Below are 72,089 nucleotides of genomic sequence, written 5' to 3' on the forward strand. Positions count from 1 at the left end.
CCAAAACCCTGCTCAAATAATCGCACATACAAGAACGGATTCAGACCAGGGGAGGATATAGGATTTTCTCGAGGGGGGGTCAGATTTTCAAAAATTTTCGGAAAGTTTTATTGACCTTTCTTAGGTCGACCGATTTAATTTTTCCGAGCTCTCCTAAAGTACTAACAAGACCCTGTTTTGGCCAAATTTTGTGCGCCGCAGGCACAATTTAAAAAAGGCCAAAAAAGCCTCTTTTTCTAACCAGTTTGCTTACACTGTTGTTAATCTATCTTTTTTTAAAGTTCATCTTTTCATGCACACTATATACAGATTTTTTGACTTGTTCGGCTACAAATAAAATGAGTGATTTGGAAAAAAGTATAAAGTATGCTGTTCAGTTATTTTTTTGTGCTGAGCATGATCTTAAAAAACTTTTTGGATCTATTTAACATTCTCCCCCCCCCCCCCTATTCTAGCTACTAAAGAATATCCACCCCTGTAAATAAAAACAGTTTATTCGCGTTGCATGTATATTCGATTTTTGCTGCATTCTGATTGGTCGAAAATGCACTGCAAGTAATCTACTTAACAATCTCCCCTCCTTTCTTAAAGGGGGGAGATTGCTTAGTAGATCCATTTTTTAAATTTAATATTAAGCGTAAGTTTCTTAAAGCAAAATCAACTTTTCGATTCAGTTTTCAATTATTTGTTGATTTGATTGAGAGAAGTGCCCCAAAAATGTAGATCTGAAAAGTTTTATTTGAAAAATATTTGCTCACTTTTTTTTTATTACCGCGGGAACAGTTAGATTGCAAATCTTTAATAAGTGATCCTCCAGAAACAATTGGTGTGGAATTTCCTCAATTGACCGTAAATAATTGTGACAATTTTCTCTCGAACTTAAATTTTCGCTCCAAGTTTAAAGCAGAGTTCAATATTTAAATAAACCATAATTTCATAAATTAGAAAAATAACATAAAAGCTACAAAATTCAACTTTTACTGCCCCAAAAAAATACGGCCCCATGTATTTTCGGTTATACCCTCCCCAAAATGATAAAAAATGAAACAGAATTTTTTTTCACAATCGGACTTATTTTACAAGCAAAAGCAGATATCCCGTGCGTTAAATCAAGCTGGAAAAAGGCAAAAATTGAAAATTAACGACAATTAAAAACGCGTTTGGCATCCTGTTTATGAAATTTAGGCGCTGAAAATCTGAGAAAAATGGAGAAGAAAGTTAGTTTGAGGCTCATTTACGTAAAAATGCTTCATTTTTACCAGTCACATAATAATATCCCAGTAGCAGTGTCCCAATTTTTTTTAGAAAAAGTTCATTTCGTTTTTTCATTATTTAGGGGGAGGGGGGTATAACCAAAAAGACTAAGTAGGAGGACATATAATTTCCTTTTTGATACAAACGAAAAGTATTTAGAAAATTTATGTGATCGGAATTTCATATTTTAGTTTTTTTCAGACGCTTTGGAAAAAAAACTTATTGCATACAACTTATTGCTTTTGTAAAATTTATGGCTTTTGGAAAAAAACTTATTGCTACGCCCAGATTATTGTATACCAAAATTTATGGCCCTCGGAAAATTCAAACTTTCAATTTTTTGACCGTTTTTTCAAGTTTTGTTATTTTTCTCGAAAACTAACCACACTTATATGAGAAACTGAGTTCAATGGAAATAAAACCAGTTTTGGCAAACTCCCGTGTTTTAGCGGCCGAGTACAAATTTTTCTACAAGAAAAACTTTGACCCTCGAAAAAATAATTATTGTGAGTTTTGCCGTTCTTTCAAATTTTCGGACATTTCTCAAAAGCTACCCATCTAAATCTGAGACTTTGGGTTCAGTGGTTAGAGCAGGTTGTGGGAAGCCACCTTGTGTAAACATTTAATCACAATTTTCTACGCAAAAAATTATGACCCTCGGAAAAGTCAAAAATTTGATTTTGTGACTGTTTTTGTAAACATTGTAAGTACCCACCAATTCTGAGTTTTTAGGTTCAACCAAAAGAAAAGATAAATTTCCTTGGAAAAGTCATATTTGTGATTTTTTGACCTTTTTTCAATTCAATCAAAAAAAGGGTTTGAGAGAAGCTCCCCAGAAAGAACGCCGACGCCCAAACTTTGTGACAAAAAAAGTTTTTGCCCTCAGAGAAGCCAATGTTTTGATTTTTTTGTGCTTTTTAGAAACTTATTGACTCTTCTCAAAGACTACTCGAAACTGCCAAATCTAATATCAGAAAATAAGTCAAAACAACACGTTGTATAAAATCTTTGAGCATAAGCAGCTACGCGTTTCGAAAAATATTAAGTCTTTGGGACGCGTAGCTGCTTATGCACCATATTCTCAGGAAAATTCACTCTTATCTTGTTTGAGCAAATACTAAAGTTTTTTGTCAGCCTCTTTTTTTGAAATTATGTATTCCATCCCCTATCAGTGCAATAAAATTAAGAATTAAAAATCAATGGTTTCCCGCTGTAGCTAAGCCCCTAGTTTTAGTACACAAAAATTATGACCCCACGGAAATTGGATTTTTTGACTTTTTCTTAAATTTGTTGACTTTTTTCTCAATCAATACCTTATCAAATTCTACATTTTAAATTCAATCGGAAGAATGAGATCGGGGCAATTCCCTTTTATAAACGGCCACCCCTGAAATTTAAACGAAAAGTTATGATCTTCAGAAAAGACGTTTTCTGTAAAAAGGTTATGATCTTCGAAAAAAACGGTTTTTGTATTTTTTTTCTACTTTTCTTAAAAAAACCCTCCCAACTCTTAGATTTTGTTTTCAATCGAGAGAACGAATGTGGAAATGAAAAACTTTCCTGCGTAAGTAGCTTAGCCCAAAATTTTTTTCACAAGAAGTAAGCGTCCTCGGAAAAGTCATATTTGTGACTTTTGACCGTTTTTGAAAATTACTCTACCAGATCTGAGATTTCAAGTTGATCCTATAACAAGCTATTTGAAGCTGCATTGCATAAGAAGTTATGGAGAAATTTTTTTCCACAAAAAATCAACAGTTTTGTTTTTTAACCGCTTTTGGTTTTTCTCGAAAGCTGCCCTGCCAAATTTGAGGTTTTGGTTTCGATCAATAAACTACTCTGACATCAAATCTGAAATCAAGGAAGCGGCAACGCCTTAAAATTTGTATGAAATGTGTTATTTTTTTTGGGAAAATTCCAAATTGTCGAAGAATTTCTGACTTACTTTATTGGAGAAACAACTAAGGTTTTGGGAGAATCCCAATTTTTGAGTATTGGATTTTATAATTTTATCCCGAATAAGTACAACAATTTTAAAAATTACCAAACAGGTACCTTCAGCTTTAGCTGGACCCCTAGTTGGTCTTCAGAAAAGTTATGCGTCTGCAACGTGCTATAGATGCTACCTCTCAAATTAATTGCTAATTTTAAATTTGATTTCAGCACTGATATAGAGTCTGGTTTGAATAAAGCGAAAGAAATTTTTGAAGCAGGACGTATAAACGATCCAGCGATCCGGAAGCTGATATTCTTGCTTACTGACGGTGCAAACAACCAGGGTGATTTGGACGCAGGAATAGCTAGTATAAAGCAACTTCCAATTAACATTTACGCTATTGGAACTACTTCAGGTTAACCTAACTTTCTCATTTAAAAAAAAAACAGAATTTTGAATGAAAATCACTTATTTTTAAAAGAAACACATTTTGAAATCGAAATGGATTTCTGGATCAATTTTATCGTTATAGGTCATATTTTTATTATAGGTCATGTTTGATTACCTTACCAAAAAGTTTATTTGGTGGGGGGGCTACATTTTTAATTGCATGAATTATTTCTTTACTCGATTGTCAGGTAACCTAAGGGGTGGAAAATTGAATTTGATCACTATTTTAGACTCTAAACAGTACGAGCTGGACAAGATAGCAACGAGGCCGGAATATTCGAAGAGATACAGTGATTTCGATGCTTTCAGCAGAGACATCGCTGGAATCCTGTACGAGACTTGCAAAATAGGAGCAGTTATTAACCCTGGTGGCGGCAGTTCAGGCGAGTGATCTCTTTTTTAATTGTTTCAATAAATCTATTCAAATTAGGGAAAACTTGACAATTTTTGCGAGCTACTTTGAGCACTCTCCAGCCTATAAAGTCACTCACTATAAAAATATAGCAAATGTGATGGTGAATTTTTGCCAAATAGGTTAACACTTAGAAAGTTGGAGTTTACTAGGTGATAATCAATGTTCTTAGGCTTATAAGTTAATTAATTATAACTAATGAAATTGTCTTTTGAAACTAATTAAAAATGTCGCATTGAATGAATTAGTTGTACTTTTTTAAAAAACAATTTAAACATTTATAAGTATAAGCAACTTTTTCAACAGTTATAATATTATAATGATTCTAATATAACAATTATAACTAAGAAGCTAGAAAATTATAAATTCAATACTTCAGATTCGATTTTAATTCATATTGTCATTGATTTGATTTAAGGTGCTTCTGGTCCACAAGTGAACGATAAGTTTGTCGACAAACAGTCTTTCACCCTTCCCGCTATGAATGTGGGCGAAACTAGATACTTCATGTTCAAATTCGTCGAAGGATCCATTTCTAACCTCAAAATCTCACCCCAGAAACTGGAATTAACTGTGTGGGCAAGTTTCAACAATTTGTACCCGAGTGAAGCGAATTACGACTTCAAAACCGAGTGCAAACCAGGCAAAGAATGTCATCTCATGGTAAAGGACCCGTCCAGTTTCTTGAACGATGTCTGCAAAGCTAACAATATCACTTGTCCAAGTATGTATGATCATTTCTGTTTATGTATGATTTTAAGGACGGGTAGCAAAAAAAAGATGTTGACCATTTATCCAATAATTCAGATAATCTTACTCAAATCCAAAAACTTGTTCTGCAAAACTTGAATTTCGAATGAGCTTCAGGCAAAATTTTTTTGAATGTCGTTATGATATCAATATTTCGTACCTTTCTTCAGCAATTTAATCTAAATTTGTTCAAGAAATCAAAAAAAAACTTAGTATAAACAGTATCAACCGCATTCGCAAAAATTAGAAAATTTTTGTCAAAAATTTTGCTCTTCATCTATTTTATCAACAATAGTGGATCCACAAAAAAAAACAAATATATTGAGTTGTAAAAAAACTCAAGATTTGATTTGCCAATTTGTAAAAAAAAAAACAAGATTCAAAAAATTCTAACGCGAAATAAACATAAAAATCTTTCAGTCTAGGACTCGCTAAAGGCTCTCATTGACATCTCCCGTCTCGGCTTAGATTTTTCTTTTAGATTTATAACCTCTAAGTATTCTCTGCCATATAGGTTCGTATACTGCGGCCATAGAAGCTACAGGAGGCAATGGGCCAGAGGATTTGAACATGGAGAACGTGATCAAACCAGACGACCCCCCGTCGTGGTCCGACTACTCGTCTGACCTTGAAAATTTGGGCGACCACGCAGTGGCAGCTTACAACCAAAGTATGCGATGGGCACTTGCTACAGAGTTGAAAGTTGAATTTGAAACAATTATTGCATCGAGTTTTTCATTCTTATATTATATTCGAGAACTGAAAAACTGAAGAAAAAATAACAAAAGTGTGAAAAAGAACAGAGAGAACGACAAAACAAAAAATTGGGAAACAATCCGGGAAACTGGCTCAAAAAACAAAAAAAAACGCAGCAGCTTTCAAAAGAATGAAGACGTTTAATTAAAAGCTCAAATAAAATTGTCAAGAAAGATGCTACAATCACAATGAGAGAAAAGAAAAATAGCAACAAACGAAACATCAAAAGATGGTGTCCTGAACTCGCACAAAGTTGAGAAAATTTCCTAAGCGTTCAAAACGACAAAAACGAGGCAAAACTGACAAACTGTGAGGCTCGATGAATTTTGAACTATGTGACAATCAACATATCAGTTTGAGATGGCGATGATATAATTACATCAATAAGTTCATTAACAGAAAGCTGCCTGGAAAGACGGAATCTAATTGAATATTCGTTGGAGTAAACGAAACACTTGGACCGAATTTAATCAATTGATCAATGATTCAATTAACAAAGTCCACCCACCAAATTCATTACAACAAAATTTTAGTATTTCTTTTTTTTCGAAAGCTGTTAAAGTACTTTATAGTCGAGGATTTATTTAACAAGATAGAATGAGTTTCGCATCAAAGTTTCGCTTTCCTAAACTAAATTTTATTTGGGTCTTTTTGCAAGCTTATAGATAACAATAGTAGTTGTAATCCGTGAGAACATCTTTATCCGGCTCATGCGTAAGTAGCATAGCTTTTTTCACTACCATAAAATCTGATAAGAAATTTGAAGAAAAAAATGATACTTTTTTTCAATTTTCTGCTGTTTCTGCTGTTTATGTTCAGTTGATGGAATTAAGGAAAAAAAATTGAGGAAAAAAAGGAAATTTTAATGATAAAATGGGATGAATTAAGTCATTAAACATTATTACCCTGCTTGCTATAAACGACTAAGACCAACTTTTCACGAGATCGAGAAAGTTTTTGAAGTTGATGATTTAAATCCTAATGCTGAAAAAGCATTAAAATGGTCTTATGTTTCACAAAGATCAAGCTACTTTGACGTACATGTAACCGAGTGAAAAACCCAAAACCCTGCTCAAATAATCGCACCTACAAGAACGGATTCAGACCAGGGGAGGATATAGGATTTTCTCGAGGGGGGGTCAAATTTTCAAAAAATTTCGGAAAATTTTATTGACCTTTCTTAGGTCGACCGATTTAATTTTTCCGAGCTCTCCCAAAGTACTAACAAGACCCTGTTTTGGCCAAATTTTGTGCGCCGCAGGCACAATTTAAAAAAGGCCAAAAAAGCCTCTTTTTCTAACCAGTTTGCTTACACTGTTGTTAATCTATCTTTTTTTAAAGTTCATCTTTTCATGCACACTATATACAGATTTTTTGACTTGTTCGGCTACAAATAAAATGAGTGATTTGGAAAAAAGTATAAAGTATGCTGTTCAGTTATTTTTTTGTGCTGAGCATGATCTTAAAAAACTTTTTGGATCTATTTAACATTCTCCCCCCCCCCCCCCCCTATTCTAGCTACTAAAGAATATCCACCCCTGTAAATAAAAACAGTTTATTCGCGTTGCATGTATATTCGATTTTTGCTGCATTCTGATTGGTCGAAAATGCACTGCAAGTAATCTACTTAACAATCTCCCCTCCTTTCTTAAAGGGGGGAGATTGCTTAGTAGATCCATTTTTTAAATTTAATATTAAGCGTAAGTTTCTTAAAGCAAAATCAACTTTTCGATTCAGTTTTCAATTATTTGTTGATTTGATTGAGAGAAGTGCCCCAAAAATGTAGATCTGAAAAGTTTTATTTGAAAAATATTTGCTCACTTTTTTTTTATTACCGCGGGAACAGTTAGATTGCAAATCTTTAATAAGTGATCCTCCAGAAACAATTGGTGTGGAATTTCCTCAATTGACCGTAAATAATTGTGACAATTTTCTCTCGAACTTAAATTTTCGCTCCAAGTTTAAAGCAGAGTTCAATATTTAAATAAACCATAATTTCATAAATTAGAAAAATAACATAAAAGCTACAAAATTCAACATTTACTGCCCCAAAAAATACGGCCCCAAAAAATAAATTCAAATCAATTTGTATAGTTTATTTTTGGTTTTAAAAGTCCTGCAAAAATCCATTTAAATCAATTTTTTAGACAACAAGATCAATCTTTTCTATGACACTAAAAATTCGTTGTAAACCGATAAACTTGAGAAAACGGCGTTTATGCTTTTGATTTGCTCGCGGTATTTTTTCTCTGAAAAAAAAACGAATTAAACCACTTTTAATCTGTTTTTGTCAGTGAGGGTACTAATATGACGCTCGTGACAACTTGTGGGAAGTCGTAACAAAACAGGTTAATTAAAGTAACAGCTAAGATAAACGCTAAAGAAGCTAGTAGATTGCCGAGCAGCAGCTAAACACAGTAAGGAAGGAACATCAGAAATCAGCAGGAATCACTTCAAACAACATAATCGCAATAACAAACGCTAGTTTGAAACATATCGTCAAAAGTGAGATTTTTTTTACAAAACATATTTCTCGTTTTCGACTATGACGAGAATTGAATGTTATGAAAAATACCTGCCATTTTTAACTTGAATAAAAACTAAATGCGAAATTAGTCATTGACAATTCTCATCTATTCGCTCAGTTGTTATTTCTTTCATATCATTTTAGTTTATTTTTAGAATTGCTTTTTATGGTAATCAATATGATTGAAAAAACCTCTTGTTTTTGGAATGCAACTTTATTTTGAAAAACTTTAATCAAAGAATTCGAAATCTCGCAAGAATTTTGAAAGAAAATTAGTCTCAGTTTTTATCTTGAAGGTAAGACACATTATTAAAAGGTCTAAAAACAGTTTCAACAAGGATTTCTTAGTTTGAAAAACTTGTTTCAGATTATTTTGCATCGTCTTTTTTGAGAATGCAAATTCTGCAAGAATTTTGCAAGAAACTTGCAACACTTGCATTTTTCTAACAAGAATAGCGGTTACTATACAAGTAGCACAGAATTTTCCGACCACACTTATAAAAAAAACCAAAAAAAGTTTTTTCAAATTGGTGTCGTTTTTTTTAGCATGCTGTGGTAAAAAGATCTGAACAAAAAATAGAATTTAGGCGTATTTGAGATTCATAGTAAAATAAATCAATTGCAAAAATGTTTTTGAAGAAAAATGAAAATGATTAGAAAAACGAAAAAAAAGTTAGCTTTTAATTGCAAAAAATGAGCTAAGAAACTCCAAAAACTACCTTTATTTGAGTAAAACTAAGTTTTCAAGGCTTAAATTAAGTTTAAATAAGCTATTTTAAGCATAGGCGGTCACCTTATTAGCTCAGAGTTAAACCAAAAATCTAAAATTTCAAACTAGTTTTTCTCAACACTGTGAAAAAAATTCATGTTGTTCGAATCTTGATTGAAAGGGCTTTAACATATTATATCACTCAACCCATTCCGATGATTATTTGTGGTACCTGATTTTGCGTGGAAAACAAAAAGAAAAAAACTAAAACAAACCCGAATACAAAGCTCCTCACCATTTTCAATGGTCGGAACAACAAGTAATTTGAAAAACAAATCTTGTAAAAATTGTACAGCTTTGCATTCAGTAACTTTTTAATCAGTAACCACTAAAACATCTTTTCTTACATGATTTTTTTGAAAGTACAGATTTTATCCACATATTTCGAAAAGACTTTCAAAAATTTTTATTATACATTTTAATTTTTTCAAAATGGTTGAAAAATGACCAGTTATTAGAAAACAAAATCTTGCTTGCATTTCATCAATGAAACGATTCCTTGCTAGAAGCTTGGAAAAGTTTAGCGAAATGAATGAATTGTTTTGCAAGTTTTCTTGCAAGAATCTTTAAGACTTGCACTCCAAAACCTTTCGTACAGTCATAACTCTTGCCAATTTCTGAAAGCGTTAGTAAAAAAGAACGAAGTTTTTTCAAGTCTGAAACAACGATCTGAAAAACTGGCGCCTAACTTCCATCACGTAAGTCTTTTCAAGCTAGTCACACTGTTAAATTTAAACAGTTTCGCATGCCAAAGTTTCATCTAAGCCTTTCTAATGCTTGTTTTCAATATTCTCCGAAAAACGATAACAAATTAAGCCATAATTTTTAGCACCTTTTTTTGTTAAATTTCTTCATTTTTCTTTATGTTTGAGTAGTCTCCCGAAAATTTCCTCTCAAAAGTTTCTGATTTTTAAATTTTTCTGATTGTTCATGACCTTGAACTCATTTGAAACGCGCTGTCACATAATCCACAGTCTAAACCCAAACCCGCGGTAACAAAGTTGTTATTTGACTCAGTGGTACAAACTTTTTCTCTCACAAATATCCGGCAATCATGAATTAGAAGTCAAAGCCCACCATTTGAAAAACAAGTTATGGGGACTTCTGCGTCCTTGCATACCTGGTTAGTAATTGGTTCCTTTTTGTTCCTTTTTCCATAGAGGGTGCTTTTAGCCCAATCTTTAGAAAAACGAGCTGAAAGAGCCCAATTATAAGCAAAAGGAGCTGAGTAAGACCCATTTTTGTTGAGTCAATCGATTTTGCTGTTACCCACAAGTATTGGTTAAAATTGACCTTATGGTGCAAAGCTTTACCATTGGAGTCTGTCAATTAAACGCAAATTGCAAGTTAAACTAAATTTCAAACTAAAATTTTGAAAACTTCACCATGGAAAGGGATATGAGCCCAAATTTTAAAAAGTGGGTCCGAAATTGGGCTGCATTTTGCTATGAAAAAAAGAGCTTAATGATCCCAATTTTAGCAAATGGGTCCCACTTTTTAGTCATTGATTGGCAATAAAAATACATGACTCGTGATTTAAAAATAGTTGCGTCCGAAATTGGGCATCAATTTTTTATAAAAAGGGTTTGAATGAAACCAATTTTAGAATATTGGTCCCGTTTTTGGTTCCCAATTTGCCATCGAAGAGGACTAATGAGCCCAATTTTCTAACTTTTGTGCTTCCAATTGAATTACACTGAAACCCAAATATATTATCGTGTTGAAAACTCTTTTCCTACTGTAATGAACTTTTTTCTAACATAATTTAGCCTTCTAATTTTCAATTCTCGAAGTACAACGGCAGAGACAAAAATAAGGTTCTATGAAAAATTTTGAACCCAAATTTCCATATTTTTTTAAACTTTTTATGCCAAAAGTTTCATTGGTGAAACCATGAGCAATATTTTTCTTTTCGTAATCTAAAACTAATACAACTATTCGTATTCAACTTTAATCCTAATAACTTTTAGTTCACATAACACACAAAATTTTAGCAAAAGTTCTATCTCTTATACGAGAAAAACAACGCGAACTGAAAGTTGATTACACTTTTCTGCATAACTTGTTTTTCAAACGCTAAAACAAAGACTCCAACGTGTGACTGCCCCAACGGTACATCAAACATTCAACTAAGGTAGACGCCGCTACATCAAATTCAATGCAGCTAGCAGATTCCAAAAAAAAAAATCAATTACATTGGAGTAATATTTGAAGATAGCTTCTTGTTTTGCTGCGCTGTTCTTGTTTCTCGTGTTTCTGCTGAAAAACATTAGCAGACGACTTGGCTGCTAGTTTAAAGTCGGAAACCCTAAATTTTTGAAGCTGCACTGATGTCACCAAAGCAGAAATGTGAACTGCTTACAAAGGTTCGAATTCTCCGAGGTCAAGCAGCCATCTCGGAGTGAAGGGCACATCCGCCAAAAACCATGTACCTCTAAAGGGCTCAAATCAAATACAACTGAAACTTGATGTCACCACTACTGCGAACCTTGCTTTCACCTTTCACTGCCTACACATCAATTAGCACTTCAATACAACCAATTTTGACGCTCCTCGACGCTTCAGTTTTCCACCTCCACAAGGTACTGATAGAACTACGGAAATTGCGAACAGCAGCGTTATTCTCTAGAGTTCAACGTTGCCCAGAGATCAACAAATTGTGAGCAACACGGTCTCTCTACCGTTACAGTTATGCGTGGGACGATCTTTTAAACTCAACTGACGCTTCTAAATGTTATAGTGGTCAACAAGTGTTGAAGCTAACGAAGTTAGAACTTATTTACTTAAATTATTCTTTAGTTGATACTCTGTCGACGTTAAACTAGCAAGGTTAAACATTCCGGACCTACAGGGTTGCGACCCCAATATCCTACGATTGCAATCCTATGCTCATACTAACTGAGCTACCTGGTGTACACTGAGAATCAGATACTGATCTCTCTTGACTAGAAGCTAGAGATGTCTTTCAATCTCTTAGTTCTCTGATATGACCAAAACTTACTTTAAGTAGAGTATGCTTCAATGCTGTAACACCAAGGAAGCTACACACGGCCATCACGAAACCCACACACCAACAACAGGCTCTGTAATCGAAAGTTTGGATTTAAGATCATTTATCCACGAGGGATAGGACCAACATACGAGCTGTACAGCTCATCACGGCGAACCGCTGTTGTGCCCCTGCTTAAGAACTACATGCAATTTTTCTTTTTGTTATTTTTCTGGGCTGGGTAGTGTGGCCTCACCCTCAAGCAACGAGCACGGATCATGGTGGGCCTCGAACATCCGACCTTTCGATTGAGAGGCGGAGACGTTACCACTTCACCACTGCTCCCAACCCGTACTGAACTTTTTGTTCCATTTCACGGCTGATCATCCATTTAGCAGGAGTGAGAAAATTCTCAGGACTGTTCCCCCATTATGCAGGGCTGTTCAGAAGTGAGCATGCGTATTTTTCTACAGACATGGTCGTACCTGGATCTTACATGATCAGACCTGAGTGAAACATGTTCATGCCTGCCGCAGACATGATAACGCCTGACTGAAAACTTGACAAATACATATTTATTTATACATTACTTCGCGTATCTTGACTAATTGGTCTTTGTTGTTAAAATTTCACTTTTTCAGATTTTGTTCGAAATGAGTTTATCCAAATTTACCTCCTCGAGCCAACCATCTTCAAATGAAGGAAATTATGTCGTCTCTACATCCCAAAAAAGAGGACGTCAGGTTAGTTTCAGGGGGCAACGGGAGGGATAGTCGAAAAAAACTAAAAATCCCCAGTTTGAACTATAATTAAAGCAATTCGTCACAAAATTTTTTGGCCAAAATTCCTTCAATTTTCGCGAACCAGTAGCCGCAATAAGTTCGAATAAATTAAAAAGATTCGATTGGTTGATACTATTAATCTCATTGAATAAATTAACAACAAATGTGCGACTACTTTTTAACGCATGATTTTGATACCGATTTGAGCATATTCGGTTCAGGCATGGTCATGTATCCTGCAGATGTGAGCATGTTTAGTTCAGGTATGATCATGTATCCTGCAGGTGTGAGCATGTTTAGTTCAGGCATGGTCATGTATCCTGCAGGTGTGAGCATGTTTAGTTCAGGCATGGTCATGTATCCTGCAGGTGTGAGCATGTTTAGTTCAGGCATGGTCATGTATCCTGCAGATGTGAGCATGTTTAGTTCAGGTATGATCATGTATCCGGCAGGTGTGAGCATGTTCAGTTCAGGCATGATCATGCATGCTGCAGGTGTGAGCATATCTTCAGTTAGCACACCTGATGCAGGTCTGATGCAGGTATGTGCATGCCGAATATAGACATGCTGCACATCTGTAACAGACATGAATTTTGCATGATTTTACAATGATCAGATATGATTATGGCCAAAAAGTTCGGTACGGGAAGTCTGTACAGCAACTACGTTACCGTCCAACAAGCAAATTTTTTAATCTCGTCGGGTTTGAGTTACCCGATGAAAGAACAAAAAAAACGTTTGACGTTAATCAGTTGGATCGGAGCAAGTGATTCTGGCTCTTTCAGTTTGTTTATACAACCCATCTGATCTGCAAACTTTTGCGCCTAAAAGCTGTTGAAATTATTTCTTAGAGTCATTTTGCACTGATATTATTAAAACTTTGATAGAAATCTATCAATCAAACAAACAAGCAGTCAGCAAACTGACGACTAAACCAAAAACTGTGACAAGTAAACCACAGCTTTCATCGTGTCCCTGACAAGATTTGACCATTCGATTTCGAGCCAACCGCAGGATTTCTTTGAATTTTTCCCATTCGGCAACTTCGAAATCGATGAAACTTCAAACCTCAATTTTTTTTAGTCGCTTACCATTGATGTTTACCTTTTTTCACTATTGAGTCTTACAATTCAAATGGATAATTTAGTGTCCTGCAAGATTTTGAAATGACTACAATTAAAAATAACACTTTGTATCTAAGCGCATCTATTTTCGAGCGCTCGAAAAGATGGACATATAACATAAGTTGCAAATCAAGCGGACCAAAAGATCAAGCAACAAAAAACTAACAAGCTGAGAACCGGCCAGAGCAATTTAAACCAAATTTCAAGCAAAACGACGACAAAATTTTACTTAGAACAACAAAATGAGCATCAACTCTAAGGCATCCAAGGGATAATCTTTACTTTGGAAAAATCCGGAGTTCCGCAAACCAACGTTAGAAATTGGATTATAAAATTTAACAAGACTGCTCGTATCAGGGCGAAACCCTGAATGTTCCGACTGCCTTTTAAGGTTTATGGAGCAGCAGTAATAACATAAAAAAATTAAACGAAATAAAATAAAATGAAACTTTTTTTCTTAAATTTGAAATTTTTTATGAAAATCATCCCCCCACAAGCCATATAAAGTATAACAAGACTGCTCGTATCAGGGCAAAGCCCTGAAAGTTCCGACTGCCTTTTAAGGTCTATGGAGCATTAATAAGATGAAAAATTTCAATGTAATAAACAAATTTAATAAACTTTTTGAAAAAATTTGAGATTTTATGTAAAAACATTCCCCCACACGTCATATTAAGTACAAAGTGATAGATTTTGCGCCTATTAACAAATCAATTATGGCATATAAGCTTCCTTGAACCAATTTGGAACAATTTCTAAGACGGATTAAATCTCGCCTACGCGTTAATAGCGCGAAATTTATCGCGCCTTAATTGTCCCAAATTGGCCAAAATGGCAATCTTTAAACCCCCATAACTTTACGAAAAAAGATCACAGGTGAAATATCTTTTCAAATTCAAGCTCAGGACAACAATTCCTTTCGAATGATATAAAAAAATTCCGTCAAAAATGGCTAGTTAAAAAGTCGAAATTTGTCTGAAGAAAAAAAACCCACCCCGAGCACAAATATTCCGTTACTTTCGTATCGAAAGTCGGAACAAAAAGATAGATTTCGTTCCTTGTAACAAATCAATTATGGCAAAGAAGCTTCGTTCAACCAATTTGGAACGATTTATAAGACGGATTAAATCTCCGCTTACGCGTTAATAGCGCGAATTATATCGCGCGTTAATTGTCCCAAATTGGTCAAAATGGCAATCTTTAAACCCTCATAACTTTACGAAAAATGATCACAGGTAAAATATCTTTTCAAATTTAAGCTCAGGACAACAATACCTTTTGAATGATATAAAGAAAATTCCGTCAAAAATGGCTAGTTAAAAAGTCGAAATTTGTCTGAAGAAAAAAAACCCACCCGAGCACAAATATTCGTTACTTTCGTATCGAAAGTCGGAACAATTAAGCCTTTACTGTTTAAGCAAGAACAAATTTAGCGAACGCTCATCAAACAAAGAGATACTTCATCAACAGTTTAAGAAGGACATGATTTCCAAAAAATAGAGCAAAGCGTTCAAAAATTGTTTTTAAAATAAATATTGGTTTTTATGAAGCAAAAATGACTTTTTAGTAAAAATAAAAGAATTTACTTTTTCTAAATTCAGCTATTGATAATTTCTTTTTTACTTTTCAACAGCATGAACAACCTGAAAATATTTCAAAGGAAAACTTTCAAAAGTTGTGAAAATCGTTATTGAATTTTTTTGACACCATATTTACGTCTAAATTAAAAATGCCGCAATTTAAATTTGCTGAAAGAAACTAGTTATTTGAAATTCTTAGAGCAAGTTTGGATGTCACAGATCAAGATAAATCATTTTTTTCTTGTTACGATTCGACTAATGCGGTTACCGACAGACCTGGCAGAGCAAGGAAAAACTGTCTATTCAATCGGAACAAAAAGTTGTTTGAGACTTTTGAAAAATATCATTCAAATTTGCAAAATGCGGGTGGGGAGTACAAAGTTTCTTACGCAACAGTAAGACGAGTTCTTAACAGCTACGGTTCATATGACGTCGTGATATGATCATCTATGAATAACTGTTTTTTTTAATCTTTTTTTTTATTTCGCAGTTACATATGTTGTTCTTTTTACACCAACTGGTTTTTTTCACACAGTTTGCTCTGATTTTTGCAGAACCATTAGTGATGAACTCTCGTAGAACTTCAATGCAGTACTGAAAAAACAAATCAATTTTTAATTTATGATCATAGATGGCTCAGTTGTCCATTTTTTAGCCCCATCCTTCACTTCATGCATTCCAAACACAGCGGAATTAAGGCTGGTCCAGAACTGATTTGCTCTGCGTAGTCAAACCGCGTGCGTGCCTCAGTTCTATTTAGAACGATTTGAGATCTGGATTGTTTTAACGTATTCGAAATCCGCGTTGAAAGCCATAGAACTTGTGCTCCGTATTAATAATCACATAATGGCCAAGTTGCAGTTTTCAAATCCTATTAATTACAAAAACAACACTCTTCGGTAAAATATTTTCTAAGATAAAATCTGATGGCGTTGAAATCATCGAATTGACCTTGAAACAAAAACAGTGAGCATTAGTTAGAGGGCGAAATTTCAGTTTTTATCTATTTAGTGACTCTTCAAGAGAAATTCATTCAAACAACAGGATTCAATTCGCGTTCAAATAATTCAAACTCATTTCCAGAAGATTGATTATTATGATTATTATTCAGTAATTTAAATCACTTCATTCGAATCAACTTTAACGGATACGCATATGATAACGATGATGACGAAACAATTCTGCAATGATGTATGTATGGCAATTCACTTGCAATCACTTGCTTAGTCGCAGAGGGATTTTAAATAATTTCAAAAAAGATTTCAAATATTTTTGCCCAAGTCAAGGCAATAAAGAATCTTGTGATGAAATTAACCCTTGTTTAAATCAAAAGGCTTCTCAAGTTAGCCCAATTTCATGTTGTAGTTCAAAGCTCATTTAGTTCAAAGAACAGGTTTTTTGTATTCTTATGTTCAAATATCGTTTGAGAACAATACGTTCTTTGCTAGTACGATTAGCATAGCGACAATGGTCGTTTTCAGCCAATCAGGTTTGACTGCGAATCCGGTGTTTTCCGAGCCATCAGCTCCCGCACCGTAAGTGCCAGGTTCGTCAGTTGCATTCACACCGTACTCGCCCTTACTCGGCATTGGGAGCGACTCGGGGTCGTAGAGGTACACGAAGTCGGAGGCACGAGTGGCCACGATTATCGAGGCGTTGCAGAGGAGGGCGGGGCTGATGACGCCGTAGGTGCAGAGCTTCCCTCCTTGATCGACGTACACACCTCCACCAGTATCGCCTGAAAATAATTGAAATATTTTTTTTTGAAAAAAGTGACAAAAAAAAGAAAATTAGTTGACCTAAGCTTAAGAAAGAATTCCAAAAATCTGAAAAGTTTTAAATATTTCTGTTTATGTTTAAGCAACTGAATCTTCCGGAAACGACTTAGAAGGTTTAAAACACTTATGATTGGAATTTGTTTGCTTGTATGGTCGAGACATTTTGCTTGTATGGCCGAGCCTAAAAACACAAACCCAAGAAATTGAAAGCTCATAAAACACTATAATCATCAAAAAAGCTCACTTCCATTTTTCGAAATTAAAAAAAATTGGAATATAACTTACGTTAAGTTGCTTTTTGAAAATTTTCCTAATTATGTTATCAAACAAATGAAAGGTTTTGCTAACGAAACCCAAAAGTCTGACTATTGTGTGACTGCACAGTGAAAAAAATAACTCAAAAAATAAAGTGATAATGCAAAAAAAAACGGTTTTATTTTTGTAGTTGCAGACATTCAAATACAGACATTATTTTTTATTCAAAGTACTCAATATTTAAAAATAGATTTAATGATGGGAAAAGCGATATTATTTAACGCTGAATGATTCATAATGGTCGATAATGGACCCTGATTGGTCCATGGTTGACCATAATCATACAAGATTTCTTACCTTCGCAAGCAGTAGCGTTGAATCCTCCCTGGCTCGAATTTTGACCTTGACTGGGCGCCGCTGACTTGGCTTTCAGACAGATCAGGTCATCCCAGTACTCAATTATGGACCAGTTTCCAAAGAGGGATCTGTCAGAGTCCATGAGTCCCTCCAAGCTCTTCCTACATTTGTCAGGGTCCGCCTCTATCTGCACGTCCAGTTTCTACAGCCAAAGACACAACAGACAAATAATTAGATAAACCAGATTCATGTTTAACATTCTCTGAACACTTAACGCCACTGTGGATTGCTTCTACTTACCAGAGGTCATCGCATCTGCTGACTAATTTGATCACGCTCTCTACTGATTAACAAAAACAAAAAATAAATTTTATTTAAGAACACATCCTAGTCTCCTGGTAGCCATGAAAAGAAAATAAGATTATTTATATAAATAAAAAAGAAACAAAAAAACTAGAACTTACTAAAAAAATATGCTGGGTTTAAACGAAAAACAGTACATCAAACAACTTAAATCTACGATAAAATTTTTCCCAAATTTAGTTTGAACTTGGATTAAAAACATGTTTCGGCTTTTTGATAGAACTATTTACTCTCAAAATTAGAAAAAGAGAAAAAGAAAATCATTCATTCATTGTCTTTTTATTTTACGTGAAATTTGGAAATTAGCATTTGGTTTTTGAAAACTGCTAAGACGGACAGGACATTGAACAACCAACTAGACTTTAAAAATGCTAAGCATCCATAGAGCTTATCTTTTGTCTCCATCTTGATTCATCGATCTTTCTTTCCTCGATAATTAATCTCATTGAAACTTTTTGTTGATTCTGTAAAGTATTTGGACTTGTTTTTGAAGTGCAACCATAAACCAGCATTCTATACTGATAATTTTGTTGCATATAACTTTTTAACCCTCTTATGATTGTTCAACTGACATCATGTTTTTAGTTTGTTAGAGGAAGAAAAAAATTTGCGAAACTTTTTTTCACTTTTCGGATATGTTCAGTAACACTCAAATAGCGGTCAATTTGAACTAACCTCTTTTTCCTTTCTCAACACTTTCCAACTAAAACTAATTCATGGCATAAACTTTTTGGGCAGAAAATAATTGTTTTGGTTTTGTCCTGGTTCATGGTAACTTTTATTTTTGTCATCCACTTTGAATGTTGCTCAAATCCAGAGTTTTCTTCTGAAACTTCGCAAGTATGTTGGACTAATCTGCAAAATAAATAGAAAAAAATGGACCTAGAACTGATCCCTGAGGTATCCCGCGCATCATGAGCTGATTCCTAAGCGAATCTAGAACTGATGCCTGAGGTGCCCCGCACTCAATGTTCGCTATGCAGTTTGTTGCAGTACGGTGCTGGAGTTTTCAAATATGATAGATAGTCAGCTGAAAAAAAATCTTTAAAATTTTAATTGATGAAATTGCAAAATTACAATAATAATTAAATAAACGAAGATTTGTCGGAACGTTAGGAAGTTTTGTAAATCGTAACAGGCGAATCGCCGAACTTGAAACCATTTTACTCAGTGTGGAAAGTTTTTTGATTTTAATTATTGAAACTAAAAAAACAGACTCATGTTTTCAAAAAAGTTTCAATTTTTGAGCGGAAAAAAAGCATCAAAATTAGAAAAGTGCCAGAGAATTCAGGTTTAAAAATGAAAGACTTTGATTCTTTGCAATTTTCCTTTTTTATTTTCAAGTATCTTTATGACCGCTATTCGCCTTTACGTTATTGGAGAGTCTAAATTCTATTCAACTTGTGATATGCGTTGCAATATCAAATTGAAAACAAGTTGGAATTCAATACTGTATTCTGAATATTGAATTTAGATTTTCTCTTTTCTTTGTTTTCTTATGTACTGAGAGATAGATCATTGTTAAGTACTCTGATCTCTCACTTAGTCTCAGTGTCATCACTTATGTATGACCTTGAGCGTACCATAAAATAATGATTTAACACCAGAGGTTGGCTGTACATACGTATAATAAATACTGCTACTGCAGTAGCGGTATGACACACCCCCCTCGGTGAAAGAAATAAATTATACAACATCAGTAGGATAATTTATTTAAAAGAGTTCAATTTACTCAGTTCTGAAGAAAGTCTTTTAGATGGATTATGTAAATTTCAGTTTTCCTCCAGCTCAATTTCCCAACTCGGGTTCCAATCTACTCCTTCATCTAAAGTAGCATATCCGAATTTTCGCATAAATAAATGTCTTTCAAGTCGTCGCACTTTTGACTCCAAGGGTCTGTCGTCCCGATCTTTGAAATCTCTCAGTTGGTTTCTGTATTCTTTAAGTGCCTCCTTTAAAAGACCTCTTCCTGTAAGATTTTCGGATATTTCTTTGATTGAATGTTTTATCGGATCTCCGAATCGTTTGGGTTCTTTGTTCTTTGTTTGTCTAGAACTTCGTCGAACACCTGACTCTTCCGCACTTGATTCGTCCGAGAATCCTTGTGGTGGTTCGAAGTTTGTATCCAATTCTGAGCCTTTTTGAGGATTTTCTCTAAGTTCATCCGCAACTCGCTGCACCCCTCTTTTTAACAGTTGGTCCGCGTACTTCTCCCAGTCAGACGGTGCCAAATTTCTATTGTGAAACGTCTCCACTATATCTTCCAAAGGGGTGTACGCGTCAATGCCCTTCAGTTTCGAACGCTGTTTGATTTTCGGCGTAGAGCTCGACTGGATTTTGGTATCTGCTATGACCGAATCCGGCTTAGATATTGCTTGCTCTTGTTCCGAGTTGACTGCAGTCGCAGTTTGGTTTGCGTTGGTTCCCTGTTGTTGCTTGCTTCGGCTTTTCTTCTCTTTTCCGCTCTTTTCCGGCTTATTCGTGTTTGTTTCCTCTGCTGATTTTGGTCCCGCCAGGTTTGGTTTAGCTCTTTTTATTGCAAGATTCAGTTCTCCCCCGGCTTCTGTGTCCTTAGAAGTGACTATTGTTTGGCTCTTCTGAAAGCGCTCTGTTGGGTTCATTTCATTTGCAATTTCCATTTCTCCTTGGAGTTCATCCTCCGATTCCAGTTCCTCTAGTAGTTCTGGAGAACTGACTCGCTTGAACTTTCTTGTAGGTTCCGACGATGGACTTTTACTTGTGCTTCTCTGTTTTTCTTGTGTAAGTACGGTTTTTGATTGAGCTATGTCCGATTTTCTATAGATCGAACCGGCCGATGTCTTAATTGTTGATTCCGTTTCTGAAGCTATTTTCCCCTTTAGTGGTCTGGTTAGGGCTTGTCCGCTTTTCCTTAGAGGGTCCTTTCTAAGTATTGTCTTGGGTGGTGACTTGCATTGGTTTTCTACTTTATCTTCCACGAATCCTTTTTCCCAAGAGTAAATCATTTCTTTTCGAAGATCGGGATTGAGTTGACCTGTCTCGTCCACTAATTTCCTGATGTCATTTTTAGCTGCATCCCTTCTTTCGTAGTTCCATCGGGCATTTGCCTCCAACAATTCCTTTAGGGCTTTGGCTCTTTCTTTGTCTCTGTCCGATGTTATCTGCTGCTTGTGCAGTGGGCTTGTATCCCTGCTCAGTTGTCCCTTGCGCACTATCTTGAGATTCTCTCTCGACTGATCAATCCTCCGTTTCATTTGAGACGCAGTCAGTGCTGAGCGTTCCAAGTGTTGTTTGTCTAAAGAATCAGAATTATTTAAAAACCTATCCCTCACAATTTTAAATTCTGTTTTTGGTAGTCTGCCGAAATGTGCTTGGAACGGGGATACTTGAATTGTTTTCTGCTTGTTCCATCGTAAATCTCGCATTATAATACTGAGACATAATTTGATTGATTTATTATTTTCATCGAGCATCATCACTCCCAGTCTTCTTTTTATTGTTTGAATTGTACGTTCAACCAACCCACAACCTCTGTGATCCCCCACCGGACAGAATTTTTGTTCGATATTAAGTTCCGAACAAAATTTTTTTAGAGTTTTTCCCTTAAAGCCTGAAAATTGATCCGAACGAATTGATTCAGGGACTCCATGTGTGTCGATATATGATCTCAAGAATTTTGCTGTGCTCTTTCCACTTGTGGATTTTGTAACCTTCACTGATGGAAATTTTGAGAATCGATCAATAGCTACTAACAGATAGATTTTTTTTCCTTTCTGATTTTCTATAGGCCCAGCGTAGTCTAGTTGTACCTCCTGTCCCGGCTGCGTGAGCAGTGGTAGTGGTTTTGACGAATTTTTCGAAATAAGGTATTTAACATTCTTACCATATCTGGTACAACTACGGCACTCCTCTGCCAAATTCACGATGTCCTTATTCATGTGTGGCCACCACAGATATTGCGCTGCTCCCAACATCGCTTCCTGTCCTGGGTGTCCCCGATGTATTCGTTTGAGGACAGCTTGTCGTAGTTGAACTGGTACCGCTAGCCGATTATTGACTAAGATGCAGTCGTCCTGAACTGCCATCTGCGACCACAACGGATTTGTATAGGGTCCCATCAATTCGAATCCTTGTTTGTCCCCTCTCTCTACCACTCTCCTGAGGCGGTCCATCCACGTGTCTTCTGTGGTCAGTTCTGCTAGTAAGTTTTTGTCGAACAGTTTTGCGAGGTTGTCCAGAGTCTCTACTTGTTGCTGCTTTTGCAGTCTTGATTTTCCTAGACCCTTTGGCGGTTGAATTGAGCATACTTCCTCCTCACTCTCCGCCTCTTCTGTGGTTGTAAGGTCGACTTCTAATACATTCACCTCACTGAGTTTTCGTTCTGTCGATGCGATCGGTTTTGACGATGTTGGACTTGATTCGTCTTCCAAATTGTCCCTGACTTCTTGAGTATCGGCCACCAGTTCTCGATTTTCCTGAACATTGTTTTCTCCGCCTATTAGCTGCCAGAATGAGAGCAGTCTTTGGTCCGCTATTCGTTGTTGTTCCGGTTCCAGTGACCATTTTACTCGTTGTGCTTGACGTGTTTCGCTGTCTGAGCTGTCCCTATTTTTTCTGCCTCCTCTTATAATTTTTCTCGTACGTTGTACTGTCTCTGTGATCTCCTCCTCTCCCGAGAGTTCGTTATTGGTGGAAAATGATCGGTTCCACTTTGGGTCCATTAGGCTTTCTTCACGCTCCTCGTTCCGCCAATCTTGTGGTGGGCTGGACCACCAGTCGTATGTTCTGTTTGCATTTTCTGACATCTCGATTCTTGAGTCTGTTTTTTCTATTTTTTTCGGTACTGGTCGTTTTTTCGTTTTGCAATTATTTAAGACTGACTGTTTGCTGGGTTGATTTGACAAAAGAGTGATTTGTTTCTGTTGAACTGTTGTGTTCAGCTGTTTTTGCAGTCGTGGAAACTGTTTTCTCTCGTTCCGGTCGAGCTTTGTTCGGTTTTGACCGTTTTGGTTGCTATAGCAACCATTACTTGATGACTGTTTCCTAACATTCCTTCTAGAACATTCTAGAACGTTTTCGTTCCGGTTGAGCGACCTTGAATCTTTAAGCCTACTGTTCCAGCAGTCGAACGCTTCATGAAAAGAGTTTATTGTTGCTACTACAAACTTTTCGTCTAATTCTGATTCGGGCCAGGGATCATTGAAAGGATCACGCGATAAATAATCAACTATGCCCATGTCCCTCCCCGGAATGTGAACTATGTTGAACTGATACGGCAGTAACCGGTCAACCCACCGGGTTAGGCGTGATTGGTAGGTCTTGTTCGATTGATTAACATCCAGTGCTGTTGTAAGCGCTTTATGGTCAGTTGCGATGGTAAATGGTTTCCCCAGAAGGTAGTGTTTATATCTATCTACTGCCCAAACAACTGCCAATAATTCCAACTCATTTGTTGAATATTTTTTTTCTTGCGCATTTAGGTATCGGGAAGCGAACGAAATTGGGACCCACAACCCTTCATCATTTTGTTGTTCTAAAGTGGACCCTAGTCCATCATGGCTAGCATCGCATTTAACTCGTGTTTCCCGATTTGCATCGTAATAATGCACTTTCGTAATATTCGCCACAGCTCCTTTTATAGCATTAAATGCTTCTGTGTGAACATCCCCCCACTCGAATTTTTTCACCGGTAGTTTCATGTTTTTTAACTTTTTCTTTTGATTTTCTTCTTTAAGAAGTGGTCTTAATTTTTCTGTCAGACTTGCTACGTTAGGTATAAATTTAGCTAAATGATTTATACTTCCTAGAAATGACCTTAGTTGTTTTAGGGATTTGGGCGGGTTCAAGTTTACTACCGCTTCCGTTTTAGTGATCTTCGGTCTAACCCCTTCTTCTGAGAGATGATGACCCAACCAATTCACTTCTTGTTTGAAAAATTCACATTTTGATAGTTTCAGTGCCAAGTTTTCCGCATCCAATTTCTTTAATACTGCTTCTACTAGATTGGCATGTTCGATTTCACTTCCCTTTGACACAATAAGTATGTCATCCAGAAAACAGAACGTGTTTTTAGCGTGATTGATGGTTCTATCCATAGCCTTTTGAAATTCAGCTGGCATATCTGCTAGTCCGTAGAATCCTGTCAAGAATCTGTAAGTTCCGGTTGCTTTTCCGCCCACAATGTTAAAGTTGCATTGCCTAGCTGTATCCTCAGCTAATTTTAGTTGACTGTACGCATATTTCAAATCTAACACCGAAAAATATAGCGTACCCTTTTTGTTTTCAGTTACAATCTGGCTTACCCCATCAATAAGTTCATCTACATTTGGCATTTGGTATTTGTTTTTGAACAATTGTCTATTGATTGGTTTCGCGTCCATTGCCAATTTTATTGAGTCGTCCTTCTTTACTGTTATCACAATCGGGGCGATAAAGCAATCACTTGTACACTTATCAAGTTTTGTTATATGACCTTCTGTCAATAACTTCTCGATTTCTTTTTCGACTTTATCTTGTATATGAATTGGGATTCTTCTCCCCTTTTCTTGTATCGGACATAGTGGGTATTTGAATTTTGAACTGACGATGTGGTTTTTAGAAATGCCTTGCCTTTCGAATAAGTTCTTAAATTTATTTAAAAATATTTCTTTCCAACCTTCCGACTGCTCGCACATGAGCACGTCAAACCTGGTGAGTTCTTTTGGCGCTGTTCTTTGTGTAGTCACTATTCCCACTTGTCCTTGCAAGTCTAATCCCATGATGCATCTAGTTTTTCGCTCTGATACCAGAAAGGTTGCGCCCTTAACTTCCCAGCCCGCTGACCTCAGATTGGTTTTTAGGGCTCCCAGGATACTGATCGGTTGTTTGTTGTAGTCCACAAATTTTGTTTGTAAGTTCAATTTGTCAGACGGTATGAATCTCACTTTGTTTGATTTTTCCATGATTTCTTTCGTCGTTGCCCAGTTAAGAAATGAAACAGGACTACCAGTATCCACTGTTAGCTGAATAATCTGGTTATCTATTCGTACCATAGCCTTTAGTGACTTTACGCGGTTCAATGTTGGATCTCGAATAGAGTCTATTTTCTGAACTCTAACCACTTTTCCGTTTGTTTCTTTTCTCATCTCATTTATTCGATCTTTCACATATTTTGAAACTCGTTCATTTTCCGGTTGTTGAGTTTGTATCAACATGACTTCAAATTCACTACAAGACCCAACACCTTCACTGATCTGGTCGCATTCCACTATCGATTCTTCCGAATCTTCCGCAACTTCACTTACTTGTTGTGATCTGCACATTTTAGCGAAATGATTTGGTTTACCACAGTTTTTACAGTCCTTTCCCATCGCTGGACAATTTTTTAGGTGTCCTTGTTCAAACGTCCTTCCACATCTATTACATGGTTTTGTTTTCGTGTTTTTATTTTTGTTATTATTCTGTCTGTTATTATTTTCTCTTCTATTTGGAGTTTTGGTTTTCCCCCCCAAATTTCGAACTGCCATTACAGGTTCCTGTTTTATTCTTACACCCGATGTGTAATTGCTACTTGATCCTCCTGCCGCCGCAGCATTAGTCTTTTGAAATGCCATTGTGGTTAACTTGCTATGTTCGAATTTTATAGCCCTTTTTAGAACTTCCTCTGGATCCAGGGTTTCGAATGTCAACGTGTCCTGTAATGTCATGTTCTTCATCTTCGAGATGAACAAGTCTCGCACTATTTCATTTTCCAATGTTCCTAGTTCTGATCGGGCTGCTTGAGCAGTTAACGCTGCGTGGAATGATTCCAGAGATTCTCCAGGTTCTTGCATTCTCGTAAATAACTTGTATCTCTCGTATGTTACACATTTCACTTTTTGAAACGAGACTTCTGCCAACTCTGTTACTTCTCTGAACGTCATTTTCGATATTTCTGCGTGCGGATTCTTTTGTAGGAATCTTTTCTTTCCCTCAGTGCCCAAAGATAGAAATAGTCGTGACACCAGTTTCTTTTGTACTTCGTTGTAGAAGACATTGTGTCCGACTCGTGGGCCTCTTGTTCTTTTCTCTTCGTTCTCCAATGCTACTCTGTCTCTAGCTAGTTTATCTCTAAGAATTCTGGCGTTCCTCGCATCTTCGTTCTCCCCATCCCTGGGCGTTTCCGGGCGTGGTGGTGGTTCCTCTAATATGTCTTTTGGTTCTTCCAAAATAATCTCTGGGTTCACATTTTCTTTGACCGTAACCGCCATGAGAAATTGTTCGAACCAGATTTTAAATTGCCACGGAGGGTCTAGATTCGCTGATGCCCAAAATACCGGGATTCCCATATCCGTTCTGTTGTCTTGAGCTGCGAATCCTGCTGACTGCGCCATGTGATATGCGTTGCAATATCAAATTGAAAACAAGTTGGAATTCAATACTGTATTCTGAATATTGAATTTAGATTTTCTCTTTTCTTTGTTTTCTTATGTACTGAGAGATAGATCATTGTTAAGTACTCTGATCTCTCACTTAGTCTCAGTGTCATCACTTATGTATGACCTTGAGCGTACCATAAAATAATGATTTAACACCAGAGGTTGGCTGTACATACGTATAATAAATACTGCTACTGCAGTAGCGGTATGACACAACTATTGCATACAAATTGATATTATAAACAATCAAAAACAAAACCACAAAATATCAATTTGAACGTAATTAATTCCAAAACTTCTTTCAAAATGATGAAAAACACACGACCCAAAAAAGTCCTCATCGGGTTGATTGACTCTTTTTTTTTTACTTCAACTTAGTTTTTAGTGATTTCACTGCCTTTTCTGCTTGATTTCTTTTTGAGGAGTGATAAGGCAAACTCAAGTTGCAAAAAAAAGATAACTGGGTGCTGTACAAGTAGCACAGGCTTTTCCGACCACCGATGTCTAACAAATAAGAATAAAATTTAAAAAAAAAAACAAAAAAAAACGGAAAAAAAGCTTCCGAGATTTTTGAATTTTAGCTCATTTTATTGTTAGTTTTTGCAAGTGAATTAGGTAGAAAAACTGCAAGAGTGACTATTAAAAACTAGTAAACTTATAATGAAAAGCACTAGTTTTTTTTCAGCTATGTGTTTTGATTGCTATACTGGCTCAAGACTGAACGAAATAGCAATGCTTTTTATTATGTTTTCTCGACACTGAGAAATCGTTTCAAAAACTTTATAATGCAGTTCGCTTCACGACTGGAAGGGCTTTAATAGGATATATCACTAGGTAGTTTAATTTTTAAAGAAAAATTAGACAAAAACTAAAACCAACCGCAAAAAAAAAGATTTCTTCCCCATTTCCGGTGGTTGGATCAGAACCTGAATCAATTGATAGTTTATTTATAGTCCTGGTAACTATACAAGTTTACAAGTTGAAATAAAGCTCTAGCTCCTTTTCTCCTGTCATATTTTGCTGTGGAGCTTAGTTTTTCTCCCACTTAGTATTTTAATACGAGTCCAAGCTAAAAATATATCAAATTATCTACCCCCCCAAGGGTTTGAATAATTTTTTTTCTTACTGAAAATTTATCAAGCGCACAGTAAAAATATGCTTGACAAATCATAAATCAATTTACTGCCTTAAAAAAGTTCTTGTTACTTTTTACAGTTCACTAACTTAAATGCTTACAATAGATCTCAAATACTTCAAGTTGAATCGCGATTTCCAAGTTTTATCAATGTCGATGACTGATTGCCCATTTTCTATCTGTATATGTTGTTTATTAGGTCTTTTTTTTTACATATTTTGGACCTGTTTTTCAAAAAGTGTCTTAGCTCAAAGATGAATGCCATAAAAAAATCTCAGTAGACTTTTTTGCTCCTGAAAAACATCAGCCAGAATAGTTTTCGTAGGCACAACACGCTTCTCTAGGAACAACACTGTTTCTAAATATAGCTGGTAAGTTTTGTCATCTCTCTATCTTATGTGCGTTTTCTATTTGTTTAGATTGTGTGTTAATCTACCTGAAGTTTCTCTGCATGTACTGTGTCATTCTGAGTTCCAGGTTTCAGCATGTCTCCAAAACCCAAAACGAACCCAACAGTTGGGCGCAAGTTCTTCTTGCATACCGGGGCTACTGTCGCACCTCGATTCTTGGTAACGTTTCGCGCCAGCTTCGCCACCGCGATGTCGTCTCCGAGGATGACCCAATTGTAGCCGACTGCGTGTCGTATCGAGTCCACGCCTATGATCTCTCGAGTCCCGGACTCATCATTCGGATCCCAAGTCAGTTCTCCTGTTAATTTTTAATTAATTAAATCAAAAAAATTGAATAAAAAAAAGCATTGTTTGTTTTGCAGCCGTGGTATTCGACGTATGTTTAGACCAACTCCATCTAGTTTGGGTCTTTTCCATCCGTTTGAATAAAGTTCATTACGAGGCCAAACTGTGCATTCTCTGCATTGTAAGCGGAATCCGCAACACATCAAAATCAGATTTGTCGCGGAATCCGCAACATTGCTACTTTTCTTTGATCTTCTGTGCTGTTTTGGATTCCACAAACACATACCTAAATCATTGTACCGCTCAAAATCGCTCCAAAAATAGGCGAATTTGCGGAATCCAAAATTTACGTTACAGGTATATGTATGCGGAATCCACTGAACTTTTGTTTGTGGAATCCACTTACATTTTAGAACATATTTTAAGACTTGTCTCTGGAATCCAGGAACATACAGACACAAAATTGTGCTCCTATCCAGTGCACAGTTTGGCCTCGTAATGTTGTTTTATGAAAACAAAGAAAACTCGATTTTGCTCGACCCCGCTGAGATACGACCCTCCGACTAAAAATGAGTCAGTCTCGACTGTCTTGACTATTATCACCACAGAAATACTAAGATCAAAATTGGCCGACCCACCAAAGATGTTTTAGTCTCGACTGTGTCAATTATCTGGACCGATAAATAAAATTGGGGTTAAATTCCTTTCGTGAAGCAGTCCAAACAATTATCTTGCAATAGAAACATCGAACTATCACACTGTATCTGAAAAAAATTCTACAATTTTGTTCTCGCACCACGGGAGCCCTTAGATCTCAAAGTTTTGAAGAAATCTCAATAAAATTTATCAAATTTACGAAAATACCCCATTAAATTAAGGAAGTGCTCGACCTCTCGCGCTGGAGTTCCATGGATAATAATCGATTGTATTGTCATTTTATAGTCAGTTTCTTAAAAAATACAACAATAATCGATTATAATCCATCAGAAATGGATTATAATCCTAGTGCTTTTATATCAATATAATCCATTATAATTGTTTATAATCGAATATAATCCAGATATAATCAGAATTTTTTTTAATCATTCTAATCCATTATAATAAATTTATATTATAATATTTTATAATATAATTTTTTTCAAAGTTATTTCATTTCCTGTTTTGTGAAGTTGCTACGTATTACGTTTTATAAATGTTTACTTAGTATTACCCCCTGTCTATCTTAGTTTAACCCCCACCCCCGTTTACTGAACGTGGACGGGGTAAAAAATGGGGTGGATGGTGAAAAACTTGGGTGAGGCGAGCAGGCCGTGACTAACGAAAAAATGTTGCAAATTTTTGCAAAGAAATGTAGAGATTATAATCCGTTATACTCAAATATAATGGATTTAAAATAGATTCTACTCCATTATAAGGGATTTTAATGGATTGGGTTTTTACAAAAAAAATCAATAATAATGACAATATAATCGATTTTGTGGACTAAATTTATTTGCAACAAAAAAAATGGATTATAATGACAACATTTTAGACAACAATCTTCCATTATAATTGATTATTATCCATGGAACTCCGGTGCGGGTATGTTTTGGCTGACCTCGATCTAGACGTTGACGATCTCTTTCAAATCAAGAATTAGACAAATTATTTAATACCAAATGAATAAAAGAAAAACTAACATACGAATCACTAATATGGAATACAAAAACAAAAATTTACCTGAAATACGGACACTATGCAATTCTCTAATAAATTCTAATATGAATATTGTTGAGCAAATTCTAATTGAGCTTAAACAGTCTATAGACAACCTAATGCATGAAACAAGAGATACTGATTTGATTGATTGCGACAAATTCAACAAATTGTTCGGAAAAAAGCAATGAGTTGGTTACATAACTAAAATTGGATTGTAAAGCGCACACAAAAAAATTGTTATAAATAAAAATAACAATTTAAACAAAAAAATGGAAAAAAAATGTCATTAGGTGTCAAACTTCAGTTTTCGAACTTCAAAACAAAAACATTTTGGCCTTACAGCCTATTTAATTTCGAGAACAATTTATGATTGACAATGTTTTGATAAAAAATAACCCAATTTGAGAAAACTGGCTTCTTTTTTTTCCACTGGGAAGTCTGAAACAATAACCCACTTTCAAAAACAAAACTTTGCAACCTCCACACTTTTTAATTTGAATGTGGAGATTGCCTTCCTTTCTACCAAAAAGTGGACTAACTTCAAAACGCCAAAAAAAAATTTTCGGAAAAAAAAACTAAAAAAACTTTCACCAAATATAAAAGGGTCTTCTCTAAATTCATCAACTCTTAATAAAAGTTCTTGAATTTGAAGTTAAAACATAATCGAACAAATCAATCCAACTTTTCTTTTTTGATTCCGTTTTCCTAAATCTTTAGAAGCTTTAAATCGGAGCTGGATAGAATTTCTGATCAAACTATGCTGAGATTTTAAGTTTAAACAGAGTTTGCTTTTCAAAATTGATCCTGATTTTGCATTGAGTCTGATCTTCAGCAATTGCTTAAACAAATGACCACCCAAAGCATATTTTATGTAAGACACATCATGAACAGTTTCCGTGACTCTTATTTTTGCGTAAATAAATAAATAATCAGAAAAAAGTGCGATTATCCATAGTTTCTTCTGACTCTGTGGGTTTGGCCATAAATTTTTTTTAATTACAATTGAATCATTGATTCCAACAAATTTAGTTGTATTAGCAAAATAACGAAAGCTTTGGAAATCTTATAGTTGTTAGAAGGTACTGACATGTGAAAACCAATTCAATTTTAAACTGAAATTAAAGCTGAAAAAATGAAATAGTGCAAGATTGGCCGTTAAAATTTGCAGTCCACTTAAAAAATACCGAGTTTACAAAAATGCTAATCATTACCGCTGCTCCAGTATGAGAAATGTGCTCCATAAGTCCAAAAAATGCTCAAAGCTTCTATGACTGGCAATTGAAAAAGCTTTTTTGATGAAAATACGTTGTTCAAACATTTTCACAAATATCCTATAAAGATGCTCAAAAAAACTCATGCATTAATTTTTTTTGTTCAGACCACTGAAAGTAGGGAAGATCTCTTTATTCGCGTTTGTTTTAGTTTTCTTTTTTTGTTGTTTTTCACGCAAAATCATTTCCGGGGATGGATTTTCAAAAAAAAAAATGAAAACTTCGTCGAACTTTTTTTTAGGTCGACCAAATTGATTTTGTGAGCTCTCCCAAAGCACTAAAAAGACCTTATTTTGGCCAAAATTTGTGCGCCGCAGGCAAAATTTTAAAAAAACAGGCCAAAAAGACGTTTACCAAAAAATCGCGTTTTTTCGGCGCGCGCTCCCCCCTAATTTTTTTTAAAAAAATTACCAAAGGGGGGACACTTTGGGTCGACATGGGGTCGAATCCCTTAAGGGGAAGGCGTCCGCAAGTCCCCCCCCCCGCCCCCCTAAATCCGTCCCTGGTAACAAACATAATTGTTTAAATGGGCCGAGTGATAAAGCATATTGCAAACCCTGAAGACGTGATTCGAAACCTATTAAAAATTTTTCTAAGAAAATTTTCAGCCTAGAAAAAAATTTATATTGAGCAGGCTTGAAAATATAGCAAATGAGCAAGCCTGTAAAACATAAGCAGCCTGTAATTTTTCTAATTTGACTTGAGATAAATATTTTTGAAGCTTCTCTTAGCGCTTTCTTGGCAACAACAAGCGCAAAAATCTGCAAAAACAAATTTAAAAAAAATAACACAATATTTTGGTTTTTTAATTTTTGTTAGTAAAAAAACTTTTGATAAAATCGTTGCAAATATGCGTACTGTACTCTTACTTTTGATTGTATTTGTTTTCTAAGCTTTTGTTTTGCGGGAAAAAACCCATGCTTTAATTGATTTTTGTGGGAGAAACTTTCTTTCTTTTTTCATTATTGAAATCACATCAAAACAAAAACGTTAGAATAGAATGTGAGAAATTTTTGTGTTGTTTTGAAAGAAGTACATTTTTAAAACTGCTGAGGAAATTTTTTGCTATAGAAAAACGTTTCTTGCTTTTTCAAGCTTAAGCTAGCAAAAATGCATTCTATATTGGGAAAAATAATTTCTATAGATTTTTTCATGATTATTTGGTCTATGCTATAAATTTTTTTTTATAATTTAAAAAAAACATAGCTAACTGACTGTTGGAAACAATAAGAAAAATAAGTAAACTGAAAAAAACCCTGAATTGTTTGAAAAAATCTTTCGAATTTCAACGAAAAAACAGACGCCCTTTCAGCTCTTTAAATTTTGATTAGTTTTATGATTGGCGCTTTTTTGATAAAATTAACCCAACATGAGAAAACTGGATCACCACTTAAAATTTTAATTCCGCCGGAAATCTAAAATTTAAATTCCCACTCTCGAAATTAAAAATCGTTAAAAATTTTTTGCGCCATTTTCACGTTCGTATTTGAAGAGTGCTATTTATTTCACGTTCATCAGATGAATTTCAATTTAAATCAAAAAGTGCATATATACCTAAATGATTTCTTAAATGCATTAATACGTATGAATGTACATAAGTAGTTATGCGAGCATTTGAAACTTTTTCCTGAAAAGAAAAAACAAAAAAAATCACTAAGACCTATATAAGAGTCTTCAATATTAACATCACTCTTAAAAATTCAGCCTCATGCTAAACTGCACTGACCAGAACATCCCAGAAAATTAAGTTTTAACGGAAAATTTTTTTTTAACGGGAACTTCGAATTATTTTCTCGATCTTTTTAAATAAACCACGCAAAAAGCCTTAGCTATTGCCGAAATCTTTAAAAATTCAGCAAAAATTTTTGCGCTGCAGGCAATCTTCACAATGAAATTTCCATATTGATTGTAAAGCTTTCAAGGTTTTCTGAGAAAATAAAATAAAAAATATCGCGACTTAAATAAAAGTCTGAACTACGTTCATCGACTCTTAGACAAAATCCAAAACAGGGGAAAACTTTTAATGCCCTTTTTAATTGCAAAAATCTGCTATGCTCAAACTAACTTTTCCCGAAAAAAATTTCGCATTCAAAAACTCGCAAAATCATAATTTTTTTTGTGATGCACTCTATAACATAAGCCAGAGCATGCACATATGGTGTTCTTAGAGGATTTTAGGACTACTAGAGGATATTGCAGATCATAACTTCACAGGAATTTGAAAATTCCCAGGAAAAATTTTTCTAACAGGGATGTGAACTTTTTTTTGGTCTTTTTAAATCAGCCACCCTAAAGGCCTTAACTTTTGCCGAATTATTTAAAAAAATTGGCGAAATTTGTGCGCTGCAATCAATCTCTACTATGAAGTTTCCATAATGATCATATGCGGAAGACACTTGTCATAAGGCGATGATATTCGGAATTTTTTGAAAGATACCCCAAGATCATCTCTGTATTGCCCTCCGCGCAAGCAAAATGATTTTTATTCAATTCTCTACAATTAAAATTATATGACAAGAAATTTTTAAAAATATATAATTCAAAAAAAAAGTGAGAACATTCGTAGTTGATATGATACATATAGGGTTTAAAAACTAACCTTAGAGACTTAAAAGTTTAAAATAAACAAATAATTTTAAAATAATTTCCAAAATAAAATAATTGAGAAAACTGATAATTAAATTCGAAGTTCAAAATTGGAAATCAGTTACCATTTTTGCTATTTTTTACAATTTTGCTGTTCGAAAGTGGACTTTGCCTTGTTTTTAACAAAAAATGAGCTGAAGATACAAAATCAAACCGCAAAAGATTAAATTGCTTTAAATTTTTCCTGAGAAAAAATTAAAAAACATCGCAACCCATATAAGAGTCTGAACTACGTTCATCGACTCTTAAGCAAAATCCAAAACAGAGGAGAAACTTTTAGTGCTCTTTTTAGTCGCAAAACTCTGCTATGCTCCGACAAATTTTTCCCACAAAAGTTTCGCTCTTAGAAAAACCGCGAATGCATAAACTTTCTCTGACAATGTCTGTACGGTAGTCCAGAGCATAGATCATACACATTATTTTCTCAGTACCAAATTAATTGTAAAATAGAAAATTTGTTGTGTGTAAAAGCAGATCCTTTAAGCTTTCAGAAACGCAAAAGTCCGAACTCATAATAAATTAAGTTTTACTTTCATCTGGACAAAGCCTCACAAGTGACTTGAATTTAATTTGATTATTTGAGGAAGTTCCACATTTTCTCTATTTTCGGCGAAATATTTTTCTGCTGGAAAAATTGACAAAAATTCCTGACCGTGTTGTTTTTTGATTCTCTAAAATTAGCCAAATAAAATTGACCACACAAATTTCAGTTTTGGTTTTTTTCTTATGGCGTTGAGTCTGATTGGCTAAGTAGCCAGTTAAATTCAAGCAGGTCCAGCATTTTCATTAAACTTCAACAAGATTAATTTGTTAGCCGAAATGACCAAAAAAAATAGAAAATTCGTTCTGTTGAAGCTATTTTAGTGTACTTGTTCATATGGGCAAAGCCTTTTAAGTGACTTGAATTTAATTAGATTATTTGAGAAAATTTCTCATTTTCTGTATTTTCGGCGAATCCTATTATCTACTGGAAAAATTGATAGAAATGCTTGACCGTGTTGCTTTCTGATTCTCTAAAATTATCCAATTAAAATTGATCACGTAAATTTCAGCTAAAGATGTAGAAAAATTAATTTTGGAACATTTAGTGCTTAAGACCCAAATGTCTGTACTATTTTTTCGCTGTTTGAAAAACCTATACAGGATCATGAATTTGAATGGCTAGTATTTTCGCCAAATTATTTCGTGAAATGTAGCTGAAAATGTCTGAAAAATGTCATTGACTTTTTCAACTACTTTCGCTTAAATCAGAAATTTTTTTATTTGATGGCTGGATATTTTTCCATGTTTTATTATGCTCGATGCAATAATATTCCACCAACCGATTTGATATCAGTAATAAAAATTTTAATGTGAAAAAAGGTCATTTCACCCAGCAGCTTAAAAGTGTTAATGATAAAAAATGTGCTAAAATATGCAATGCTCTTGCCTTACTTGGTGTTGGACAGTAGCGTCCGTGAATGTTTTCTAACCGAATGAGTAATAAAAAAGCTCTAAAGATATCAAATTTAGTATAATAACAAGACTGCTTCTATATCAGGGCAAAGCCCTGAATATTCGGACTGCCCCTTAATCCATATCGAAGTTTTTGGGAAGAGATCATTAATGAAAAACTATACGTTTTGGATAATATCAAAGATCAAGTGTGAAAGTTAATACGACCGATCCTTTAATTCTTTTTGGATCAATTTGGTTGTGCGGGATAATTGGCCACGTTTAAATAATTCGCGTTACGCTTTCAGAATTGTGGATAAAATCTACAAAACGAGCATAAATTAGTCCAGTTTTTGGCCAAATTGGCAATTTTCGGCTCTTTTAACCTCCCCCCCCCCGCCTCACACGAGCTTCATTATATTAGTGTAACGAGTGGATTTACGAGGTTGAATATGAAGACCAAATATGTTTCTCGTGGCCTTATGTAAATTTTTATTACAATCGGACAATGTCATCAACAAATTTACATTTAAGAAACTGCAGGGGGGGGGGGGGGGGGGGCGGGGGATAAGGAAAGAGAGCCCAATTTTCAAACTCCCAAAATTTTGCAAAAGTTGATCGGAGGTAAAATATGTTTTCAAATTTTAAGGAGTCGATATCTTCATCGCGCATAAAAATTTCTTGTTAAAAACTATTTCGATCGACGAACTGACTGCATCAAAAAACCACGCCAACATAGATTATCCGCTTTCTTCGAAAATGGGAACAATAAAGCAGTTTTACAGTTTTAGTCAAACTGCTTTTTTATCATAAACAAGCAGTTTCAATGTGAAGAATCATTGGTCTGATTTTTTGCTATTGAAACTCAATTTAAGCTAAAGAAGCGGCGCAAAACTTAGCGAAGAGCGACTACTTTTTTTCTACAATCAACTCTTTTTTTACAGTTTGACGCCATGAATTATTTTAAAATATGATGTAAGAGCTAGTTCAAACTGAAGGTTAAAAGGCTCTAAAATGTTTACTTTGTATTTTTGACAAAGAATGCATTGATTTTTTTTATATTTAACAAATATGACTGTATTAGCTCTTCTAGTATATCATTGGTGTGATTTGAAATGGGTCTGAAGGCTAAAATTAAACAATGAGGTAGTACAAAAATTGATATTGCTCAAAATATCAAAATTCTACAAAAACTTAAAAAAATTGAGTAAAAAATATTTTAAATTTGAAATGCCACATTTCGTTTTGATAAAACCTTCTCTTCTAACCCAATCTCATCTGGAAATCTTCCGCCTTTTGGTACTTGGCCTTTAGGGTATCAGGATCTACCAGTTGCGGAGGGTTATCTTCTGGTTTCCACGCATCCAAGAAACAAACAGCAGCTGTCATCACCAGATTGTTGTCTATCAAAGCTCCCCCACAAGTGGTGAGCGGTTTGTTGTTATGATCATACGAGGAACTAGTACCGATTATCACGTGCGGGTTTTGGTTGGCAGTCGTGTAATTAGTTCCGTCTTAAGAAAACATAAATTTATTTGATATATAAGAAATCGTATACTGAAAAAGTTATTTTATATGAAAATTATACTTACGGAAAATCCTTTTAGCTGCTTCAAATATATAAGTTCTTCTTTGAATCTGTAAAAAAATCACCTTTTCAGACAGGTGCTTAAATTTCCTTTTGAGGGTGCTTTAACTATCCAAACAAATTAAAACTTCTTCAGTAGTCAGTATTATAAGAAAAAACACGTTTTTTTTTGTTTGGCTTCAAAACGTGTATTATCTGAACAACATTTTTTTTAGATATTGCATATTTTGAATAGCTGAATAGTTTGAACGAAACTCATTAAAAAAATAAATTACAAGTGAGAATTAGTAGTAATGGTTGCTTACTAGAAGTGGACGTCTTTCTGCTTTGATAAGTACAGCCAATAAAACTAAATTCAAGCCTGATACGATAGTCGTGAACTTCATAGCTGAGCTTCTTGTATAAATTGACTTTAAATAAGTGTGTTTTTTTCTCTGACGATTACAGAAGTCAGTCAAATCGTGGCTCGGAGCAGAATGAAGCGAAAGAACAGCGGGAAGAAATTGCGAGATGAGTCAGTGTTTCTTCAGACCGCAAACGGAAAAATCAGAAGTCAAACCGGTTGCTTCCAAAAAAACCAACAGCAACGTCATTTTTTAACATGCAGATGGTTTAATGAAACTTTTTGTGATCAAAAGATTGAAACCGAGATGAAATGATCGGCTCATTAGGTCGTACGATTGTTAAACTATTTTAGTAGAACCTATACTCCGTTTTTTAAATTTTAATATTTTTTTAATACTCCTCAATTTATTAGAAAACTGTCCTAAATTTCATTCTGATGTATACATAGCTCAAACCTTTTGAGCAATCGAAAGATTTCCACGTAAATTATCATTGATCAAGGTGAATGTGAAACGCTCAAGCTAAAAATTATTTAAAAAAATTGAGCTTTAAAACTATCCTTAGCTTTAAAAGTATCCTCTATAAGTCCAGATGATTTGCTGCTTTCTGAGCTTTTCCGTAGAGATCAGAACAAACACAAAAAATTGCAGCGGATGAATTATTGTACGTTCCGACCAAAGATCTTGATGAAAAAATATGTTCTTATTCAATTTTTTCCACAATTTTTCCCATGCTTATGGCGAATCAATTTAAAAGTTTTTTTTTGCATACAGCCAATAACTATTTCTCATTTTTACTCAAACCGATTGATAACTGAGGTCCATATATGTATTCATGCTGAAATGAATGCAAATAAATTTCTGACTTACTAGTTTTCACATGTTATTGCTTTTTGTCAGATCCAAAACAACCACAAAAACTCAGAACTGAAATCTATATCTAATACAGATTTATTTCAGGTCTGAAATAGCTATGAATAACAAAATGATCTGAAATAAAATCTGCAAAAAAAAACATTCTTGAATTATTCAAGAATTACTTAAAAGTCTTACAACCCTATTCAGATCTGCATTGTGTTCCTTGACGTCCACTAACTTCCTTATCAGTTGCTTTTACTGAAAACACTAATTGCTTTGATCCCAATTGCATTGAAATACAATTGCGATTTGAAGTCATGCTTTCAAATGTTGAAATTTATACAATGCTTGCTTTGGTAAAGCATTACGTTCAGTTGAAATTCTTTCTTACTGATCAATTTTGAAGTCAATTTACTTTGAAACTTTTTTTGTTTAACAATGAATGGTACAAAAGCAATCACCACAGCAACTGTAAATAAACAAAAATTGGCGATTACCATTTTAAAAGAGTAAAAGAGGTATGTGCTACATTGAAATCATATGATCGAACTGTTACAAACGAGTTTTTGAAATTTTTTTAAAAGCAACTGGATGCAAAGGTGTGTAGAGACTTTCCCTAATCAATGACGAAAATTCAAAATAACTGAAATCAGGAACCAAAATCCGAGCGAAAACAAACAAACTACCTGACAACAATGAAAGCAAGAGCAACACTCTGTCTAAAAGTAAAAGTGCCAAAAATATCAATTTTGCTTGAAAAACAATCTAACGAGTTGAAGCAAAACGCAAATTGGTGTTTTAAGTTCACAATGGCAGAAACTACGCTCGCAGTTGTGTTACCTAATTAATCAAAAACTTTCAATCAAACTTCTAATATGGTTTTTCTTGAAAAAAAATCCCAATTTATTTCCGTGCAAAAACTAATTTTTGGGAAATCACTTTGAAGCTGAATATTGCGTTTGTCAATATAAAATGAGAAAAGAAAACATTCAAATATCTTTTTTTAAATAGATTTAGAAGAGCAATTCAAACAAATTTTTTACTTTCAAAAAAACTTCAGTGTTCTAGTCGTTTGAAAAATTTAATTTCTCCTGCTAAAGATGTCAAAAATTTTGAACTATTTGCGAGCACAAATTAGTTTCAACTTGCTCTTGCTGCGGATCTTGATTTGTTAAATGTTAAATGTGACTGCAATCAAGAAACCTTTTAATAATTTTTGGCTCTCTGCAACATTATCTAGTAAACAATTTTCACCAAATCGTAACATCAGTAAAAAATACTTCGATGTTAGGGGACATAACGAAGTTTTTGCTGCATCATCAATGGCAAGCAAATCAAAAAGAAGCTCGGCTGCAGGTTCAAAGAAAATTGCAGAAACATTTCCAAAAAAAATACAGAGTAACTCCACAAAAAAAAAGATTTCAGAAAATTTAAAAATTTGTATAATGAACACCAGTCTGATACTTTTTCCAAGTTATGATAACAATGCTAGGTAGACAGGGAAAATTTGGTGCTCTGACTGATGTTATATTTGTGAAGTTTATTGTTGAAGAGAAAGCTAACTTTTAATTGAAATTTCTCTTTCACTCTTTTGTTATACGGTATGAGTTCGATAAGTATTTTTTTTTTCATCGATTTGAAAAAAATACATGAAATACCATCAACGTACAACTTAATTTTTCAGTAAATCCGTCAAATTCAAATTTTTAACTATTTGTTTGTATTTAGCTGCTGATACTGAAATGCAGTTCGTTTTACTCAAAAAAAGACCATATGGAGGCTTACTTTGAAAAAAAATCCCGTTCGCGACAAACAGTTGAAAATTCTCGCATCAATTACTAAAAAGTTGTACCCAAAATTGATCCGAATTTTTTTTCAATTGTTTGCAAAACCTACTATCCTAGTCTGCAGACAAAATTGTAGTTAAATTTGATGGTTTATGCCTTATTAATGAAATTAAATTTCAGGATGCCGAATCCTGAAATTAAATTAACACCAAGAATTCAAGTTACTCTGAAGCGGACAAGTATAAAAGTTTAACAGGAACAACCTCTCCCGCAAAAGTTCAAGCTAGTTACACTAAGCAATATTGAAACCGATAGCCTACAGAAGTTTTATGTAAACTTGTTGACTACTTTCACCTGTACAAAACTTGAGCCTGAGGATTTTTTATGAACAAATCAGCAAGAAGGAAGGTTGCGAGAGAAAAGACAAGTTCATATGCATGATGATTAACTTCCAGCTGAGCTAACACTTTGAGTGAAAATTGATAAAATTGAAGAATTAATTATAATTCAAGTAACCTTCGTATTTCCTGTCCTGCTCTTCTTGCAGAAAAAAAAATCAAATTTTTTTTTTAAACCAAGTTATTAAATTTCAAATTTTAATTGTTCAATTGAGTGAGGAATGCAAAATATAATTATTCGTTTGATATGAAGAACAGGCTAAAAATTGATTCGCCGGCAATATAAAGAAGTACACATCACACAGCTACCAGTTGAGTTTTATAAAGTAATTCTGACAATGAACAATTCATAAAAGCTTGTCTATTTTTGTTAAGGTCGGGCGCCTCAAGATCAGGAAGAACTGACTCGATTTTCCGAAAGTTACTCTCGAAGAAAATTTGTATTTCAAGGTATTTTATTTTTTTTCTTCGCGCTCAACCCAAGTACTGTTCCTTTTTTGCTAAACACAAGCTTGAAATTGAGTTTTTACAATTGTCCATCTTTAAAATTGTCAATAATTTACGGGATTGCTTGATTGTAATTGATGATGCCTGTTTAATAATTGTTTCTGCAAAAGAAATCAACTTAGCTACATCAGGCCGACATAAAAATATGAATGTTTTTCATGTAAACCATAGATAAATTCAGCAAAATAAACAAACAAGCACAGTAGATTTGAATACATCAAACCAGATAATTTTTATAATGGCTCGAGACTTACAACAAACTGATTGTTCAAGCAGACAGCTTGAAAATGCTAAATGTTTCCGTCATGCATGCATATAAGATGATAATCAAAACAAAATTGGTCGTTTGTAGATACACTAAGATTCCACAACTTCAAAATGTCTTCGTTATTCATCAAACATCGTGCCTGTCATCTTTACCACTCTCAAAAGCAGCAATCTTTTGTTTTGAAAATGAAAGAGAAATAATATGTCTAACGAAGAAACAATTTCATAGACTCGATCGAAAACTCTCAAACCCATAACAAAGCAAATCGAAACAAGAAAAACGCAGCAAACGAATTTTTGCCATCAAAGACAATGATGACGATAAAGACTACAAAAAAGAAAAAAAGTCTAATATCAGTGAAGAAATGAAGATTGATTTAAATTATTCGAAAGATCCAGTTGCCTTTGATAGCGTAAAAAATCTAACATGTATTAGGTAATGCAGGCAAGATAGCCTGAAATTTTGTAAAACATATCCTTGTTTGAAAATCGTTATCAACAAGATCAACTAGATTTTTCTTTTGGCCACTTATAATTAATTTGTTGCCATTCTCGATCTCGCTACTTACGATTGAAACCCTTCAGACCAAGTGTGATAAAAAAAACAGCCGGAGTTTTCAAGAAAATGATAAAAACAAAACAACCTGCAGTGTTTGTTGACAAAGCCAGAGTATTTAAAGAGCGTTCAAAACTCTGTTCTAAATGACAAAACGTCAATTACAGCACTCACAGTGACAAAAAAGCGCGTGCCGAGCGAACCAATTGATCGCTCATTTTTTAAAATCGGGCATAGATTTTAATGGAACTATAGTTTGCCGAGAAATTACAAAGCTCTAAATGGACGATCAACTCATTTGGGAGTAGAGTAACAAAATTAACTCCAAATAAGGTCACAAGAAAGCATGGGTCTGCTTTAGTTTCATTAAAAGCAAACCATTCAAGAAAACTTGAACGAAAAATAAAACTTTATGTTGGCGAATAAAATAGCGACAATAACCTTTTATTGGCGAAAATTTATTTGCCTTCAAGAAATGTTTTGAAAAAACTTACAGACAATTCTATTGTAGAAAATTCTAACCCTACTATAAGTCCTCCTACATACAGTGAATGGCAGAAGAGAGGAATAAGAAAATTTTTATGACGAAGCACTTAGTTGGACTGGAAACTAGTCAAAATTTAAGCAAAATTGGTAAAAGTGAATTGAATGTGCATTTGATTTAAACTGCATACTGCAAAAAGTTCTTTAGCCTGTTTAGACTTTTTTTAACGAGCAAGGAGGTTAGACAGTTTTTCTCGGAGAAAATATTTTGTTAACGAACTAGAAGAAGTTTAATCTACAAATAAGGTGTTTTCGAGAATTTTAAGTATAGCCAGTAAAACCAAGGCTGGCAATCAAAAAACAGTTTTCAAAAAAAAATTATTAGAACAACTGACAATGAGTTAAAATTAAATCTCAATGACAAAATTACTCGATGAAAGTCCTCAGCATTTCTTAGATGATATGAACAGTTGTATTAGAGCAAATGAAAAAATTTCTTTCCCCAGGTCCTCAAAAATCTTTTTCTTAGTTTCAATGCAGAACTTGACGAGAATTGTGAATATAACTTTGTATACAAAACAATACCCTCCTTCGACGCATCTTCTAAGGGAAACAAAATGTACTTCTCTCAATTCTCATACAACATAACCACTGGGACAGGTCTAATTTTGTCTACTAAACATTATCAAAACCAAACCATTAGAGAAGTAAAAACAAGTTATTGATTTAGACGCCTTAAAAGCGGTGCTGCACGCAGCAATGAAACTATGGACATAAAAAAAAATCCATCGTCTAGACTTCAAAAAGTTATTCACTTTTTCTGTGTAATCAAAATCTGAAGACAAAGCAGAACAGCCGGTAGTTGAGCCGATGTTTTCCTTAATGATAAAAACATTACTAATTTTTTACTTAATGGAACCAACCATAGCTCTTTGAATTGTTTTGAAAAACAAGATTTGTTGATAAATTTTTAAAAATTTTATAGCAAAAGGTTGGCCCAGTCTTTTTACTTTTTGGACCAATACCTGAATTTGAAATCATCGGTTAACGCAATCGATTTATTGACAACTAAAAATTCTCTTTGCAAAAACGATGCAAAGTAACTTAGGCAAACGGATCTGATTTTAGCTGCAACATTTTAGCTGCAACATTTAATCGCTGTGTCTGATTCGACGTTGCTCATGAACAACTCCTTGTATTCTTATTTTTCTAGAGTAAAATCTCTGCGTATGGATTCAAACTTTCACTTACCAAAAGTACTTTCGCGCGCAAAATTGAACGGGAACAATGATTTGTGGCTCATGGCTCCAAATTTAAATCTCAACCTAGGGCTGGTCGTGAATCGAGAGAAAATTGCTTTTATGGCCCCGCAGGAGTTGATATTTTTTTACCTGACAAATGTATTGAGTTGCCTTAACCTCAGAATTTCGTATAGAACCTTTCGAAAAAACTTACTGATTAAATTTGAGGTTGATGCGAAGCAGTAGTAGTTACAAAATTTTGTACCCAACCTAAATGTTAGAAAAATGACTGTGGCTGACAATGAACCCTCTGGCTTTGAATCATTTTCACTCAAATGTTTTGCAGAATCTTCCTGTCAAAAAAGTATTAATTTTTTTCGCATTAGCTGGTCAGTGCAGCTGGGAACACTAAGAAAGGTTATGGTTAACAATTGGTGTGAAATTTTTTTTTTTAAATTGCGTTTCCTGGAACAAAACGAACTAACACTTTTTATATAAAAGATTGGGAATGGATGAGAATACTTTCAGAACGAACAATTTGCAATAGCAAGTACATCTGTTTTTACAAAAACTCATTAGCGTCTCTTTTTCAGTACACTATCACCGCCGGCTTTTGTTGCACTGCGAGTATGAAATCTTTTTGGATATCTATCAGCAGCGTTTTGATACGTGCTTATATTTCACTAGCACACAGCTCACTTTTTCCATCAATGAATTTTTGAATCCAGAACATACTAACAGCTCAATTTCACTCGACTGTCGGTTCTCAGATTTTTCGACAGCAAACAGCAAAATATTTGTTTGGGGTATCCGTTAAACCATTTTTTTTGCGTCCGACTGCAAAGTCACAGAGAATGTTCTTCCAATTTCTGCAGTCTGAAAATGGGTGAAAACAGTTGCAAGATCTCATTCAGATCTGTTAACATCTGGAGTAAAAGTTTCGCGGCCGACAACTTTCCACCTCACATCATAAACAATGTCTCCATGACAGTGAAAAATGGACTGCGATTGGACAGAAAACTTTTCTTATTCTTTGCAGGTCCTCACGGTCTCCATCTGTTTGATTACCGTAACATTTATCATTGAATAAACGAAAATTTCAACCAGGTCGTAGAACTGATTACAGGCGTCCCAAAACAAGGCTCAAACTTGACCTTGTGTGGTTTTTTAGTTTTTATATTGCACGTATGATTTTAACCACAGTTCTCAATGGTGACGTTTCCAATTTGGTATAAATAAAATGTCATTTTTTAAAGAGTTGCTTGACTCGCATGCTTTCACAACAAATAATCTTCTTTTAATTTAGTATAAATTCATTCAAATTTCAATTTGTGAGCTCCTGCTTGCTAGTTCAACTTTTTTCCGATATTTCTTCAGCTGGTTGTGGAAAGAAAGTTCGAAGAACATGCTAAAAATTGATTCGCCGGCAATATAAAGAAGTACACATCACACAGCTACCAGTTGAGTTTTATAAAGTAATTCTGACAATGAACAATTCATAAAAGCTTGTCTATTTTGTTAAGGTCGGGCGCCTCAAGATCAGGAAGAACTGACTCGATTTTCCGAAAATTACTCTCGAAGAAAATTTGTATTTCAAGGTGTTTTATTTTTTTTCTTCGCGCTCAACCCAAGTACTGTTCCTTTTTTGCTAAACACAAGCTTGAAATTGAGTTTTTACAATTGTCCATCTTTAAAATTGTCAATAATTTACGGGATTGCTTGGTTGTAATTGATGATGCCTGTTTAATAATTGTTTCTGCAAAAAAAATCAACTTAGCTACATCAGGCCGACATAAAAATATGAATGTTTTTCATGTAAACCATAGATAAATTCAACAAAATAAATAAACAAGCACAGTAGATTTGAATACATCAAACCAGATAATTTTTATAATGGCTCGAGACTTACAACAAACTGATTGTTCAAGCAGACAGCTTGAAAATGCTAAATGTTTCCGTCATGCATGCATATAAGATGATAACCAAAACAAAATTGGTCGTTTGTAGATACACTAAGATTCCACAACTTCAAAATGTCTTCGTTATTCATCAAACATCGTGCCTCTGTCATCTTTACCACTCTCAAAAGCAGCAATCTTTTGTTTTGAAAATGAAAGAGAAATAATATGTCTAATGAAGAAACAATTTCGTAGACTCGATCGAAAACTCTCAAACCCATAACAAAGCAAATCGAAACAAGAAAAACGCAGCAAACGAATTTTTGCCATCAAAGACAATGATGACGATAAAGACTACAAAAAAGAAAAAAAGTCTAATATCAGTGAAGAAATGAAGATTGATTTAAATTATTCGAAAGATCCAGTTGCCTTTGATAGCGTAAAAAATCTAACATGTATTAGGTAATGTAGGCAAAATAGCCTGAAATTTTGTAAAACATATCCTTGTTTAAAAATCGTTATCAACAAGATCAACTAGATTTTTCTTTTGGCCACTTATAATTAATTTGTTGCCATTCTCGATCTCGCTACTTACGATTGAAACCCTTTCAGACCAAGTGTGATAAAAAAAAACAGCCGGAGTTTTCAAGAAAATGATAAAAACAAAACAAAATGCAGTGTTTGTTGACAAAGCCAGAGTATTTAAAGAGCGTTCAAAACTCTGTTCTATATGACAAAACGTCAATTACAGCACTCACAGTGACAAAAAAGCGCGTGCCGAGCGAACCAATTGATCGCTCATTTTTTAAAATCGGGCATAGATTTTAATGGAACTATAGTTTGCCGAGAAATTACAAAGCTCTAAAAGGACGATCAACTCATTTGGGAGTAGAGTAACAAAATTAACTCCAAATAAGGCCACAAGAAAGCATGTGTCTGCTTTAGTTTCATTAATAGCAAACCGTTCAACAAAAATTGAACGAAAAACAAAACTTTATGTTGGCGACTAAAATAGCGTCAATAACCTTTTATTGGCGAAAACTGAATCGCCTTCAGGAAATGTTTTGAAAAAATTTACAGACAATACTATTGTAGAAAACTCTAACCCTACTATAAGTCCTCCTACATACAGTGAATGGCAGAAGAGAGGAATAGGAAAATTTTTATGACGAAGCACTTAGTTTGACTGGAAACGAGTCAAAATACAAGCAAAACTGGTAAAAGTGAATTGAATGTGCATTTGATTTAAACTGCATACTGCAAAAAGTTCTTAAGCCTGTTTAGACTTTTTTAACGAGCAAGGAGGTTAGACAGTTTTTCTCGGAGAAAGTATTTTGTTAACGAACTAGAAGAAAGTTAATCTACAAATAAGGTGTTTTCGAGAAATTTAAGTATAGCCAGTAAAACCAAAGCTGGCAATCAAAAAACAGTTTTCAAAAAAAAATTATTAGAACAACTGACAATGAGTTAAAATTAAATCTCAATGACAAAATTACTCGATGAAAGTCCTCAGTTTTTCTTAGATGATATGAACAGTTGTATTAGAGCAAATGAAAAAATTTCTTTCACCAGGTCCTCAAAAATCGTTTTCTTAGAATTCAATGCAGAACTTGACGAGAATTGTAAATATAACTTTGTATACAAAACAATACCCTCCTTCGATGCATCTTTTAAGGGAAACAAAATGTACTTCTCTCAATTCTCATACAACATAAACACTGGGACAGGTCTAATTTTTGTCTACTAAACATTATACAAAACCAAACCATTAGAGAAGTAAAAACAAGTTATTGATTTAGACGCCTTAAAAGCGGTGCTGCACGCAGCAATGAAACTATGGATATAAAATAAAATTCCATCGTCTAGGCTTCAAAAGTTATTCACTTTTTCTGTGTAATCAAAATCTGAAGACAAATCAGACCAGCCGGTAGTTGAGCCGACGTTTTCCTTGAGCCGATGTTTTCCTTAATGATAAAAACATTACTAATTTTTTACTTAATGGAACCAACCATAGCTTTTTGAATTGTTTTGAAAAACAAGATTTGTTGATAAATTTTTAAAAATTTTATAGCAAAAGGTTGGCCCAGTCTTTTTACTTTTTGGACCAATACCTGAATTTGAAATCATCGGTTAACGCAATCGATTTATTGACAACTAAAAATTCTCCTTGCAAAAACGATGCAAAGTAATATAGGCAAACGGATCTGATTTTAGCTGCAACATTACTGAAATCGCTGTGTCTGATTCGACGTTGCTCATGAACAACTCCTTGTATTCTTATTTTTCTAGTGTAAAATCTCTGCGTATGGATTCAAACTTTCACTTACCAAAAGTACTTTTGCGCGCAAAATTGAACGGGAACAATGATTTGTGGCTCATGGCTCCAAATTTAAATCTCAACCTAGGGCTGGTCGTGAATCGAGAGAAAATTGCTTTTTTGGCCCCGCAGGAGTTGATATTTTTTTACCTGACAAATGTATTGAGTTGCCTTAACCTCAGAATTTCGTATAGAACCTTTCGAAAAAACTTACTGATTAAATTTGAGGTTGATGCGAAGCAGTAGTAGTTACAAAATTTTGTACCCAACCTAAATGTTAGAAAAATGACTGTGGCTGACAATGAACCCTCTGGCTTTGAATCATTTTCACTCAAATGTTTTGCAGAATCTTCCTGTCAAAAAAGTATTAATTTTTTTCGCATTAGCTGGTCAGTGCAGCTGGGAACACTAAGAAAGGTTATGGTTAACAATTGGTGTGAATTTTTTTTTTTAAATTGCGTTTCCTGGAACAAAACGAACTAACACTTTTTATATAAAAGATTGGGAATGGATGAGAATACTTTCAGAACGAACAATTTGCAATAGCAAGTACATCTGTTTTTACAAAAACTCATTAGCGTCTCTTTTTCAGTACACTATCACCGCCGGCTTTTGTTGCACTGCGAGTATGAAATCTTTTTGGATATCTATCAGCAGCGTTTTGATACGTGCTTATATTTCACTAGCACACAGCTCACTTTTTCCATCAATGAATTTTTGAATCCAGAACATACTAACAGCTCAATTTCACTCGACTGTCGGTTCTCAGATTTTTCGACAGCAAACAGCAAAATATTTGTTTGGGGTATCCGTTAAACCATTTTTTTTGCGTCCGACTGCAAAGTCACAGAGAATGTTCTTCCAATTTCTGCAGTCTGAAAATGGGTGAAAACAGTTGCAAGATCTCATTCAGATCTGTTAACATCTGGAGTAAAAGTTTCGCGGCCGACAACTTTCCACCTCACATCATAAACAATGTCTCCATGACAGTGAAAATTGGACTGCGATTGGACAGAAAACTTTTCTTATTCTTTGCAGGTCCTCACGGTCTCCATCTGTTTGATTACCGTAACATTTATCATTGAATAAACGAAAATTTCAACTAGGTCGTAGAACTGATTACAGGCGTCCCAAAACAAGGCTCAAACTTGACCTTGTGTGGTTTTTTAGTTTTTATATTGCACGTATGATTTTAACCACAGTTTTCAATGGTGACGTTTCCAATTTGGTATAAATAAAATGCCATTTTTTAAAGAGTTGCTTGACTCGTATGCTTTCACAACAATTAATCTTCTTATAATATAGTATAAATTCATTCAAATTTCAATTTGTGAGCTCCTGCTTGCTAGTTCAGCTTTTTTCAGATATTTCTTCAGCTGGATGTGGAAAGAAAGTTCGAAAGAGTTAGGACAGCACAACTCACGTTAAGCCGAACTGTAGTGACAACTGTAACTTTTGTGAAAAAAATTAACTTTATGGTTCTTTAAGCGTCGTTTATTATATGAGGACAATTGCACTGATTACATAAGGAACATTGCAGATCAGTTAACACATCAGGACTAATGGTTGTAATATAATACACGGGGCTCTTGTTTGTCATGTTTTACACGACGACTATGGTTTGCTGTTATGTAATACATTGTGACCATTATGATCTATACCTAAAGATGACAACCCCCCATCTCTATTCATACTATATTCATACTCCTCATTTTTCGATAAAAGAGTGACAATTTTTTTAACCTGCAGTAATTTTTTCGTGCGATCAAATTTTTATGAGTTTGAAATTTTTCGATTTTCCAGGACAGTTAACGTTAATTTATTTCATGTAAACGCGTCAGCGTTTAGTTATTTTGAACGTGAAGATGACTCAAGGACTTAAGACAAACCAGTAAGCTCTTTTAAATTTTTATAATTTAATCAACTTTTCTTATACAAAAACCTTCTTCAATGGTTTTAAAGGCAGTCTGAACGGATTTACTTAACAACAATTTTCCTCCAGTGGTATATATTTAAAATGTGTCACACCTAATGAAAACAAATTAAATTAGTTCTCGATTTTTTTAGTTTCAAAATTGAATTTTGCTGCATTCTTGTGGTAAAAAAATCGCTGATTTAGTCTACTTAACACTCTCCCCTCTTTCCTAAATCCGCCGGAACGCTCAGAGCGTTGCACTGATAAAAACAGTATTTTAAAATTAGTCTGATTATATACAGCTCTGGTCACAAATTACATAATCAATTGAGTAATATTTTGATGCTGCAACAATGATTCGATTAAATCGGGGCCTAGGAAATTAGACGACCGTAAAAAAACGGAATTTACAGACAACCAGTATTGACTCAGCCAAAATTTAATTTAAGTCTGTAAACAAATTTCACGCAATTTGCTCGCAAGTTATTGTCTAAATTGGACAACCAGTGTTTACTCAGCCAAAAGATAACTTAAGTCTGTAAACAAATTTCACGCAGCTTATTGTCTGAACTTCGTTTTTTCTGATTGTCTAGTTTTCTTGTCGCCTAATTTCCTAAGCCCCATATGAAGAGTTGAATAGAAAAGATGAATGCTTGGTCGAGGTTTTGAGTCTTTTTTTTATTCCGACCAAAATTCTATATTTTATTTGAGTTTATCTTGCTTTAATCTGATTGGCTAAGAAATAGCCAATCAATTTTCATTCCATCTTAATTTTTTTTTCACAATTTGAAGCCAATTTATAAGAAACATGAATTATACAAAGACATCGACTATTTAATTAACTATTCGAATAAGCTGCAAAATCTTATCGCCACCAGAAAAAAGCACAGAAGATCTAGGAAAAAAGACCACCTTTACATCAGCTGAAAGTTCGGCCTTTTTAGAAGTCGGCTAAAGATTTTTGCCAAACCAATCAGTGCGGTCGGTGTTTTTTCTCCGCATTTATACTTTATACATTTGAATATTACAGAATCACAAAATTGAAAAGTTTTGGGCGAATTAGGTAAAAAGATTTGTACGCTTTTGAACGAGTTTTTAAAACGATTGTGCGGACAGACATTGATAACAATTTCAATTTGGCTGAAAATTTCAACCAGGTCGTAGAACTGATTACAGGCGTCCCAAAACAAGGCTCAAACTTGACCTTGTGTGGTTTTTTAGTTTTTATATTGCACGTATGATTTTAACCACAGTTATCAATGGTGACGTTTCCAATTTGGTATAAATAAAATGTCATTTTTTAAAGAGTTGCTTGACTCGCATGCTTTCACAACAAATAATCTTCTTTTAATATAGTATAAATTCATTCAAATTTCAATTTGTGAGCTCCTGCTTGCTAGTTCAACTTTTTTCCGATATTTCTTCAGCTGGTTGTGGAAAGAAAGTTCGAAGAACAGGCTAAAAATTGATTCGCCGGCAATATAAAGAAGTACACATCACACAGCTACCAGTTGAGTTTTATAAAGTAATTCTGACAATGAACAATTCATAAAAGCTTGTCTATTTTTGTTAAGGTCGGGCGCCTCAAGATCAGGAAGAACTGACTCGATTTTCCGAAAATTACTCTCGAAGAAAATTTGTATTTCAAGGTGTTTTATTTTTTTTCTTCGCGCTCAACCCAAGTACTGTTCCTTTTTTGCTAAACACAAGCTTGAAATTGAGTTTTTACAATTGTCCATCTTTAAAATTGTCAATAATTTACGGGATTGCTTGGTTGTAATTGATGATGCCTGTTTAATAATTGTTTCTGCAAAAAAAATCAACTTAGCTACATCAGGCCGACATAAAAATATGAATGTTTTTCATGTAAACCATAGATAAATTCAACAAAATAAATAAACAAGCACAGTAGATTTGAATACATCAAACCAGATAATTTTTATAATGGCTCGAGACTTACAACAAACTGATTGTTCAAGCAGACAGCTTGAAAATGCTAAATGTTTCCGTCATGCATGCATATAAGATGATAACCAAAACAAAATTGGTCGTTTGTAGATACACTAAGATTCCACAACTTCAAAATGTCTTCGTTATTCATCAAACATCGTGCCTCTGTCATCTTTACCACTCTCAAAAGCAGCAATCTTTTGTTTTGAAAATGAAAGAGAAATAATATGTCTAATGAAGAAACAATTTCGTAGACTCGATCGAAAACTCTCAAACCCATAACAAAGCAAATCGAAACAAGAAAAACGCAGCAAACGAATTTTTGCCATCAAAGACAATGATGACGATAAAGACTACAAAAAAGAAAAAAAGTCTAATATCAGTGAAGAAATGAAGATTGATTTAAATTATTCGAAAGATCCAGTTGCCTTTGATAGCGTAAAAAATCTAACATGTATTAGGTAATGTAGGCAAAATAGCCTGAAATTTTGTAAAACATATCCTTGTTTAAAAATCGTTATCAACAAGATCAACTAGATTTTTCTTTTGGCCACTTATAATTAATTTGTTGCCATTCTCGATCTCGCTACTTACGATTGAAACCCTTTCAGACCAAGTGTGATAAAAAAAAACAGCCGGAGTTTTCAAGAAAATGATAAAAACAAAACAAAATGCAGTGTTTGTTGACAAAGCCAGAGTATTTAAAGAGCGTTCAAAACTCTGTTCTATATGACAAAACGTCAATTACAGCACTCACAGTGACAAAAAAGCGCGTGCCGAGCGAACCAATTGATCGCTCATTTTTTAAAATCGGGCATAGATTTTAATGGAACTATAGTTTGCCGAGAAATTACAAAGCTCTAAAAGGACGATCAACTCATTTGGGAGTAGAGTAACAAAATTAACTCCAAATAAGGCCACAAGAAAGCATGTGTCTGCTTTAGTTTCATTAATAGCAAACCGTTCAACAAAAATTGAACGAAAAACAAAACTTTGTGTTGGCGACTAAAATAGCGTCAATAACCTTTTATTGGCGAAAACTGAATCGCCTTCAGGAAATGTTTTGAAAAAATTTACAGACAATACTATTGTAGAAAACTCTAACCCTACTATAAGTCCTCCTACATACAGTGAATGGCAGAAGAGAGGAATAGGAAAATTTTTATGACGAAGCACTTAGTTTGACTGGAAACGAGTCAAAATACAAGCAAAACTGGTAAAAGTGAATTGAATGTGCATTTGATTTAAACTGCATACTGCAAAAAGTTCTTAAGCCTGTTTAGACTTTTTTAACGAGCAAGGAGGTTAGACAGTTTTTCTCGGAGAAAGTATTTTGTTAACGAACTAGAAGAAAGTTAATCTACAAATAAGGTGTTTTCGAGAAATTTAAGTATAGCCAGTAAAACCAAAGCTGGCAATCAAAAAACAGTTTTCAAAAAAAAATTATTAGAACAACTGACAATGAGTTAAAATTAAATCTCAATGACAAAGTCCTCAGTATTTCTTAGATGATATGAACAGTTGTATTAGAGCAAATGAAAAAATTTCTTTCACCAGGTCCTCAAAAATCGTTTTCTTAGAATTCAATGCAGAACTTGACGAGAATTGTGAATATAACTTTGTATACAAAACAATACCCTCCTTCGATGCATCTTTTAAGGGAAACAAAATGTACTTCTCTCAATTCTCATACAACATAAACACTGGGACAGGTCTAATTTTTGTCTACTAAACATTATACAAAACCAAACCATTAGAGAAGTAAAAACAAGTTATTGATTTAGACGCCTTAAAAGCGGTGCTGCACGCAGCAATGAAACTATGGATATAAAATAAAATTCCATCGTCTAGGCTTCAAAAGTTATTCACTTTTTCTGTGTAATCAAAATCTGAAGACAAATCAGACCAGCCGGTAGTTGAGCCGACGTTTTCCTTGAGCCGATGTTTTCCTTAATGATAAAAACATTACTAATTTTTTACTTAATGGAACCAACCATAGCTTTTTGAATTGTTTTGAAAAACAAGATTTGTTGATAAATTTTTAAAAATTTTATAGCAAAAGGTTGGCCCAGTCTTTTTACTTTTTGGACCAATACCTGAATTTGAAATCATCGGTTAACGCAATCGATTTATTGACAACTAAAAATTCTCTTTGCAAAAACGATGCAAAGTAATATAGGCAAACGGATCTGATTTTAGCTGCAACATTACTGAAATCGCTGTGTCTGATTCGACGTTGCTCATGAACAACTCCTTGTATTCTTATTTTTCTAGTGTAAAATCTCTGCGTATGGATTCAAACTTTCACTTACCAAAAGTACTTTTGCGCGCAAAATTGAACGGGAACAATGATTTGTGGCTCATGGCTCCAAATTTAAATCTCAACCTAGGGCTGGTCGTGAATCGAGAGAAAATTGCTTTTTTGGCCCCGCAGGAGTTGATATTTTTTTACCTGACAAATGTATTGAGTTGCCTTAACCTCAGAATTTCGTATAGAACCTTTCGAAAAAACTTACTGATTAAATTTGAGGTTGATGCGAAGCAGTAGTAGTTACAAAATTTTGTACCCAACCTAAATGTTAGAAAAATGACTGTGGCTGACAATGAACCCTCTGGCTTTGAATCATTTTCACTCAAATGTTTTGCAGAATCTTCCTGTCAAAAAAGTATTAATTTTTTTCGCATTAGCTGGTCAGTGCAGCTGGGAACACTAAGAAAGGTTATGGTTAACAATTGGTGTGAATTTTTTTTTTTTAAATTGCGTTTCCTGGAACAAAACGAACTAACACTTTTTATATAAAAGATTGGGAATGGATGAGAATACTTTCAGAACGAACAATTTGCAATAGCAAGTACATCTGTTTTTACAAAAACTCATTAGCGTCTCTTTTTCAGTACACTATCACCGCCGGCTTTTGTTGCACTGCGAGTATGAAATCTTTTTGGATATCTATCAGCAGCGTTTTGATACGTGCTTATATTTCACTAGCACACAGCTCACTTTTTCCATCAATGAATTTTTGAATCCAGAACATACTAACAGCTCAATTTCACTCGACTGTCGGTTCTCAGATTTTTCGACAGCAAACAGCAAAATATTTGTTTGGGGTATCCGTTAAACCATTTTTTTTGCGTCCGACTGCAAAGTCACAGAGAATGTTCTTCCAATTTCTGCAGTCTGAAAATGGGTGAAAACAGTTGCAAGATCTCATTCAGATCTGTTAACATCTGGAGTAAAAGTTTCGCGGCCGACAACTTTCCACCTCACATCATAAACAATGTCTCCATGACAGTGAAAATTGGACTGCGATTGGACAGAAAACTTTTCTTATTCTTTGCAGGTCCTCACGGTCTCCATCTGTTTGATTACCGTAACATTTATCATTGAATAAACGAAAATTTCAACTAGGTCGTAGAACTGATTACAGGCGTCCCAAAACAAGGCTCAAACTTGACCTTGTGTGGTTTTTTAGTTTTTATATTGCACGTATGATTTTAACCACAGTTTTCAATGGTGACGTTTCCAATTTGGTATAAATAAAATGCCATTTTTTAAAGAGTTGCTTGACTCGTATGCTTTCACAACAATTAATCTTCTTATAATATAGTATAAATTCATTCAAATTTCAATTTGTGAGCTCCTGCTTGCTAGTTCAGATTTTTTCAGATATTTCTTCAGCTGGATGTGGAAAGAAAGTTCGAAAGAGTTAGGACAGCACAACTCACGTTAAGCCGAACTGTAGTGACAACTGTAACTTTTGTGAAAAAAATTAACTTTATGGTTCTTTAAGCGTCGTTTATTATATAAGGACAATTGCACTGATTACATAAGGAACATTGCAGATCAGTTAACACATCAGGACTAATGGTTGTAATATAATACACGGGGCTCTTGTTTGTCATGTTTTACACGACGAATATGGTTTGCTGTTATGTAATACATTGTGACCATTATGATCTATACCTAAAGATGACAACCCCCCATCTCTATTCATACTATATTCATACTCCTCATTTTTCGATAAAAGAGTGACAATTTTTTTAACCTGCAGTAATTTTTTCGTGCGATCAAATTTTTATGAGTTTGAAATTTTTCGATTTTCCAGGACAGTTAACGTTAATTTATTTCATGTAAACGCGTCAGCGTTTAGTTATTTTGAACGTGAAGATGACTCAAGGACTTAAGACAAACCAGTAAGCTCTTTTAAATTTTTATAATTTAATCAACTTTTCTTATACAAAAACCTTCTTCAATGGTTTTAAAGGCAGTCTGAACGGATTTACTTAACAACAATTTTCCTCCAGTGGTATCTATTTAAAATGTGTCACACCTAATGAAAACAAATTAAATTAGTTCTCGATTTTTTTAGTTTCAAAATTGAATTTTGCTGCATTCTTGTGGTAAAAAAATCGCTGATTTAGTCTACTTAACACTCTCCCCTCTTTCCTAAATCCGTCGGAACGCTCAGAGCGTTGCACTGATAAAAACAGTATTTTAAAATTATTCTGATTATATACAGCTCTGGTCACAAATTACATAATCAATTGAGTAATATTTTGATGCTGCAACAATGATTCGATTAAATCGGGGCCTAGGAAATTAGACGACCGTAAAAAAACGGAATTTACAGACAACCAGTATTGACTCAGCCAAAATTTAATTTAAGTCTGTAAACAAATTTCACGCAATTTGCTCGCAAGTTATTGTCTAAATTGGACAACCAGTGTTTACTCAGCCAAAAGATAACTTAAGTCTGTAAACAAATTTCACGCAGCTTATTGTCTGAACTTCGTTTTTTCTGATTGTCTAGTTTTCTTGTCGCCTAATTTCCTAAGCCCCATATGAAGAGTTGAATAGAAAAGATGAATGCTTGGTCGAGGTTTTGAGTCTTTTTTTTATTCCGACCAAAATTCTATATTTTATTTGAGTTTATCTTGCTTTAATCTGATTGGCTAAGAAATAGCCAATCAATTTTCATTCCATCTCAATTTTTTTTTCACAATTTTTTTCACAAAGCCATGGACGAAAAGATAACCGATGCAATCACCAAAGCTGTCGCTAAATCATGTGAGAAAATTAACGAAACAGTCAGCAATGCAGTTAGAACTCAATTCGAGAAAATAGATTTCACTGAGCTGTTAACATCAAACATAAAAGCAAAACAAAATACAAAAACACACAGAGAAGCAAGCAGCAGCAGACATAGTAGCTCCCGAAATCAAAACAACAACAACAAACCAAAATGAATAGACTCAAGATAGCACAACTCAACTGCAGAAGTATAAACAAGCACAAACTGGAGATCCAAGATCTTCTAGCGAAACACAACATCACTATAGTCTGCTTCAACGAAACAAAAACCAAACATCCACCAAAACTACAAAACTTTAACCTTGCAGCGGCAATCTGTGACAGTGTCACAGGCTCGGCAATTTACATCAGAGACAACATACAGTACCAAGTACTGGAACAAGCACAGCACATAAACCAAAACCACAGAGAACGCAGAAAAGTATGCGAGACGATCAAGATCAACACAATGGGTATCACTGTAACAAGTGTTTACCTTAGCCCAAACGCAGAGATAGAGAACGTGACTTTCAATGGAAAAGATCCAAAGCACATCATCGTTGGAGACTTCAACGCACAGATCAAATCTGTCAACCCAAAAGCAAGAGCAACCAACAGCAACGGAAGAGTTGTAGACGCTCTCATGCACAACTACTTCATCTTGAACGGTTCCGAACCAACACACCAAAGTGACTCAGTCCTAGACTTACACTTTGCATCACCAAAAATGGCTTGCTTATGCACGAACTTTGAAGTGTCGGACACAACACCAAGCGATCACTACATGACAATTGCAGAGTACGAACTAACTGTTCCAAAGAGAACATGCACAAAACCAAACTGGCGAAAATTCAGAGGTACTGTAACGAACTACAAGTTCAACCCTGACTCAATCAAAACTGACGAAGGTCTAGCTCGAGAAGCTGACCAGATAGCCAAACACATTGACAAATGCTACCAAGGCAGCCTCAAAGAACACAAGCCCCAATTCACGAACCCACAACTAGTCGAACTAGTCAGAAACAAACACAAACTTGAACGACAAAAACAAAAGATGAGACGATATGACCAACACGACACCAATGACTACAAAGACCTGTGTACAAAGCTAAACAAAACAAAGAAAGACATCAGACAGCTAAAACAGACAGTAGAAGAAGAAAACCAACTCAAACTACTCAGTGAAATGAACAAAGGACCAACACAACAGAATTTCTGGAAAGCAGTAAAAAAGCTCACAGGCACAAGACCTAAACGAACGAGTAAACTGAAAATGACAAATCAAGACGCTGCGAACCACTTCGCTAAGATGCTCAAAGCAAACATGACGACAAATATAACAAACTCTCAGGCAGCTCTAACGCATGAACAGGAAGTACATGACAAGGTGTCACAGGCGAAAATCCAAGACTTTCAACTGGAACAGACAGGTTTTGCACAAACAGAAATTAGCTTAAAGCAACTCAAAGACGTGATCAATCACAGAAAAAACACTGCCCCAGGACAAGACAAAGTTAGCTACAAAGCGATGAAAAACCTGCCCATCAACGTACTAGAAGTACTAAGACAAATCATAGTACAATCGCTGAGAAGTGGCTACGTTCCTTTAGGCTGGAAACAAGCGACAGTATCAATGTTACCAAAACCCGAGAAAGACCACAAAGATCCCAAAAACTATAGACCACTCTCACTTACAAGCTGTATCGGGAAGATCTGCGAATGTTTTGTCAAAGAGCAGCTACTAGTACACTGCGAAGATCACGACATCTTCGGACACTTTCAAAGTGCATACCGAAGCAAACGATGCACCACCGACAATTTACTCTGTCTAACAGAGACAATCTATAAAGAGAATAACTGGAAGCAACCCGTTGCAGCAGCATTTCTAGACGTGCAACGAGCCTTTGACTCTGTCTGGCACGAAGGCTTATACTACAGACTACTAGAGATCAACTGTCCGAAGTGGATTGTAAAATGGACCAAGAGTTTTCTGACAGACCGACAGTTAACAGTAGTATACCACCAAGCCAAAGCCGAAAGTTTCACACCCAGTGCAGGAGTACCACAAGGAAGTGTAATCAGTCCAATCCTTTTCAACATCTATGTAAGCAAACCAGAAGCAGGTCTAACAACAATATCACAATATGCCGACGACATAGCAATTTACACAAGTTCAAACACAAGCAAGAATGCAACACACAGACTACAAGGTGGCCTAAACAAACTTGAAGCATGGTGCCAGAAATGGAAGATAGACGTGAACCCGGAGAAGACAAACTTTGTACTTTTTACAAGACGCAAGAAGAATGACTGCAAATTAATGCTACAGAACGAAGAGATCGAACCATCAACAACCACTAAATTTCTTGGAGTTACCCTAAATAACAACCTGACATGGAAAGACTATCTACAAAGAATTGAAGACAAATCGACAAGGAAAATCAATTTTCTACTAGTACTACGAGCCAAAGGCATCAAATCCAAAGTCTTAAAGTTTTTGTACCAATCAACAATTCTACCAGGATTCACATACGCATCACCTTCGTGGGCAAACGCATCAACAAGTCACTTACAAAGATTGCAAAACAGAGCACTAAAAATAGCCTACCATCTACCAATACTAACACCAACAGAGGAAGTACATAAAATCACCAGGATGAAAACGATTCAAGATGAACTAACAAGACTAAACTCAAATTACCTCAAAAGAGCTTCACAGACAAACCCCAAGATACAAGAACTAATCCGAGACACTCTACAACAATCAACAGACACATACGCACACAGACTCACACCAATACAAGCAATTTTCCAACAACACCTTTCCGCAAGATGAACAACATCAAACGACACTCTACAACAATCAACAGACACAGACTCACACCAATACAAGCAATTTTCCAACAACAACTTTCCGCAAGATGAACAACACCCGGAAGTTAACAGCTTAAAGAGCAGCAGGTCTGCTTCAGAAGCTTAACTGGTCACAGACCAACACATACTTACATGACATCGACTATTTAATTAACTATTCGAATAAGCTGCAAAATCTTATCGCCACCAGAAAAAAGCACAGAAGATCTAGGAAAAAAGACCACCTTTACATCAGCTGAAAGTTCGGCCTCTTTAGAAGTCGGCTAAAGATTTTTGCCAAACCAATCAGTGCGGTCGGTGTTTTTTCTCCGCATTTATACTTTATACATTTGAATATTACAGAATCACAAAATTGAAAAGTTTTGGGCGAATTAGGTAAAAAGATTTGTACGCTTTTGAACGAGTTTTTAAAACGATTGTGCGGACAGACATTGATAACAATTTCAATTTGGCTCTCGCAAAAGCCTAAAACCGCCTTCCAGGTGATTAGAAAAGCTTGGAGTTCACACCAACGAGAAATACGGGTCATCGCAATATATCAAGGAGTCAGATTGGGTGTGCCAGTCGTCACAGACAATAGTTGCGCTATACATATTGTTGTACACGTCATCAAGCCCAGAGAGCGAAGTGCTGGTTTTTAGTTGAACCCAGTTTGCATTAACGTCACCACTGGGCTCAATGTCAGCTGATCCAAAGGGGGTGTCAAATCATCATAAAAAGCGACAAAACTGTAATTATGACCGCAATCAACGCAGTTTTAATTAAGTTTTTTTTGGAAGCGAACGACTCTGCATGATAAATTTCTTTTTTTAAAAATTGTTTTCCCAAATGGATAGCGTAAATGAAAACAAGCATACTCGCTTGAAACTCCCAAGATCGATACCCTTACGCTGTCAACTTAAGTAAAATCGCTCAGAAAAAAAACCACCCCGGGCTTATGTACTCCTCACTTTCTTCCAAAGTCGGGACAAAACAGCTTTGGGGTCTGTTGGCCAACCACCAGATGCCGTAAAGTGGTATGGCAAGTTGGGTTGCCCTCCTTCCCTCTCCCTGAAATTGTCCTTTCTGATAATGAGTCCATTTATTCTCCCCTAAGCTTCATGTTTTACCTACTAACGAGATTTCTTCACTAAGAGGGCTTAGAAAAATTAAATCTTATAAGCTAGTAATGACTCCCCAGCGAATGCTTACAACGAAAACAGTCTTGTATAACAGGTCTCAAAAGCTGTACAGTTTTCACAGTTTGCGAAATTTTGGAGCTTTCGACTTGGGAATTTATTTTCCTAGCAAGCAATCATATCCTACTGATTTTGACAGCCCCTCACATTGCCATAGTGTTCGCTTACAACTCCCTGTTATATATTGAGTTCCACTTGGGTCCGAATATTTTGTATTATCACTAATCGGGGCAGTAGGGTGTTTTTGGAACCCAGTCCAGAAAGGAGTCCCAAGCGCAAAGCCTAGTTCGTGAAATTTGTTTTCAGTGTACCAAAACAGTCCCGTAAACACAGCTTTGTCTGTCTCGTTACATTTGACCTCGGCCTCCATTTGGTTCATTGTGTCGAAGTGAGCGACTGCATATTTCTTTTCTTCGTAAAATCGAGTTCCGCCGCATGTTTTTCCTCCAAAAATGGGCGTCGTGCAGTTTCTAGCTCGGCTTCTGCTTTTCAAAATCTGCGCGTAGTTGACATTGTCGTCGCAAGGGTAGACAAAATTCAAACTCCAATCCGACCATTCTGAGCAGTTGGAGTCAGTCAGCTTTTGCCCCAACCCACAAATTTCGACATCCGAAGCTCGGTACGCTCCAACAAAACATGGGACGTGGAAACCGATAGAAACAACCCATATAGTCAGGGAAGACGATGCAGATGTTCTGACAATTGAGTTTTCACTCAATTGAGTTCTTGGGTCGGTTGAATACAGAATGCACCGTTCCGAGCTAAAAGCCACACTTAGGCATTTTTTGTCCAACATACATTTCTTCAGGCATCTTTTTCGGTCGATCCTGATTATTTGCGTGAGCTCGAACTCAGATGATAGCAAGATTCCTGGTAGCTTAATAAACAGTCCAAATCGGTTAACTGTCGCAGAATGAGTGTAGTTTAAAATAATAAAAATTAAACTTGCTATTTTAAATCCTGTAAAGTTATCCATAATTACTAGAAGTGTTTTCGTGCAATCAATCGTAATTTATATTTCAAAAAGTAGGCTGCGTTGAATTCTAAGAAAAGCGATAATTTTAAACAAAACTACAGAAAGGTTTTCAATTTTTAGTGATATCTTCTGGTATAGAAAGCTTTTCAAGAGCGGATCAAATCATAGTTCCCAAAATAAAACAAGCTTAGTCTTCTATTCCTGCTTGCAATATTTATGTTCCTTGCTTATATTTACCAAAAACACGCTATTTCAGTTTTTCTGTTGCCAGGATTTTTCAGCATCAAAGGAAGTCTATGTTTAAAAAAAGACGTTCATTTTCTAGCCAAAACCTTAATTTTTTATTAAAGTGATAAAATCTTTTGATTCGCATCCGTAGTATGAAGACTTGCATCTGCCAAGCCTAAATCCAAGTTTATTATTAATGCGATACGCATCCAAGTTTATTGTGGACGGGATCAAACCGAAACTTAGAATGATTAAAAATATAAACGAAGTCTTGAACGGAAGTTGCTTTTTGATAATTTTGATCAAAAATAAACCATCAGGTATAAATAAATCATCAAAATTATGCTGGATTTCTCCTGTTTTAAATAAATACTAACGAAAAACTCTCTAATTGGTAAATTGATTCATGAAAAATTCATTTATAAAGAGAATCCAAAGAAAACGAGACTCGGAGAAAAATAACGTGTGCCCCCTTAAAGATTTTTTAGGGGGGAGGGTCCTATCATGGTTGTAAGTTGTAATTCTCAGCCAATCGAATATTTAGCAGCAACGAGCAAAACTAAACCAAAATGTATAGGGGAGGGGGTTCGTAGCTTTTAGTTTATTAAGGGGTGAGGAAGGTTACCTTGATGCCGAGATAGTACTTTCCTCTGGCGGCGAGGTACGATCGAAAAAAGTCAACTTGACAGTGAAGACCGAGGTCCATTGACAACTGAATAAAATTAAAACGCACAGGTTGTAACTTAATTAACACATATGTTATTCATTACTGTGATTTTTCATTGTATTACACCCCTGTGTTTTGATGTCACTTAACCGGAGAAATGTTTTTGAATTGTTTCTTGGTTGCGCAATCTCCACCTTGATCTGGAAGATGGCGCGGTCACGGCCTTGTTAGCTTGAGAGTTTTTCTGAGTCGTGCCTACTCCGCCTTGGTCTAGAAAGCCGGGCCGTTTCCGCTTTCGTGTGTAAAAGCGTGCCGTCTCGGCTCTGGTCGCCAAAATTACACCGTATTCACATCGATCCTTAAAGTCTAGAGGAGATGTTTCTTGGCCTCGCCGTTTCCTCCTTGGTCTGGAAAATCGCGTCGTCCCCGCTTTGGTCTGGAAAAATCCGCTGTATCCGCCCAGTCGCGAAAGTCGCGCCGTATCTGCCTTTGTCGCAAAATTCGCGAGGCAATTTTTCTGAGTTGCGCCGTCTCTGCCTCGGTCTGAAAACTCGCTGCGTCTTCGTCTCGGTATGGAAAGTTGCGTCGTCTCTGCCTATTCATATCGCGCCGTATTCATATCGGTCGCGAAGGTCGCGAGGAAAATTTTCTTGATCGCACCGTTTTCGTTTTGTTTTGGAAAGTCGCGCTCCTTCCACCCTGGACAGAAAAATTGCGTGACCTCCACCTTGATCGCAAAATTTGCGCCGCATTTACATTGGTCACGAAGTTTGAGAGGATACATTTCTTGATCGCGCCTACTCCGCCTTGGTCTGGAAAATAGCGCTGTTTCAGCTTTGGTCTCGAAAGTTACGCCGTCTCTGTCCTGGTCGCGAAAAATGCGCCCTATTCACCTTGATCGCAAAAGTTGCGAGAGACATGTTTTTGATCGGACCGTCTCTGCCTGGGGCTCGAATTCAAGATTTTTTGATTTTTTTTTCGAAAACCAGGCTGCCAAAACTGAGGTTGAGAGTTCCATCGAAAAACAATCTGAAAGAATCTTGCCTGCAGAGGCAGCTACGCATTAATTTTTGTAGAGAAACCAATATCAACTTGAAAATAGTCAATTGTTTTATTTCTCTCGTGAATTACCCTGCCAAATTTGAGCTTGAGGAGCCAATCGAAAATATAAGTTGTATGGTGTTCTAGGGCAGTTCGCAGCTCTCTAATGTTTGAGGAAAACAGTAATATATTTGAAACAAAATCTATTTTTCGGAATTTTTTTCGTTTTTGGAATTTATTCTATTTTTCTTGAAATCCAACCTGCTAACTCTAGAATTAAAGGTTCAGCCAAAGAGAAAAATTGTTTCTAGGAATCGTCACTGATGAAGCGGCTACGCCCTTATTGTTACAAAAAGTGTTATAGACTTGGAAAAATCGATATTTGACATTTTGATAGTTTTTATTGATTTTCTTGGCACGCGCGGCTACCCTTAATTTTTATCACAAAAGATTATTGACTTGGGAAAGACAACGTTTAGGATTTGGTCATTTTTCGAAAAATTTTTCACTTTCCTAGAAAACCATCTTGGCACTTCGGGGGACAAAGGTTCATGAGGAAGACCATGTTACTTGGATTATTTCTGCATAAGCGGTTACTCTTTGGTTTTTTGTAGAAAACAGATATGACTTTAGAAAATTTCGTCTTTTTTAAATTTTTTTTTGGTTTTTTTTCGAAATTAATTTCAAGTAATTCTAGAAAAATTGAAGGGGACTTTAGAAAAAAGTCAAGTGATTGATATTCTAATTAATCATTTTGAACTTTACCAATGTTTTCGATAAGTACTGCAAGTTGGAAAGTTGCGTTGTCTCTGCCTATTCATATCGCGCCGCATTCATATCGGTCGCAAAGGTCGCGAGGAAAATTTTCTTGGTCTAACCGGTTGCGTTTTGTTTTGGAAAGTCGCGCTCCTTCCACATTGGGCCGAAAAATTGCGCGAGCTCCGCCTTGATCACAAAATTTGCTCCGCATTGACATTGGTCGCGAAGTTTGCGAGGATACATTTCTTGATCGCGCCGACTCCGCCTTGGTCTGGAAAATAACGCTGTTTCAGCTTTGGTCTCGAAAGTTACGCCGTCTCTGTCCTGGTCGCGAAAAATGCGCGCCTTCTCCACCTTGATCGCAAAAGTCGCGAGAGACATGTTTTTTTTCGGACCGTCCCTACCTGGGGCTCGAGTTTTGCGTCATCTCTGCCTTCTGGAAAATCGCGCTGTCGCCGCTATGGTCGCGAAATTCGCGCTGTATCCACCTTGGTCGCGAAATTTGTCAGCTACTTTTTCTGAGTTCCGCCGTCTCCGCCTCCGTCTGGAAAATAGCGCCGTCCCCGTTTTGGACTTGAAAATCTGGCCGTTTCCGCCCTAATCGTGAAAGTTGCGATAAATGTTTTTTTCTGGGTCCAGCTCTATCCGCCTTGGTTATTAAAATCGCCTTGGCCTTGGTAGTGAAAGCTGCACCGTATTCACTCGATTGCAATGGTTACGAGGTTTTGTTTCTTATTCGCGCCGTCTCCGCCTTAGTCTGGAAAGTTGCGCCGTCTTCGCCTTGGTTTGGAAAGTCGCAGCAACTCCTCCCTGGTCGCAAAAATCGCATCATATCCGCTTGGTCACAAAAATCGGGAGAGATTTGTTCCGGTTCATGTGGTCTACGCCTTGGTCTGGAAAGTCGCACCGCCTCCGAGTTGGTCTAGAAAGTCGAGCCGTCTTCGCCTTGGTCACAAAAGTTTAGCCGATTTCGGTTATATCTGGAAAAGCGCGCCGTGTTGACAGTGGTCGCAAAATTCGCGCCGTATCCGCATTAGTCGGGAAAATCGCGAGGAGTTGTTTCTTGGTCTCGCCGTCTCCGCCTTGGTCTGAAAAATTTCGCCGTCTCCGCCTTGGCCTTGAGAATCGCGCCGTACCAGCATTGGTTGCGAAAATTGCGAGAGACATTTTTTAACGTCTCCGTGTTGGTCGCGAAAATCTGGAAGTGAAAACTCTTGGTCGCAAAAGTCTGGAACTACCCAATATGGGTCGCGATATTTCGGTCGCGTCATCTACATTGTGCTCGCTAAAGTCCAGAAATGACACGTTCCGGTTGCGAAAGTCTGGACATGCCTTAAATCGGTCTGGAAAGTCTCGACATCAGTCGCGAACATCGACCCGAGTTGTCATAACCTTTACGGAGGCTGCTACCAGACGTGAGCTTTTAAGACAAAAACTGGTTTAAGCAGCGCGAATTTTGCTCTCTTTAGGTGTGGCCAATTGAGTTTAAAAAGCATCCTCAATTTTGGTATGTTCAAACTTTTGGCTTCACGTGTTTTGAGGAAAGTTTTAAGCTTAATATTGGGTACGTTGCATCTTTGATTTAATCTTTGATAATTGTCCTAGGTTTATTTAAAGACTGAAATTTTAATTATAAACTGATAAGAAAATTAATAAATAACAAATGGATTCAAGTGAAATTTTGGTATCATCTTAAACTTCGGCTATTGACCTTTGCCATAATGCCATGTATCACAAGTTTTCACAATCATGAAGAGAGTTTTCACAACATTTTAAGAGAGTTTTGAAGCTGAAACTTCCGAAGTATCTAACTACTCGAATGGAGTTCTCGTCAGTTTAATCGCCGGCGGTTTTTTCCTTGGGCTGTCTTCGGTTACAACGGTTTCTTCTACCTCCTTCACTGAATGTCTAACTGCCTCCCATGAATCTCTGTCGACTTTTGGTCCAGACGGATGACCTAGTCGGCATCTTTGATGACTAAATCCCGTGTCACTATTTCATTTTTGACTTTTATTCAGTTTGGACGCTACTTCTGCTTTAGCTCAGTGGCGCAGTGGCTCAACATCTGGTCAACCCATGGTTCCTGTTGTTGTAATCTTCAGGACTGATTTCTTGATAGGAGTGCATGCTAGATCTCCATTTTATTTCTTTACTATTGTTGCCACGCAAATAACCTTTCATAAGCGAGAATATAAAAGCGAGTAAATCGAGCTAAATTAATACCAGTTGGCCGAGCGGTCTAGAAAAAAGCCTAAAAAACTACCAGACCGGTTCAGCGCTGGTTTGAGCCCCCTAAAGCCAATGTTTTTTTACCTGAATCAAAAGGTATATATAACTAAAACTAATAATAAAACATAGAAAAATTACCTTGTCTGACAGGTTATTGCCGTCTGTATGTGATTTACCGTATATCACAAAAATGCTACTAATGTTCACACGTTCTAGCCGTGAATGTGCCGACTTTGTTAAAATATTCATCCCTTTATATCGACAAATTCTGCGATTTATGCCGTTTCCAGAATTAATTCAATTTAGTTATATCTTGTACTTTTTTGTGAGATATTTTAGGGTTTTGAGTTGAGCGCGGCCACATTTTTGGTGCCGCGACCCGGAAATTATTTTATGCTCGTGGGTCGTTTTCTATATCCCGTGGTCCTTCTACGAAGAGCAACCTCAGTAGAGTGTGTTTTGGGGGATCTCATTTCTCATTTCATCGTCCAAGTGCAGTGTCGAAAGGGTGATTTTGACGATCTTGTTCCAAGTGTTTGGGCAAGTTCAGTGGCCATCCTACGACATCCACTGAAGGCGTGGGTGGTTGTGGAATGGAAGCAACTACCTGGACCTGAAGTCGAAGGACTGCCACCGAAGTTTGACGACTAACCGGTGAACAAGCTCAACAAAAAACTTAAGAGACCGATCTGTGCGTGCTAGTTATTTATAAAATGTTGTCATCAACGTTACATCACTGAAAACAGACAGCAAAGTTTAGGGTGAAACTTTGATTTACACCAACCCGATTCAAGCCAGAAAAATTACAAAATTGTCATAAATTAACTTGTAAAAAAAACAAAGTTTTTGAAATCTTTGGTTCTTATAAATTAAATATTAAACTATTGTTATTAGGGTAATATACTATGTCTCGAAAAAAGTAAACGATCCGTTCAACTTAAACCGCCCAAAACTGACGGAAAACAACCCAAAAAATATCAAAACCAAAAAAAAATAATCGAAAACTTTCGATTTTTTTCTACAAAATAATCAAAATTTCGCAAAAAGTGGGAAAGTTCACGTAGTTTTATTGGGTGAACTTAGAGAGTATGCTTTTCCGTACCAAAGTTTCTAATCTTACAGCGAGTTGGCATATACTTTCATTCGGGAGTCTGGGTATTTCATTGCATATAACTCTTTGGTGTTGTTCGTTTCTTTCAGAGTCAAAATTTAATTTCTATGGGTAGCACTGAAAACAGTTTTGGAGCTGCATAGCCGAGTGTAGTTTGTATGGTTGCTGTACGTCTATAAATCCGATTGTGGTGAAGTGGTGTAATTATGGGTTCTGGGACTATTTTCAATATTAGTTTAGCTGTGACAGTGTTTAAATAACCTTCTTCTGAAAATTCTTACAGCAAGTTATTTTCTAGCTTCGTTTGGGAGTCTCCGGATTTCATTGCATAGATTTCTTTGTTGTTGTTTGTTTTTTTTCAGAGTCAAACTTACTTTGAAAAATCTTGTAAAAAAATTGTTTGCAATCGGATTTGATTTCTACTGGTAAAACTGAAAACCATTTTTGAGCAGCACCGTCGAGTGTGTTTTGTATCAGTGCTGTACGTCTATGTATCCAACTTTGGTGAGGTGGTTTATTTATAGAATCTGGGCCAGCGTTTAGATATGTTTCCACTGAATATCCAGGGTCTGTTCCTGTGAAAAACATAAAGGGTTTGTAAGATTTATAAGATGTTGTAGATGATCCAACCATAAGATATGCATTCATCGTCAATTGGAGTGATTCTGCTGTATTTGGTATTTTTGAAAAACTTGTGAGTTGATTTTTGTGACTTCCTCTTGTTGTAGATAGTAAGGTAGTGCAGTTTAATTTCTCACTGAATCGGGTTGGTAGCCTTGAGAACTCATGCGCTATTTTGATTGTATGTTATTATCTGGTTGTACAACAATTTGCCTTTTAGGGTTTTGCTGTTGTGTTTGTCGTGGTCTCTGTGGGTTAAACTAAGGTTCAAAATAATTTGGTCAAAAAATATCATCTGGTTGATCTATTTCATTCCATTGGTATTTTCGTTGTTTATCATTATACTGTTGTTGATTACGATGAACGTTTTTTTCATCTTCTGAATAGTGTGATTGGTTTCTGGTGATATGTTTTTTATTTGAGTTATTTTCAATTCGCTGAAAAAATGGGTAGTTCTCAGTGCAATCTGTCTGAGATTTTTTCTTATCAGTAAAATTTACAGAATAAAAGATTGGATTTTTAGCTACTCGCTGAGTATAATTATTTTCCTGAGACTGGTTTTGTGTTGTAACAAGTGGTCGTGATCATCTGTTTGTGTTCGGTTTGGTGTGGTTGGATGTATTTGGTGGCAAAATTTTGATCGTAAACATGCCATAGTTTGAGGTAATATTACTTATACCTGGTAGATAGTGATTTGACAATTGTCTTCTGATTTTTGTTTCTGGGAAACCTTGTTTATCTGGACGTTTTTTGGAACAACTTTAAGATTAGATTGTACTTGTCCTCATGACGGATTGCTTTTAGGGGCAATGACAAAGGGGAGTATAGTTTAACTGTCAAAATTTGTGTCGTTTTTGTTCAAATTTTGTGCGGTATTACGGATACTGTGTAACTTTCAATTTGTTTTATCAGTAGATTCCATTTGTATAAACTTACTGATATGAATTTTTCATTCTGCATTTGTCTTCAATTGATGATGCTGATGTGGCATTTGATTCGGAAAAATATCTTTGAGTGTCTACTGGTTTACTTTTATCGTGTAGTAGGTCTCGAAGATTTTCAAATTTTTCTATGGTTGTTGAGTCAGATTTTTAAACAGCGTTTCGTGTTCTGGAAAATTTTGATTCTATTATTTGCTTTTGCTTTAAAATTATTGCTTCATTTTTTGTTTGCTTTTTTGATCTAAAATGTCCTTATTTTTGTCTGTGTGGTGTTATTACAAGATTGTATTATGCGTCTTTAGTTGAAAAATTACGGAGAATTATCGTTTGTTTGTTTCCTAAATTATCTATAAACAGAAGTGTTAGAATGATTGATGCAAAATCCGGGTGTCAGATTCTATTTCTTATACCGTTAGATCTAGCAGTTTTCGTGAGGTTATCTTAATCTGTGGAGTATTTTGTTGTGAATAGATGGGTTGAGGAAAGAGTACATCAATTCTCTAGAGTGATTTTGTACTGCTATCGAGTGTAATGTTATTTACATCTAAGTAGAACTTAATCTTACTTAAACGGCATTTGATTTGGTTGGAGATTAGTGAATCAATCCACAAGGTTCAGGTATAATTAGAACACAAGTAGATCGTTAGATAATTTTTTAGGTTGACTAGTTCTAATATTTGTTCTGAGACTGGCTCAATTAAGAGGAAGGGCTAAAGTGAAGTAGGAGTAACGGAAGTTCTTGTTTGCTTAGCTTAACCGAAATGGTTGGTCTTTGGAAAATCGTCAGTTAATCCTGGGTCGTATATAAGGGTTGAAAAGTGAAGTGACGTTTGAGGTAATTAGACACTAGTTTCAAAAGATGGGGGTAAAGGCTTTTTCAACTGATCCAAGGAAAGCCTTGATGATCGAATGTTGCATGATTGTACAAAAAAACAGTTTGAAAAAAAATTAGGGTTTTGAGGTTAAGTTGAAAGTTTAGAAATCCAACAATAGCCGTGAGGATCTTTGTTTTGAAAAAATTCAGGTTTATTTTAAACTAGGATAGGCCTTGAAAAAAATTTCAACATATAAACAATTAATGATTCAAAGAAGGGTTAGGGTTTAAGTTTAAATAATCTTATTTGTTCTAAATTAATTTTGTGTGTTTTTGGGGATGAAGAACAATAATAGTAAAAATCTTCAAGGAGCAATGAACGTTTTAAATATTTCTTAAACTAATCAGAAATGCTTAACTAACTAAATTTCGTATTTTTAATTTTTCAATAAATTTGAAAAATCACTATGGTAGGTTTATAGTCGACTGGGTATTTCCATATTTATTAGTTGTAATCGAAAACAGATATATTGCTTGGAAAGAATCTTACTGTTCTATTTATTGCAATTCATATCAATGAGTGAAAATGTACTAAATAAATAGTTTTGTAGAGGAATAATCGTTGTAGTCTGCTTTTTAGTTTCACGATGTAGAGGCTCAGTCTGTCGTTCTGGTTGCGACCTGGTGTCAGCCTTTTTATTCGTTTTGTTTGATTAGATTTATTGAAACGTTGAAATAAGCTAATTTTAATATCAATTTGGTTTCTCAATGTGCTGGGCTTTTTTTGATCTAACTTGTCTATTCCTATTTACTTTTGCTAAATCTCAATCAGATAAGTTAAATGCGGGGTGGCTTTCTCATAGTTTAATTTTGGATAAGGTACACCGTCTGTTCGTCACGCTATATTATTTTTGGCCGAATAGGTTTTTGCAACTTCATAGTCTAATACCAATCTTAACCTTATATTTCTTAGTCTCAATAGATCTGATAAAAACTGGTTTGTTGCGAGGCTTAGAATCAAGAAAGAACAAATGTTTGCTAAGTTGAATTTAATCTTCTCTTGCTGAAACTAAAAATGGTTTCAGCCCTACAATTTATAGTTATGTTTAGTCATGTATCATGATTGGTTAGTTCCTAGTGTTTTACAGAGGTAATTATCAATAATATAACTGGAAATATATAAAATTATTTTGAATTAGTTCCGAAATCATTGTGGAAAAGTGAACTTAATTAGTAATGACCGAACGGTAGAGCCCCTTCTGTGGTCAGATTGGTGGTTTGTCGCAAAAATCTGAAGGTGTAGATACAAAACTCTAAAAACCCCTTCATTTTCTGGGAATTTAACGTTTTTTTGGCCATGGTGCCATCCAACAGTGTCGCTGATGAGTTTTTTCGAGCAGCGTTTTCTAATGAAAACCTTTTTGTTGGACATTTTATCAATTCATGCCAAACTTTTTTGTTCAAATCAATTTTAATTACCTCTCTGTATTTAAGGGAAATTTTTTATTAAAAAAGTTGACATGAATACTTTAGGACTAAACAAACAAGTGTCTGGAAAAACTGTTAAATTTGTTATGAATTATAATTTAACATGAATTTTTATGATTTCAAATTGATGCACAATTAAACAGCTTACAGCTAAGTTCTGCTCAGCTTACAGCTAATTTTTTTTCAAATTATGTTTTTATTTTTTTAATATTGAGGTTGATTGCATAAATATAGTACTGTACCCAAAAATATAGTACCCAAAAAGCTATAACAAAAAAATAAAAATTTTAGTTTTCCCCCTACAACAAAGTCAACAACACTCAAAACTCATAAAATCAAACTCAACAGCATTCAAACCTCGAAACAATGAAAATTCCATTAAGAGTGTGATTTTTTTTTAATAATGTACTCACAGTTGACTGAAATTATGATTTCCTTGAGAAGTGCCTGCATATAGTTGTAGTTAATAAGGTAGTGCAATTTGATATCTCACTGAATCGGGTTGGTAGCCTTAAGTACTCATGCCCTCTTTTGATTGTATCTTATTATCTGGTTGTACAACAATTTGGCTTTTAGGGTTTTGCTGTTGTGTTCGTCGTGGTCTCTGTGGGTTAAACTAAGGTTCAAAATAATTTGGTCGAATATTATC

General features: G+C 35.3%; 1 protein-coding gene across 1 annotated transcript; it reads right to left on the reverse strand.

Annotated features, from left to right (window-relative positions):
• Positions 1–28,016: 28,016 nt before the first annotated feature.
• Positions 28,017–41,229, reverse strand: LOC134851918 (chymotrypsin-C-like). Its single transcript, XM_063868194.1, has 3 exons — positions 41,223–41,229; positions 36,602–36,847; positions 28,017–28,297 (listed from the first exon to the last, which is right to left on the reverse strand). Exons 1-3 carry the CDS (start codon positions 41,227–41,229, stop codon positions 28,017–28,019), a joined length of 534 nt encoding a protein of 177 aa, XP_063724264.1.
• Positions 41,230–72,089: the final 30,860 nt, after the last annotated feature.

Source organism: Symsagittifera roscoffensis, chromosome 7 (assembly GCF_963678635.1).
Source record: "Symsagittifera roscoffensis chromosome 7, txSymRosc1.1, whole genome shotgun sequence".
Lineage (NCBI taxonomy): Eukaryota > Metazoa > Xenacoelomorpha > Acoela > Convolutidae > Symsagittifera > Symsagittifera roscoffensis.

Coding starts and splice junctions, on each gene's coding strand:
- LOC134851918 (XM_063868194.1), bottom strand. Junction 28,298..36,601: donor AGATTTCCAGATGAGATTGG/GTTAGAAGAGAA, acceptor AAAAATTAACAG/GAGAACTGACTTGGGATCCG.